Raw genomic sequence first — 72,089 nt, forward strand, 5'->3', positions numbered from 1 at the left:
ACTGGAAGATCTGAGGAACACTTGCTACCATTGGGTCCAGCAGGAAAAAAAATCTTCCACTTGGATATGCAGAATTTCTGTCTACTTTGGCTTTCAAATGAGGTGTATTATGTCTGTAGAATACTATGCCTAAAAGGCATCAGGATATAATCACTCATGCAGGGAGCTGCAGCATCATCAGGTTGGGGTGTATTAGGAACCTATTGGAGGGAGTTAGGTCTTCACCTGCAAGCAGAACTTTATCCCTACAGATTTCCATGATTAGCTCATTCACTCCAGTGGAGCTCAGGAAGTTTGCACTGTAACTTCCAATGGACAGAGCCTAAATCTTTTGCTAGAATCAAATTATGTCCTCACATTTCAAACAAAGGTTCATATCTCTGGAACCACAGGGATTATGAAAGAAGTATAAATGGCAAACTCTTCAGTACAACCTATTTTTTTAGTGGTATTATTCTTTATGTTCTATGTATTAAACAGAATTTTATAAGTCACAGTATGTATTATGTTTGTAATATTTTGTAAACTTACAATATCTCAGCAACCACTCAACTTACACATCTACTGTTAGCAGCATTTTATTCATCTAGCTGAGAGCTTTCTTATCAGGCTAAGGAGCACTGTCTGTTCTAACTGTGAAACACCAAAATAGACAAACTGAATAATCCGACTGAGCAGAATAAAAGAGGCACAAACGTGGATGCAGTTAAGCGCTTTTCGTTTATGATACAACACAAACTTCATCAGACCTTCTGGTTGTATCATAAACGAAAAGCGCTTAACTGCATCCACGTTTGTGCCTCTTTTATTCTGCTCAGTCGGATTATTCAGCACTGTCTGTTCTACTTGGTTGTTGAGATATTTAGAAAAATGTGAAAATTATATCTATATAAATTAATATCACAAAACAGTTAATATTTCTTTACCTGCAATAGACAGAGGTCAAATATTAATGCAGCTAAGTTTGTCACTGTGTAAGCTTATAAAACCTTGTACATAGCATGGTTTTGGAATTACTGATTTAACTGCAGATGCACCTGGAGGAGTCATTTGGATGTAATGAGTTAGGTAAAACCAGTACTGCCAAGCCAAAACGGTGTGATCAAGGCTTGTCACTACTCACATTTTGGATCATGCTAGTAAGCAAGCTAACTAGATGAAACACACAGAGAAGACAACCTGTCCAGTCTAGTGAGAAAGCATCTATTTCTCCAAAGCTCTTTTTGGCAGGGGGCTCAAGCACCAGTGGCTCAGCTATTCGCCAAGGTCTGTCTATACAAGGGCCAACCCATCTGCATACTAGGTGAAAAGAACATATCCCTATGCAACATCCATTCATGTGGGTTTGCCTTTGATCTGTTAATCTGTTCTCAGCATATGTACACTATGCTGTCAAACATCTACTGCAGAGTCAGTTCCTAGGCTCTTACTGCTAATCTGCTTATGATTTAAGACCTTGTACCACCAACACCTCCACTGCCCCCCTTGCATTTGCTGATGTACCACATATCTGTGGTGTGGTCTGTTATTTGCAGAGTGCTCTGTCTATGCAATGCTGAATGATAGGCTCTGTATTATAGCTAACATTTTCTTGATATTGATATGCTTATTTTTAGGAGCATCCTCCCTCCTCCCCATGAACTTTTAAAATGAGTAATTACCCATGTTACATATTGGGTATTTGTTATAATGGTTTGGTTGTGCTTTTGAGTAACTGAGCCCCTACACAGACACTACTCTGCTGTGCCCATCAAGGAAATTCTTTGGCAATGCAGGAGAGGAACATAATGGTCTTTTCCAAAGATGGGAATGCTGAACCCACATGGATCTCAAGTATGATTATTTTCTCATATAGACTGACATGAAGGATAAAGATGGTCTCTCCTACAGTGGTTTCTTTCTGTGCTGACAACTGGAAGTATGACTGGTAGACTTCCATCTTTCTAAAAAGGGGATATTGGATGCCCACTAGAAACTCTTGGAAGATCACCCTTGGGGAAGCCAGCCTCTCTCTCTCTCGTTCTAGTGCTTCAGAGTGAACTTTAATTTGTGGAGCTGCATGGTAGAGGTCAAGGCACTGTTTACCACTTTCTGAGAGTCCTTGATTCTGCAAAAAGTTATTACTGGAAACAGGCCATTTTGTAAAAAGACCAATGGGCAATGATACAAATTGATAAATCCAGCTCCCTGCATACAATCAGAAGTGGTGCATCTGGGTCCATGTGAATAGGAATATGAAAGCAGTCATCTTTTAAAATCCAGGCAGACCAGAGATCTGGTATGCAAAAAGGTAACTGTTTAAGGTAATTACTGAATTTGAATTTTTGGCACTTCTAGGAGCTTTATCTTGAGAAGTATGTGTGTGCATATCTGCTTTCCTTGGGACAAGACAGTCTGAACAGAATTCTTCTGCTTGCACTTGGAGGAAAACTGTCTCCAACACCCATTTTTTAGGGTACCTTGATCTTTTGTGACATGGAGTACTCCCTGCCACGAGGAATGTCTTGGCAATTCTGGTATGTATCCCTCCCTGAGGAATTGGGGGGGGCTTAATATTTTGTAGACCCCACATAGATATGAGTCTTTCAATGTGGGAGTCCCCTGTTACAGATTTCCACACTGGGAAATGCACCTGTATACTTGACATTTTGTCTGGAGTGGCTGGGTTAGGTGGGAGGGAAGCCATATGGGTATGTCTGCTGAAAGCCAGGCCCTGCCTCCCCAGGGTTTCTTTTACTGTTCCCTAGCCATCTTTTCCTATACAGACCTTACTATCCCTTTCATTTCCCCTTCTTACAATAAAAGGTAGTTTCTATCATAATGTGGCATGGGTGGAAGCAGCAGTTTGGTACCTTGCATAACCTTACCCCTTTCCTCCATTCTTTTAAAAACTTCACAAGAAAAGCTCCCAAATAGCAGGCTGTTGTCAAAGGGCAGATTTTGAAGCCTAAACCAAGTATGTCTTGATCACACAGCCCATAACTGTTGCATCAAAAGCACCATTAAACAAGCATTTTGTAAGATCTCTAGCAAGTCTTCTCAATGGTCAGTATCAAACAGCTCCCCAGTCCACTCTCAAAGATGGTACAGGAGAGCCTCTGGAACTTAGTCATTTGTGTATGGCAGTTGTTAACCCTGAAAGCTATGAAAGCAAATATGCAGACCTTCTTTCCAACATGTTCAAAAGCTCAGCTTTCCTAATCTCTGGGAAGGGATTTAGGAGCATGAACAAATGTGGTCCTTACTCCTTCCTGATTCCATGACTACTACAACCGGATCTACAGCTGGATTCCTATATAGGTATTAGTGCAAGTCTTGCACCATACATAATCTGTCTTAATTGCAGGGGGGCTGACAGGCTCTTGGCAGACTGCTTAAGGTATCCTCTGAAGCTCTTTGAATGTGAGCACTGACCACTTGTTTACAAGCAACTAGGCCCAATAAATCAAAATGTGTTTTGGGCCACCTTCCCATCAGAAGAAATCCTTTATTGTGGAAGGCACTTCTTTAAAAGGACCCCTCCTCAAATGGAGAATCTGAGCAGTATCCTCAGTGTCAGATTCATAACCCAGTTTAAGAGAAGAAATCCAGTTCCTTCCCTTTTTTCTTTTTCCTGTGAGTCCTCAATCTGAGGTGGAGTGACCCCTTGTTCTTTTTGGAAGAGCAAACTTCTGACACTGAAGACAGTCTGCTTGTATGGCCTGGGCAACCTCTAAAAGGCCACAGACCAGGCTGAAAGTACAGTTGTGGAAACTCTTATAACAGTAGACGTCCTTTTCACTGTTGCAGTATTCATCCCCTCTGGGGTATCCTGCGAAAGATAGTCCAACATCAAGCCTTCGTTACCTAGAAGCATTTCATGTCAGGCGTATACTGCCCATGCAATCATAGGGCATAAAAGTCATGTATGAACACTCCTAACGCAGAACTGAAATGCTCCAGGAGAACTAGGATCCCAGTGGAAAGAACATATACATCCAGAAAAAGCAAGAAAGACAGCACCCATGGAAAAGGGGAACAAATGGGGTAAGGAGGGAGGAGTGAACACTAACAATGAAAAAGACATCTACTGATATGGTAAGATGTTACACAACTGCACATTATCTACTTCCATATCACTGTTGCACTATTCATTACCTCTGGAAGAGTACAAAAACTAATGAGAAGGTAAGGAGGAGGAATGCAAGGAGAAGCCCTCCACAAACCTAAGAGTGACAGAACTTGCCCTAGTTCTAGAAATGGCATCCAATTTGTAATGTTTAGTGAATGTGTGAACAGAAGACGAAGTAGCAGCTTCAAGAAGAGAGACTGTGTCCAAACTCCTGAAGCAAGCCCCCAAAGAAGCCACTGCTCTAGTAAAATGAGCTCTAATAGAAGCAGACAACAGCTTACCATAAAAAGAACAAAAAGAAATGACCATGGAAATCCAGGAAGAGATGAGTTGCTCAGAAACTACCAAACCCAGTGTCTTTGTATGAAAAGAAACAAAGTTGGTCAGACTAAATTGAAAGGCCTTTGTGTTTTGTTTCAAACACGTTTTTTGAATTATCACTTGTGACACAGGCAAACTTACATTTTTATAAAAGTAATCAAACTATATTAACACATTCTTATTTACAGACATTATATATCACAAGTAACTGTTCTATACCATACAATCAAAGCAAAGTTACATAAATTGTTCGGTTCCTGCCTTCTCAAACTTTGTTCCTCTTCCAAAACATTTTTCTTCCTGTATTGTTCCCACGATTTCCATTTTTCTATGTAATTTACTCTTACCCTTTTCTAAAGGACCCACTTATTGCTCACATCTATTATACATGACCGTTTTTGTTGAATATGTATTTCCAGCTTTTAAGTTACACACATACTAATGCTTGGCAGACTGATCTTTTGTGCAATTGTTTCTTCTCATCTCCATTTGATTCTGTGTCACATTTTAAGACTTGTTTTAATGAAAACCCTCAAAGAAAACAGTACAACTAAATACAAAACATCCCCTGTTAACATGGAACAAATATTCAAATCTATGTACATCTTCAAAATATGAAGTTTAACCCTCCAGAAGGAAGAGTTGCCCGAAATTGACATCTGCACCAACAGGCATTAACTAACCTAAAATTAAGGTTACCCATGCTAAAGAGCATGCTACAGCCTGTGCTCCACTTACACTCATTGCTATCTGTTCTTATCTTATCGTCCTTTCCCAGATATAAAAAAACAGTTTGCATGCTTTGGCCCTAAGAAAAAGTGTACTAGCGGTCTTAAAAAAACTAAATTGCACACTGTTCTATTAGCTGCTTTGACTATTAAAGCTTGTTGGTACCTTTAATTAATTTTCCATGATTTCAAGCACAATTTTTTTCCACAGAACTGCTTGCCATTTTACCTTTAAATTTTGCATTTCTCTCAAAATACACTCAGAATTCTGAAGATTAACTGTTTACACCTGCAGACAACTTGTCTCCATGAAAGTGTACTCAGCATTGAGTCTTTGTAAATTTCACTCAGAAAAGAATGCACAGTTGCCTTCAGCTGCAGACATCTCAAATCCACTGAACATTTGCCCCTGTTTAACAAGCTAATATCTCTGAAGTTTTAAGAAGCTTAGCAATTTCACGGCATTCATGTCTTATTTTTAAAGCCTACATGCTTACAAAGAAAATAAGTTATGTACTTACCACCCATAATGTTCCATCTGTGTTGGCCATTTTCATTCTTCCTCGACCTGTGGGTTTCGGCTCTGACCCTTGGATCCGACTCGGCTGCTTTACAAGCTTAGGATATGAAGCTCGAACTTCTCCTCTCCATCCCATAATGCCTCATTCCCACAGATTACCTCAGATAGAGTTTGCTGTTAACATATATGCAGGACATCTATATAAAAATTTTAGAAATAACTGTACATCCACCATACTGAACAAAAAAACTGATAGCAAGAGTAAAGTTCAGGGATTAAAAACTGTGGTTCCTACTAGTATCTCCATCATGTCTTTCATAACTATGGACGGGGGGGGGGGGGATTGAAGAAGAATGAAAATGGACAACACAGATGGAATGTTATGGTAAGCACACAACTTCTTTATCTGATGGTGTCATTTTCATTCATTCCTCAACCTGTGGGACAGAGTCCCCAGCTACAACAAACTAGGGTGGCCCTCATGGAAGAATATTCCAGAGCACTGCAGACAAAAGCATCCCTATTCCTGGAAATAATGCCTAGTTTATAAAGTGCAATAAAGGTGTGAAAATTTGACCAACAAGCAGCTACATAAATATCAATTGACATTCGAGCAAAAAGCTTGAAATGTCACCATGGATCTCGCAGAATGAGTTTTGACACATCTAGATAAAGGAATAACTTTTGAAGAATTAAGGAAATGCAATCTCATACCCATTTAGCCTGTGTGGGTTTGGCAAATGCTGTCCCCTTTCTACCATCCGAGAAAGATATGAACAGTTGATCAGATGATTTCCTGAAAGATTTTTGTCCTGCTAAGATAAAAATGCAACTGCCTATGAACATCGAGGAGATGCAGTGTGTGTATTCACCCTTATTTTGAAAATTGGAAAAGAAAACTGGTAGGTTGACAGACTAATATTGTTTTCTGTAGCAAATTTAGGCAAGAAGCCTAGACTAGGCCACAGAGAATAAGGTGGTTTAGAAAAGAGGGATTGCAGTTCAGAAACTCTCTTTGCTTAAGTAATAGCTACTAAAAATGCTGTTTTACAGGGGAAAAAACTTCAAAATCTACCATAGGTTCAAAAGGGGGAAGTACTAATTCCTGTAAAATCAAAGTTAAGTCCCAAGGAGGAGTTGGATCTCTGACTGGGGGACAAAGTAAAAAGGTACCTCTGAAGAAAGCCTTGCATACTTTTGACAAAGCTAGAGAGAAGTTCTCTCCAATGTGAAAATTTGAAATAGCTGCAATTGGACTTTTACAGTGGAATAGCTGGGCTCCATTTTGGAAGAAGAAAGCCAGGAAATCAATTACTACTGGAATATAAGCCAGAAAGGATCTATTAGCTTCTGCTGAGCTCAGATGGGGAATCTTGTAGATTTTTCTGGTACATGTTTTGTGGGAGGAAATCAGACTGGGTATGAAAGCCTGGTATGTCTAGCCATCACCAGTATTGCAGAAACCATGCAGTCAATTTTAGACCTTAAAGAACCAGGTGATTCTGCCCTGAGGAATCAGACAGTAGATCTGGAAGTGGTTCCAGTGTCCAGGGAGGGCAAATCAGATGAGACCAAAGGAAGGTGAACCAGACTTGGCAATGCCAAAAGGGAGCAATGAGGATTACTTTGCTCTTCAAGCGGTGTGTTTTCTAAAGAAATTTGGGAATCAGGGGTAAATGAAGGAAGGCATAAAGTAGACTGTGGGGTTAAGTATGAGCTAGAGCATCTCTTGGTGACTATCCCTGAGAGAGGATCAAGGCAAAGAACCTGCTGCATTTGTTGTTGAGGTGGGATGCAAAGAAATCACAGCAAGGTTGATCCCATTTGAGGAAGATCGTGTTTGCCACTGACTGATTTAGAGATCACTTGTGAGGCATCAGTAAAACTCTAAGCCTTACTGCTAGAATATTGTACTCCCCGGCATATGCATTGCAGTTAGAAAGTGGTTAGTAGATATCACCCATTGCCACACTCATTGCTTCTGGACACAGAGAATAAGATCCGTTTCCTCCTTGTTTGCTGGTATACCACACTACAGACATATTGTCCATCTGAATCTCAATAGTCCCTACAGCAGATAGCTGTATAGTGCTTGCAATGCTAGAAGGACCACTCTCATACATAGGATGTTGATATGTATATGTTGGTCTCTTGAGAAGTCCACATGCCTTGGAGAGTCCATCCCAGAAAATGGCTCACCAGCCTATCTGGGAGGTGTCCATGGTTACCGTGACATTAGGTAGGGAAGAACAAAGGGGTTGACTTTGTTCACTACTGAGAAATGAAGCCACCAAAGGAGAGAAACTTTGCAAACACATGATAACTTGATCAGTTGGTTCAGTGGGTGATTGTGTAAAGACCACTGGACTGATGACATCCACTGTAGGATTCTCATGTGCAAGTGTGCTGTAGGTAATAGAGTTATCATGGCAGCCATCGAACCTAATGTCCCGAGAACCAATTTTGCTGGAGGGACCAGAATTGCAAGGATCTGTGAGATATGCAGCCTCAGGGTTAAAACTCTGGAGGTAGATAAGCCATCATGTTAGTTGTGTCCAAACATGCTCCAATAAAGTATCAGCTGAACAGGTAGTAACTGTAATTTTTGCATGTTGATGGTTATGTGGAGAATGGGAGCTAGATGCAATATTTAGTCAGTTCCCTGGCTTGGATGAGTAGATGCCTGGTCAAAGTGGTTAGGATCCAGTTGTCCAGCTAAGGAAACCTGTGGAATCCCTTGCAGTGTGAGGTGAGCTGCAACTACTGCCATGCATTTGGTGACACCCTGGGGGCTGAGATGAGACCACATAGGAGCACTCGGAAGTTGTAATGGCTGGCTCCCAGACTGAAGTGGGCATACCGTCTGGAGAGCTTGTCCACTTTCATATGGCAGTATGCATTCCTTCAAGTCTGTTGAGTACATTCAGTCGTCCACCTTCAGAAGAGGTAGGATGGACTGGATCTTGACCATCCTGAATTTCAAGTTCTTCACTGATTTGTTCACAGATGTCAGATTCAAAATTGGCCTTAGGTCCCTTGTTTTGTTTGCTACTAAAGAACCTTGAGTAGATGCCTGATCCAACTTGGTCGAGAGGGACCTCCTGGATGACTGTTTTTGGAGCAGCTTTGTAATTTCTACAGCTGTTGCCTCCCTCTGACTGGCCGACACATCAGGGAAGTCTTTGGTTTGGGGAGATTTAAAAAGGGAATGGAGTATCCTCTAGATACAATCCTTTGCAACCATCAGTCATTTCTGATGGCTCTCCAGGCTTCTGGATGCAAGGATAACTGCCCTCGACTGCCTCCAGAGAAGGGCAGTTGGGCAACATTTCAGGGACAGTGAAAGGGTCTGTCTGCAAAGGAATCTTAAGACCCTTGATTTTACAGAGCTCCAATGCCCTGAGGGTGGCATCTACCACAATAACTGTTTCCCCCACTCTGCCCCTGGGGGGAAAGTCTCGTTGAGACTTCTTGAATCACAATTTTTTTTTACCACCATGCTGATTCCTGGAAAAGAAACTTTGTGGGATAGAAAAAAATTGATTCCAACAGCAGACAAGGTCTTTCCATCTTTCTCACTACAGGAGTCTCTCTCTCTCTCTCTCTGTCTGGGGCCAAACAACAATGAATCAGCAAAGGGTGTACTGACAAAAGGTGCCTTGAAAGGTTCCACAAAGTCACACAACCACATCCAGACACAGTGCCTAATGGCAATCCTGGAACTAGCGGCCCTTGATGTACCTTCTGCAGTGTGAGAAATCAACCTCATGGATGAGTTGGATATTGATTGAAGAGTGGGCATTCTATAGGAATAGGTCTTGTGTTCCTCATCAGACATGGACTGAGCTAGATAGTTCCTTGATTATGTCCCTCTGTAGCCTGGTAAATTGAGATAAGTAGTTTAGCGCTCGTAAAGCAAAAGTGGTCTATGCGTAAACCCTTTTTCCAAAGCCCTAGACTCCCTGTTAGGGGGATGTACAGTGGAGCTTTCCTCAGCCAGCTTCTTTTTGGTGGCTGCCACAACAACCATGGTGTCTACCAGGATCCCTTTGGTCCAGTGCAATCTGTCTATGGGGACAATCTGTATCTTATCCACCCATTTGGGTATGGACTCTGCAGTGTCCTTTTCCTTCTGTGCCCTGGTAGATACTAAATCAATAAGTGGATCCACAGGGGGGACATCCAGAAAGTAGATGGGCCAGTGCCGAAAGCCACCAAAAGCATCGTCTCCTCTGGGTTAGGGTTTTGGGAGGACCATCCACCTATCTGAAAAAAGATCTCTAAGATGTCTGCAAAGGAGACATTGTCAGGTGGACATCTAGGGGACCCCTCCCCTCCATTGAAGTCCGTGTCAGTAGTGACCAGACTCCTGAGGGTAATCTAAGCATCTCCTTTTACACTTTCCAGGGAACCTCCCCAGTGGGATGTTGCAGGGGCAGTATTGGAAGAATTTTGGGGTTCCACAGTTTGAAAAGGTTAGAGGCTTTCTAGGACTGGGCTCTCCCAGTAGTAGACAGGAGATCTCAAACAGATTCCATAAAGACGAGGGACTGGATCTGATGATGGGAGAACTAGGAGTTCCCTAGGGTGGGATATGACCCTCTCTGTCATCTTGAAGGCAGATGGATTACAGGGACCCACAAGTCATCTCTCTGGAGCCAATGCTGTTGCAGCAAACTTCTCCACAGCCCCCACAATCCTCCTCTCCAAAGGGGGTGTCTGAGCAGAGCACCTAGACTCCAAGAGAAAGCAACAGCTCTAAAACTTCAGAGTCAAAGTAAGCCCCCTGGACTCCAAGTCTAAGCTTCAGCTCCAGGATGCAGTGGACCCTGATGCTGTCAGAGCCAAGCATGTCACGGAGGTGGGTCAGACTCAAAAAAAATAACTTCTACCAGTTCTGACGTCTCGGGTTGGTTAGATTGAAGGAGGAGCTACAGGATGGAATGGAGAATGTCTACCCACAGATCTGGAAGGGGACAGAGCTAGTAAAACCCCCATCTTGATCTGTGTCTTGAGAAATTTTCTCAGTCTATCTACCTTATCCTCGGACAAGCTCCGGGAAGACCTGATGGAAAAGGAAAATGATGGTGGCCTGGACACTCTTATGGGAGAGGCCTCCTTGACAGGAGACCTCTGAACTGAGACATCTGGTCCCAAAGTGACAGGAGGATGACTGGGAGCTAAAGGAGATGAGACCAGGACTATCAGAGCTAAAGGTCTCAGGATCAGAGGTTTTTGGAGCCTTTTTTGGTGGCTCACATCTCTCAGGGAAATGTTAGCCATGTTCTCTGGCCTCCTTATGTTTCTTTATGGGGGTTTGAGACCCTGAAGTGGAAGTCACAGAAGGATGCAAGCCCTTTAGAATGAGTTTGTTCCTATGGCCTGCCAGCACCCGCAGATTAAACTCCTTACAAATGTCACAAGAACTGCCCAGGTGCACTTGGCTTAGACAGTAAATGCAGTCCCTGTGGGCATCAGATAAGGGAATCTTGTGCTCACAAGAAGTGCACTTTTAAAACCTAATAGTTTATCATACTTATCAGTCATGATAAACCAAACAAGAAAGCTACCTAGACGTAGGATAAAAGAGAGAGAAAGGAGGAGGAGAATGGGACCAAATGGGAGAAACCACAGGAAGGTCTAGCTAGATCAAAAACTATATATATATATATATATATATATATATATATATATATATATATATATATATATATATATATATATATATATACACACATACATAATATTATATATGGGTCTATATCTATATCTATCTATATATATATTTATATAGCTATAGATGTCTATCTATTATATATGGGTTTACTTTTCTTCACCGAAATTACATAATCTCGAAAAAGAAAAGTACGACCCCACTTCCATGAAAGTGCACTTCAACAAAAGTCCACTTTCACGAAAGCCGATTCACCGAATCAGCAAAATAAAAAATAAAGTTTTTAAACACAGTTTTGCAGGGGGCAAGCCCCCCTACATCCCCCATTACTTAAATATACTAGCTTTGAGATGGCACTACAGTGGTGATCCTTTTTCTCACTGGAGTGTGATCTCGGACTTAGTATATTTAAGTAGAGGGGTGTGGGGGGTGCAGGGGGGCTTATCCCCTGCAAAAATGTGTTTGGAATCTTTTTTATTTTGCCAATTTGGTGAATCGGCTTTCGTGAAAGTGCACTTTCATTGAAGTGGGCTCGACCCCCATTTTTTATACACACACACACATATATATATATATATATATTAGAGGTAAAAGTGGGAGGAGAGGATAGAAAAGAGATCAAGAAAATATGGTTCAAGGCAAGTTTACAATACAGCAAAAATCTTTTTACAAGATATCTCAGAGCAGTGAAACCTCAATGCTTCTTGGACAGGGAGCAAACGAGATCTGAAGCAATCTGGGGGAATGAGGCATTAGGAGATGAAGAGAAGCAGCTTGAGCTTAAAATCCTAAACCTGTGAAATGGTCAAGTTGGATTTGAAACCCACACATCAAGGAAGTAATGAAAATGACATCAGGTCACCCATTTACAGTTTAAGCCAAAGATATCAATCTAGACATTCACCCTTGTAAAATAAACAATATCCTAACCCCCCCCCCAAAAAAAAAAAGTTATAAGCTTGTTTCCCACCTTTCCTTTAACTAGTCTAGTCCAGATACAGATTTGCTGTATCCAGGACTGTTTGTAAGCTTCTGAGCCCCCCAGACCTTTGTGTTAGAGGGAAACCTTCTAGCTTATCAGTGGGAGTGGTAAGCACTAGGTAGCCTATATACCACAAGAGGTGTGGTTTCTGGCCCAGAAATTGTAGTTAATTGGCAGTGTGGTCAGTTTTTTCCATCTCTTTCAACTTTCTTGTTTAAAAGCCCACATTTGTGCTTGTTTCCCACCTTTCCTGTAACTAGTCTAGGCCAGATACAGACTTGCTGTATTCCAGGACTGTTTATAAACTTCTGAGTGATACCAAAAAGTCTGCTCTTTAATTTTTTCCCCTTAGATCTGCTAGTTCTCTCCTCTCCTGCACTTTTAGTAGCTTATTTGTCTAGCACTTTACCAGACTTCTTGTAGCAATTATTGTAGCACACAAAAGTGCTACCAGCACTAAACATTCTACAAGGAAACAACTCCAGTACTTATTAATGCCCACCCCCTCCAGGTATGTCTAAAGGTCAGTTCCCTGTGCTTTCTCCTATTAACATGGTGAACGTTGGCATCCTGAGGCAATGTACCAACTGCCTCATGTACACTGTCAACCCTTTCCTCAACTCCCAACACTCAGACATACGAGAGATGCACTTATATATCCAAACTGGAAGCCATGCACTCTTCAGCCAAGATTGGAATAGCTGGTCAAGGGGAGATGGTCAACACTTGCACCATACCACATGGAACACAGCCCTCCAGAACACACCAGCACTGCCTTCACATAAAAACACAAACCACACCCCCACCTTCGTGGAGGCTCTCAAATATCTAGCCAAACAGCAGAGACTTCCAAGGCAGAAACGCACTTGACCACAACACTAATCACGAGACACACAACTCTACTAAACAGTGTGCCACTCAACCAAAGCCCATAAGGCAAAACAGCATGCCCAATACACCAGTTATAGCTGACTCAATAATGAGGTGCATTAAATGTCCCACTCACTAGGTTGAATAAGAAGAAAGTAACAATCAGGTGCCAGTATCTGCCACATAATTCACACACTCAGGTCCCTCAACAACGGGTACAAATGTAACTCTGTCATTGTACATGTGGGTGTGAATGACCTGAGACATACCTCCCTGGACTACATGGAAAGAGACAGAGAAGTTCTTGGATTATGTAGCCCAGGTGGGTATGACCCTAGCCCTGAGCAGCCTCCTAACTTCACCCAGAATGACACCACAGTACAAGCAGAAAATTATTGATTTCAACAACTGGCTAAGTTTCTGGTGTCATTCTAAGGGGATCCAGTATCTGTTTACCTGGGATATGATTGACAGACCTCGATGCTTTGCTAAAGATGGCCTGCATCCATTACCCCTGGGCTTCCGAATACAGGCCAAGGCTCTTGCCACCCCTACAGTGCCTTTTTAGGTGGTGTTCCAAAGACCAAATTACCACCATAACAGCTACAAACAAATGCAATCTGAGGGTCATTGCTCAATGCTATTAGTCAAAATCTCAAAATGCACTCACTCAAAGCACTCCTTAAAAATGGAGAACATCAACATTTGTGCTGTAACAGAGACCTGGTTCAAGGCAGCAGAAAGCATCCCTGCACTACCAGGCTATAACTGATTTCATACCTGTCCCAGAACTTGGACCAAATCTCCAAAGACGATGGTGTTTCCATATTCATAAAAGATGTGCACACCTCCAGACTGGTAGCTCAACATAATGCATCAGAGATACTTCAGGTACAGCTAACATTGGGCAAGATGGCAATTCAGGTCATAGCCTGCTATAGGTCCCCAACCATGTCCCAAGACTTGCACTCCACGTTCCTAAGCACCTTGGAAAATATTAGGATCCAACCTAACACACTCATGCTGGGAGATCAACTACCCCTCCATTAACTGGGAAAGCCACTCATGTACCAATACACTTGACCAACGTTTCCTGGAATTCATTACTTCCAATGCCCTGGACCAGATCGTTCCTACCCCCAATAGGAGGTAGCAACATCCTTGACCTGGTCATTACTAACATGGGTGACTGTTGCTCTACACCAGTAGTCAACTCCTCCCTGGTTACATCAGACCACAAACAAATCACCTTAGAAATCCACATCCCCTCCCCCTGCAAAGGTAACCACCATGAAAAACTTCTCTAAAGCTAACTTGGGCTCCTAAAAACAGAGGTGGCTAACTTCACAGCACCCATGCAAATGGAGAATTGCATGACTGCCGAATCATACACCATTGCACTGTACGAGCACATACACAAATGCATGGATCTCGCCATACCCCATAGAACCAAGAAGCTCTCCTCCAAAAAAAAGGAAGCCAATCTGGTGGTCCCCTGCCATAAACAAACTACAACAGAAGGAGGAAATTGATGCGGAATAAGGTGAAGTCCCACGACCGAAAAAACTCCTTTATCAGCCTCAACAAAAAGTTGAGATCCCTCATCAAATCCTATAAAGCTAGCTATGAAAATAGAATTGCAGCGGATAGTAAAGAGAACCACAAGGCCATCTATAGTTATGCAAAGAATCTCCATGGCAATATCCAGATTTGCTATGAGCTACTGCACAATGATACCTCCTATACCGAGCCAACAGATATTGCAATATAATGGCAGATTCAGTGCCAACTTTAACCCCCTCACCCCCACCAAAGGACTAATCACAATACCAGTAGATTGCCAAGCACCCAAATTACTGCTGCACAGGTTAAAATAGCACTGTCCAAGGCAAAGAATACAGCTTCTATGGGACCTGACAATATACCTGGCTGTATTCTACATGAACTACAGAGTGAAATGGCACCTCACCTGTGTGCCCTGTTCAATCACAGCCTCACCTCAGGCTTTGTCCCTACCAAATGGAGCACTGCTACAGTCATCCTTCTCCACAAAGGAGGAGCGACTACAGACCCTGGGAACTATTGCCCTATTAGCCTGACGAGTCTGATATGCAAAGCTATGGAACGCGTCATGGACCTAACAAACAAGGATATAGGGAATCTCCAAACTCTGGATCCCACACAGTTTGGTTTTGTGAAAGGTAGATCATGCCTGCTCAACCTGGTTGACTTCTTTGGGTCCGTCACCAGAGCTGTGGATGAAGGCAAGGTGGTTCATACAGCCTACCTTGATCTGGCCAAGGCCTTCGATACTATTCCCCATGCAGAAATCATAGAAAAAAATCACTAAGCTAGGCATCAGACCCCTACATCACTAGGTGGATTGCAAATTGGCTCACAGATAGAACCCACAGTGTGAAAGTAGCTGACTCCAAGTCAAACTGCCAACCAGTCATGAGTTGAGTCCCACAGGGCTCGGTCCTGGGTCCTCTCCTGTTTGGTATCTATTTCTCTGTAGTCCAGGCCAACATGAAGGAACTCTGGCTGACAAAGTTCACAGATGATTGCAACTTGAGAGCTATTAACTCCCCAAGTGATGTTGACATTCTACAGAAAGGCACCACTGAGACCAACGACTGGTGTCAGAACCATGGCCTTAAGCTCAATGCCAAAAAATGTGTGGTCATCCCCTTTGGGAAAAACCCAGTTCCCATGAATTACCACATCGATGGTAGTCCACTGAACACAGAAGGCGCTATGAGATATCTGGGAACACAGGTTGACAGCAAACCTCTCTTTTGACCACCACATTGCCACTATAGTCAGAAAGTCCTTCTATATGGCACATCTCATAACTAAAGGTTTTGCATCCAGGAAGAGAGGTCATTGTCTCCCTCTACTCTTCCCTCATTAAGCCAATAGAGTACAATGCCCAATTTGGCATATACCTCACTAGACACCTGCAACAACTGGAGTGGCTGCAAAAGTACCTCACAGAGGATCCTAGGCCTTGAGCACTTGTCTTACATGGACAGCCTCAAAAAAACTCCAACTATTCTCTGTCTCATATCACCATGGCCTTAAGCTCAATGCCAAAAAATGTGTGGTCATCCCCTTTGGGAAAAACCCAGATCCCATGAATTACCACATCGATGGTAGTCCACTGAACACAGAAGGCGCTATGAGATATCTGGGAACACAGGTTGACAGCAAACCTCTCTTTTGACCACCACATTGCCACTATAGTCAGAAAGTCCTTCTATATGGCACATCTCATAACTAAAGGTTTTGCATCCAGGAAGAGAGGTCATTGTCTCCCTCTACTCTTCCCTCATTAAGCCAATAGAGTACAATGCCCAATTTGGCATATACCTCACTAGACACCTGCAACAACTGGAGTGTCTGCAAAAGTACCTCACACAGGATCCTAGGCCTTGAGCACTTGTCTTACATGGACAGCCTCAAAAAAACTCCAACTATTCTCTGTCTCATATCACCTACTTAGAGGCAATCTCTGCTTGACTTACAAAGCCATGTCTGACCCAGCTCTGTTAGAAATTCTACATTTAAAGAAATCCAATCCCTCCACACCACACACTCCAGAGATCTTAACCTCATTACCACAATCAACAGAGCAAGCTGGAGGGACATGTTCATAACCCATAGACTAACCTGCCAGCTGTGATATTAAGAAAAGATAAGAGTGTATTCTTATTTATTGTCTGCACTTTTGATTTAATATCTCTAATATGTACTATTTTTACTCACCTACTTGTGTGATATAGCTGAATATATCTTTGTATTGACCTCAGTTTCAAGCGAAATTCTTTGTCGAGGCCTAACTGTTTTCTTAATGAGAGAAAGTTTACAGAACTGGTTTTATCTAGCAATGGTATTCCTGCATCTGTTATTGTTTAGATAATTGGTCTGGTTTCTGTACTGTGCCTTAAATAGCCAGTGTTTTAAATCAGATATACCTGTTGCTCAGGCTGCTGCAGAGAGATTGACATACTGCCAGCTGTGATATTGAGAAAAGATGAGTTTATTCTCATTTATTGTCTGCACTTTTGATTTAATATCTCTGTAATCTGTACAACTGTTTCCAGTTCTTGTTGTGGTCTTTTTGTCTTGGTGGATTTGAGTTGCCCGCCTTTGGTGTAAAGTCGATACTAGACACTCCCTCCCAGTCACATTACATCAGCTCATTCTACTGTTAATAGTGAGAACTTAGCAAAGGCCCACCCCTTTAGCTTCTGCATATTGAATTATCTCATTATCTTCTGCCTCTTCACTTTCTACTAAAAAAATATATATATATATATTTCCTACCTTTCCTGGCACTAGTGTAGCCCAGATACAGATTGGCTGTATCCAGGACTTTATGTAAGCTTGTGAGCAGTGCTCTTCAATTTTTTTCCTTGGATCTGCCGTCCTGCACTTTTATTAACTTATTAGTCAAGCACTTTAAACTATTCCCAGTGCCAGAAAGTTTGCTCTTCAAACTTTCCCTTAGAACTAGCTGGTTTCTCAGTAGTAGCACTAAAATCTGAATCCCTGTGACTAGCACTTGCTCTAAAACCTGCTGGAAAGCACTAAGAAGCCTTAAACTGATACAAGCACTCATGTCTCCTTGTTGTTCTTCTTTCGGCTTTTTCCCGGTTAGGGGTCGCCACAGTGGATCACCTGTCTGCTCATGACTGGCAGTGGAGTTTTACAGTGTCGAGTTGCCAGCCTGGCACCCAACCTTCCACAGAAGGGGCACACACTCACACCTAGGGCCAATTTAGAGTGTCCAATCCACCTACAGCATGTCTTTAGGATGTGGGAGGAAACAAAAGCACCCAGAGGAAACCCATGCAACCACAGGGAGGACATGCAGACTCTGCACAGAAGGCACCCCAGCCGAGAATCGAACCGGAGAACCTCTTGCTGTGAGGCGGCAATGCTAACCACTGTACCACCGTGGCCACCCCCACTCATCTCTCATTAATCATAGACACTAAGCCTATAACAAAGTACCCTGCCAAGATAAGGGAAAACAGCTCTTGTACTTTACAAAAGAAACACCGAACCAGGCATGTCCAAGGGTCAGGTTCCGGTGATTTCTCCTGTCCAGCTGGTGAATCTGGGCATACTGGGGCAATGCAGCAATTGCCTCAAACACAGACCACCCTCTCCTACCACCCAACACTACAACCTGCAAGAGATGCACTTACATAGCCAAACTGGAAGTAAAGCTCTCTCCACCCAAGATTGTGCTAGACAGTTGAGGAGAAGGTTAACACCTGCACTACACCTCAAGCAACACACAGCCCTTCAAAACTTACGCCACCAACATCCACACATAGTAACACTATACCCACTTATGCGGAGGCCCTTAACATTAACCTGCCCAAGCAACAAGGACCTCCGAAGCTGAAATGCAAACACCAATCACAACCAAAGTGTCACTTAGCTCACAACACCAGTGTGCCACCCAACAGCCCCCAAGGCAAGACAACGTACCCAACACTTTAGTCATAGGTGACTCTATAGTCAGCCACACTGATTTCCCACTCACCAGGCTGAACAAGGAGAAAATTACAATCAGCTGCCTGTCGGGTGCCAGGATCTGCCATCACGCATGCACTCAAGTCACTCCACAAGTACAAATATGTCTCTGTCATTGTCCATGTTGGAGTGAATGACTTGAGACATACCTCCCTGGACTACATGGAGAGACATGGAAGAGCTTACAGATCATGTGGCCCAGGCAGGTATGACCCTAGCGCTGAGTAACATCCTGCCTTTGCCCAGAATGTTACTGCAGTATAAGGCCAAAATGATTGACTTCAACAATTGGCCAAGTTTCTGGTGTCATTCAAAGGGGATCCAGTATCTGTGCCTGGGACGACATGATCAACAAACCACAATGTTTTACCAGAGATGGTCTGCACCTGACGCCCCTGCAATTCAGATTACTGGCTAAGGCTCTTACCACCCCTCTAGTGCCTTTTTTAGGCAATGTTCAAAGGACAAAACCACCACCATAACAGATATAAGCATGCAAAATCTGAAGGTAATGCTAACTCAATGCTAGAAGTCTAAACCTCAAAATGCACTCTCTCAAGGCACTCCTAAAAATGGAGAACATAGATATCTGTGCAGTAACTGAGACCTGGTTCAAGGCTCCAGAGAGCACCCCTGCAATACCAGGCTACAACTCCTACCACACTTTTCGGCCACCAAACCAGAACTGAAACACTAAAGGTGGGGGAGTGTCCTTATTCACCAAGGATATTCACACCTCCAGGCTAGTTTCCCAACAATGCATCTGAAATTCTACAGGTGCAACTAACACTAGGTAAAACTGCAATCAAAATTGCAGCTTGCTACAGATCTCCCACCATAACCCCAAGATTCTCACTACACCTTTCTAAACATACTGGAAAATATTAAGATACAACCAAACACCCTAATACTGGGTGATTTCAACTACTCTGCCATTAATTTGGACAACTACTTGGGTACCACCACCTTTGCCCAATGGTTCTTGGAATTCAAATTACAACGCTCTGGGTTCAACTAATCCATAGTCCCACCAGGGGCTCAAATATCCTAGACCTGGTCATTACCAAAATGGGAGATTGATGCTCCACACCAGTGGTCATGCCTCGTTGGTCAGATCTGACCATAAGCTAATCACCCTTGATGTCCACTTCCCACCCCCATCCCCCAGTAGGGAAACCTCCATAAAAAACTTCTCCAAAGCTAACTTCATGCTACTCAAGTCAGAAGTGACAAACGTTATGACACCCATGCATGAATCGTGCCATTCCAAATAGAACCAAGATGCTCTCCTCCAAAAAAGGAAGCCAATCTGGTGGTCCCCTGTCATAAAAAAACTATACAACAGAAGGAAGAAACTGTTGCAGAAAAGAGGAAAATCCCAGGATGCAAAATACTCCTTTACCAGCCTCAGTAAGAAGCTGAGATCCCTCTCAAAATCCTCCAAAGCTAGTTACGAAAATAAAATTGCCAAAGATTCCAAGGACAACCGCAAGGCATTCTATAGTTATGTCAAGAATCTAAATGGCAGTGCTCAGATCTGCTCTGAGCTACAACAGAGTGGTATTAAATATACTGATCCCAAGGATATTGCCAATATCCTGACAAACAGATTCACTGCCAACTTCACCCCCTAAAGGGCCCATCTCAATGCCAAAAGATCATCAAATTCCGGTAATCACAGCCACACAGGTAAAAAACGCACTCTCCAAAGCTAAGAATACAGCATCCTTGGGATCAGATGACATCCCGGGCTGTGTACTACATTAACTACAGAATAAACTGGCACCTCACCTAACTGTCATGTTTAATCATAGCCTCACCTCAGGCTTCATGCACAATGAGTGGCACACAGCTACAGTTATCCCACTCCACAAGGGGGGAGCCCACCTTGGATCCCGGGAACTATCGTCCCATCAGTCTGACGAGCCTGATCTGCAAAGCCATGAAATGCATTATCATGGAACTTATAAACAAAGACATTGGCAACCTTCAAACACTGGACTCCACCCAGTTTGGTTTTGTAACGGGCTGATCTTGTCTCCTCAACCTGATAGACTTCCTTGAATCAGTCGCCAGAGCTGTGGACAAGGGCAAGGCGGTCTACACAGCCTATCTGGACCTCGCCAAGGCTTTCAACTCCATCCCTCACTCTGGAATCATAGATAAACTTACTAAGCTGGGCATTGACCCCCATGTCACTCGATGGGTTGCCAACTGGCTTACTGACAGAACCCACACTGTAAAAGTAGCAGACTCAAAATCCAGCTCCAGTCAAGTGACAAAGGAAGTACCTCAGGGTTCAGTCCTGGGATTGCTCTTGTTTGGCATCTACTTCTCTTAAGTACAGGCCAGCACTAAGGCTGACTGCAAACTGGGAGCCATTATCGAATCCCAAAATGATGTGGATATTCTATAAAAGGGCCTTACAGAAACAGATGCTTGGTACCAGAGCCATAGACTAAAGCTCAATGCCAAGAGATATATAGTTATCCTCGCTGAGGAAAAAACATGTACCTATGAATTACCACATAAGTGGCAGTACACTAAACACAGTGTGTGATAAGGGACTTAAGGACACAGGTGGACAGTGGTCTCACCTTCGATAACTACATCGCCACAACAGTCAGAAAATCCTTCTATGTTGCACACCTCATCACTAAGGGCTTTTCGTCCAGAAAAAAGGAGGTCATTGTCCCACTGTACTCATCCCTCATTACACCCATTATAGAGTACAACGCCCTGTTTGGTATGTACCTTACAAGACATCTGCAAGAACTGGAAAGGCCACAGAAATACCTCACTAAAAGAATCACAAGCCTAAAGCATATGCCCTATGCTGACCATCTAAAAAAAAACTCCAGCTATACTCTGTCACATATCACCTACTCAGTGGCAATCTCTGCTTAACATACAAGGCCATGCCAAACCCAGAGCTGTCAGACATGCTACACTTAAAGAAATCCCAATCCCTCAGAGCCACACAGTCCAGGGATCTAAACCAGATCATCACAATGAACACATGCTGGAAGAATAGATTCCTGACCCAGAGACTCTCCATACTCTGGAATAGACTGGCTGTACATGTCAAACTGAGCGCCTCTGTGGCCCTCTTCAAAAGGAACCTTAACGATTGCATGGGAGACAGAAAATTCACCCCGGGGATCATGTCAGTCACCCTGCTAGACAGGGGACCAGGGAAGTAAATATTCTGGGAAGAAATAGCCGGGGAATTATGGCTAGGCTTGTATAGGCCCTAGGGCCGATAGCCTAGTAACAACCTATGAATAGACTTTCCATACATGTCAAACAGAGCACCTCACTGGCCCTCTTCAAGAGAAATCTTGATGAGTTGAAGGGAAATAAAAAATTCACCCCAGGGATCACTCCAGTGCTCTACTCAACAGAGTCACTGGAAACTAAGGTCGGGTGGCACAATGCCAGGGTAATCCTATGGGCTAGGCTTGTTAACACTCCAGGGCCATTAGCCTAGCACACACCTATGAACATATAATATAAAGTACTTGTTTAGATCAGTGTCTAACACACAGCCACTAAAAAGACTACTCCAAATGTAAAATATCCCAGACTACACAAAACTGTTTTACTGTATTTAACATGCAGTTTATATCATAAAATGTTTTGTAAAAATAAAAATGTTTTACTTAGTTCCCCTTTTTGTGTCCTTCTAAACATGGATGTAAAGTGGAGTATATACTTTACAGTCCACCCACAAGTTTAACAAAGTCAGCAAAAGTCCAGTGTTTTTTATCCACTTTTTCTTGAAAAAGCCATACATCACAAATGTGATAGAAGGGTTTATAATCTCCCATGTATTTAATAAATTCCAAATTGCTGGTCTTCCTGCTCATCTCCATCTTCCCTCTGGTTCAAGTCCAAGGTACTGTTGAGTCAAGTCAACTCCTGAGCTTTTTTTCTCTGTCTCACATTTTCCTTTGGAACATTGGAAAAGGTTACACTGGCAAAGTCTCTATATGAACCATACTGCCAGAAGACTGAGAAGCGGAGTCTCCTCCTGCTTACTAACTCACTTTTTCTTGGACAAACTATTTTCTCCTTAGCCTATTCTGCATCAAAAAAATGAGTGATCCTCCAGGAAAAACAGTGAAGATAGCTGGATACAACAGCTTCAATCTCACATGTGCCTCTCGACATTCCCTGATTGGTGGGATAAATTTGCTTCTTCTGCCTGGTGTACAGTGAACAATCATTGTTTACACTTTCCCATCTCCATTTTTAATACTTTGCCATTCTACCACAATTTTGTCAAGATCAACTCTTTCTGCTGGTATGACCGCATCGTTACTAATATAGTTCCTGGCTGCTTTCTCATGGCCAGGTTTGGAGCATACACTATGTGCCCTTCAAGTTAAATTCTGGTGAGGAACACCAGTCCAGTTGCTTTCTTACTTTTTCATAACATTAATACATTCTGTCCCTTTCAGTTTTTCTGGTACAACAGAAAAATCCCTGGTTTTCTGTGTGCTATTTTGAAACATTTTTTTCTTGAGAAACCACATACAGCTAGCTTTTTCTTCATGTCAGCCTCTGACTTTTATAGTTTTATCTTTGCATCTGTATGCAGAGTTAAAGCTTTTGTTTGAGTTGATATATTCCTGCCATGTTTCATTTGTTTTAATCAGTTGAGTACAATTAAATTTATTTTTCCCTCTAAATTACCAGAAGCCATCTCTTGAACCAGAACTGAAGCTTGAATGCTTTTTTGCTTAACAGCTGCAGAATCCTTCAGTGTTTTCTCTTCGCCTTTTCTGATTGATTTTCTTTCAGGATTTCCACATTTCTTCTTTGCTGGCATCCAGGAAGTGCATTTACTAGCCAATACTTGAATTTTACCAAAAAAAATTCAGTGCACTCCTTTGTCTTTGTTTTCACACACAGAGCAAAGTTATGCTGTTGATCAGTGTGCAGCTATCTTGGAAGTCACAAAAAGCCTTTTTGTCTAAATATCTAAACTGTCTATGCAAGTTCAAGGAAAGAAGCTTCTTGCTAGCAGACAGCAGATAAGGGAAAAAGGCAGGAAGCTGTATAGACTAAGCGTCAGCTCAATACCACCTTGGGCATAAAAGGAGGATTTATATGGAGAGATGCTGTCTTTATGAGAAAGCAAAAAAGAGGAACTGCCATCAAGCCCTGAAGTTAGACACCCATCTGGCGGAGGTTAAAGAAACCAACAGAACAATATTCCAGGTGCAGTGTTGCAAAGAAGAGACTGCAGGCTTAAAAGGAGCCAGAGTCAGTTTTTCAACGACAAAATTAAGATCCTAAAAAGGTGGAGCAGGCTTGCTTGGAGGCGTGATATGAAGGATGCCTTTTAAGAATTGCTTGACCTCAAATCTAGAGGCCAGAGGAGAATTCAGTGGCAGACAAGCAGAGACTGCTGAAAAGTGAGCTTTCACTGAAGAATATGCCAAGCTAGCAAGCAGTTCACACAGGTAGGAAAGAACCTAGGGGACACCCTCCACTGAAAAGGGTTTCTGGTGAAGCTTAACAGACCGGAAAGAATCTCTGCCATTTTAACAAACGATTTTTTGGTGGTGGGTTTCCTGGCCTCCTGCAGGATCCCAAGCACATCTATATAAAAGTTGTGTCTTAAAGGAATCAAAACCTTATCTCCCAAAGTATCAGAGTAGACGGGTGCAGGAAAGATTCTGTGTCCTGTGTGAAAAGGTCCATGTGGTAAGGTAACCTGTGATAACTGCCCCTGACCAGATGGAATAAAAGGGGGAACCAGTGCTGTTTACACTAAAAGGAAGTCACCAACAATATTTCTGGACAGAACTTATTCTTGGGAAGAGGAGGAATCGGGGGGGGGGGGCAAAAAGGAACATTCCCTTCAGAGAGAAAGGGATGGCTTCCACTTTACAAGCCAAAGGACTTGGGACTCTGGAACAAAACTGAGGGAATCCACTTGAGGAATATTCCACCAATGAACTATGTCCAGAAACACCTCTGTATGAAGCATCTGTTCATGAGGCTGTGTCCTGAACCTGCTGGGAGAGAATCTGCCACAGGACTACACTCCGAAGGTATACAGATTGCCTATAAGGTCACCTGCGGATTAATGGCTATTGCCCATGCTTGAAGGGCTAGCTTGCAGGCAAGTTAAGACCTTGTGGGTGTAGGGTTAATCAAAGAAAACATTCTTCAAACGGCTTTTAATGAAATGCTAACCATCAAAACCACTTTTCATTGCATAGGTATTCCATCGTAAATTAAATTGCATAGTTAGTTGGCCAATATAAAGGAGGTGCTACCACGGTAAAATAGCTACAAGGAAACTTGCCTTTGGAGTTGGTATATATAATTAGTGGGGTGTGCATCCCCCCAAATAATGAGTATCTGGTGTTGAAATAATGTTCCTCTTGTGGGGGGCTGTGCCCCTCAATTACATATACCAACTTTGAGGTCACACTATAGTGGGGAAAGGGCAATTTTACTTACATTTTTTATACAGTGTGCACTTTTGGAGTGTTATTTTTGTTTAGTTGTAGTTGGTAGCATCAACAGATGCTCACGATATTGGGCACCTATAACCATGCAATGATTTCATTTATGATAGAATGCCTATGTGACAAAAAGGGAGTTTTGATGGTTCGAGTTCAATTAACTTCAAGAATGTCTTCAATGATTAACCACAGACCCAAGATCTTTTGCCCTCTTGATGTACCACATGACTGGGTTGTTGGCTGTAAAAACCTTCATTTACCTGGCACCCAGAATGAGCATAAAGCTTGAAGAGCCAGAAGGAGTGCCCTCATTTCCTTGATGTTGATGTGATACTCCCTCTGCTGAGGGGCATGGACTGAGATCTACTGAATCACCAGTGAAATTCCAATTTGAGACAACGGAGAGAAGTCAGCAAGCAAAGGAGAGCAGTATTGCTGGAACTGAATTCATCCTCAAGTCTTGATGAGTACCTTCACAAGGCTGACCCTGTTTTTCACAAAATCTCACCAAGACAACACTGATATGCAGAATGCATTTTATGTAGCACATATCATAGACAGAAGTAGGCTAAAAATAAAAAGGACAGCTGGGTGCATAAGACCCAGGATAAAAAAAGTGCCCAATCCTGGTAGGTGCATTGGTGCCAGGACTGGAAAAAAAATGACAGTGTAGAATCCTCAGGACACAGAAACAGTCCTACAATGGGGCTAGGCTAGACCAGGCCCAGGGGCTGGATGCCCCCTTATTGCAGAAGGGAGTAGAAGTCCAAAAATATCATAAAAACCGATAGGCCAAAAGAGCCATAAAGATGACAGTGGACTACTAAATATAAGAAATTATGTATTGTTATTATGCAAAAAGCCCAGAATTTTCAGACAAAAGATATACAAAAAGATTGAGAGAAATTAGAGGAAAGAAAAATACTTCCACAAGAAAAACTGTCAGAGGCTTCAATAATACAACAGATTTATGAAAAACATTATACAGACCAAAAAACCTTGGACCTTTTTGGAAAAAGAAGCGACTTAAGTGCAGAAATATAAAGAACAAAATCTAGACTCCTGTGAAAAGTATAAAAAAGAAATATGGACTTGGGAGAGAAAGATCTGATATGGTGCAATATTTATGTAAAGGAGAAAGCTAAATTGATCAACTCAAAAAGCAGCCTCAAAGATATTGAAGAGAAATACAGGCAAAGGCATACAGATATGAAAAAATTCACAAAAAATAAGATCACAAAGGGGGAATGTAGAACAGAAGATTTATAAAGTAAGAGTTAAAAATGGAAGATGAAGTTATGGAATACTTGCGAAGTGAAGGATTTAGCACAGAAAGTTTAATACAGGTTGCATCACAGCATGATGGAACAAGTCCCCCAAAGTAAGGAGCAGGAGACATCTGAAGAAATATGGAAAAGGGAAAAAGATATCTGATATGGTGCAATGTTTATGCAAAGGAGAAAGCAAAACTTATCAATACAAGAAGAGCAGCACCAAATATATTTGAAGAGAAATACAGGCAAAGGCATCTGGACATGAAAAATTTTACAATAAGAAAAAGAGGAAAAGTAGGAAACAGGATTAATAATGGAGAAATTAAAGAAATAGAAATGGTGGCTATGGATTACCTATGAAGTGGAGGATTTAGTGTATAAAATCTAACTCTGATAACATCACAGCAGGATAGAGCAATGCATCTGCAAATTAAGGAGAAACCAGTCGAGTGGGAAACATTTGATCAGTTGTCATATGAAGATGATTTGGAGCCTTTCACAGGAAACCAGTACAAACGTTCAGCTGGAGGTGACAGCAAGGGAAGGAACAGGAAACTATGGCAACTAACACAATGTTGTGGAGTGAGAAGCCATTAAGTTTCCATATAAAAGAGCAATGAATGACAGGATGAAATTAGAGAATGTGGCAAAGGAAGATGCTCTAGAACTTTCTATAGAATGTCCAGAGAAAATGGAGAACAAAAAAGTACCCTCAGAAGAAAATTATCTAAGAGAAGAGTTGTTTGATTTAATAGAAATAGACATATTAAGATCAAAGAAAGACTACAAAAAGTCAATAAAACCCCAAAAGTTAGAAGTTTGATAAACCAAATTAACACAGTAAGTAGGACTGTCCATAGAGATTCATGTGCTGTAACAGAAGTACATAGGCTATACTACTCTGCAGCTAAATTAGTAACAGATAAAATCTTACCACAAAAAACACAGGGTAGCAAGGGATTGAAGGAGAGAAATCAAATACCATCATTGAAGTACTGAATGGAGAAAACTATAAAGCAATTAATACAAGACAAGTCACTGTTAGAAGAGTATAGAACAAAGAACAGAACAAAAATACTCAAAAGATAGATGTGATAAAAGCAATACACAGTAAAGGATTTATTGTGCACTACTGCAAATGATAAACTAAAAATAGCACAGACAGAAAAACTTAGAAGATATGCAGAGAAATATAAAGGAAAAACATGAAATAAGCAATTCAATGATGACCCAAAAAAAGATTTATAGAGAATTTTCAAACAAGGCAAAATGAACTGAACCACCACATAAAAAAGGATAGATACATTTTGGAGAAATGTCTATGAAGATCCTGTGGAAAATAAAAATGCCAAATGGACACAAGTAAAATAAAGAATAATTTCTTCAAATTGCAGGACATTAAATGAAATTAAGCAACGGCCAGAGAGAATGAAACAAAGTTGTGAAAAACTCCTAATTAGAAAACCCTAGGCCTAGATGCAATACCTAACTTCTGGCTGAAAGTGTTATCTTTACAAGAAGATTTAGCCATGAGTAAGAACTATTTATAAGCGCATCCCAAATGGACACCAGCCTGGTTAACAAGAAAAACAATACTAAAGAGCAACCTGCAAGCTATCCTAAAAACTATAAACCAGTAACTTGCCTTCAAACGACTTAGAACGTACACAATGGAATTGATGCCAACAAAGTTTATAGCCATTTAGAAGAAAACGCCATCATGGCAATAGAACAAAAGGCTTATAAAAGAAAGTCATATGGAACAAATGATAATTTGTTGTTAAAGCCATAATGGAGCACTGTAAAAAGGGGAAGAATCTAATGGATATACTACAAAAAACATTTTACTGTATCCCACATGCATAGATAAGAGTGCTTAAAAATGTACAAGAAACACCCTACACTGATCGATTACATTACAGCAACCATGAAAAAAAGTGTTGAACTACTTTGTAGTTCAGCCATAATAAAGGACAAAGAATAGTTGTGTAAAGTCTTACCCTCTCTTCCATGTTGCAGTATTCACTGGTATGGGATTTTCTGCCTCAGGTGATCTGATGTCGGCTCCTACACAGAAGCCTTTGCCTGGCTACTGTAGGTACATGGGATGTCACACATAGGGCCATAAACCAGGGACCTTTAAATGTGACATCTGCATGCACAGACCTCAGAACTTGAAGCCCAGAGGAGTAGCCTGTCAGGAGAACAAGATGCCCAGAAAAGGAACAAATGCCACTGTAAGGATGAACTGATAGGCCTTCTGGAGTAGAGGAAGCAGTAAGAGAATAATAGGGGGTATGGAGGGTGGGAAGCAATACTGCAACATGGAAGAGAAAGACATCTATGGTTATGGTAAAATTTTACACAACTATTCTATGTCCTTCTATTTCAATGTTGCAGTATTCATTGGTGTGGGACAGTACCACAGCTTAGAAAGAGAGGAGGTAGATGTAGGGGATTTTGGGAATCCTTGCAGGATTGCTCTTGCAAATCCTGCCCTGGAGACTTGTTCTAATATGCAGTGTTTGAAGGTTTGAACCATAGACCAGGTAGCTGCTTCCAGGATGGAAGCTGTGTCCAGGCCTTTGAGAAAGGCCTTGGAGGTAGCCATGGCCATTGCTGAGAGCTCTTACACCCTGAGGTAGGACTTTGCCATGGTGTGAACAACAAAAAAGGATAGATTTCCTGATCCAAAAGGAAATGGTTTGTTTGGAGACTGCCTTGCCCAGAGCCCTGGGGTAAAAGGAGATAAAGAGTTGGTCATACTTTCTGAAGGACTTAGCCTTGTCCAAGTAGAATCTTAACTGTCTGTGTACTTCCATGGAATGAAGGATCCTCTGCATTGTTGGTTGGTGTTGGGAAGGTAGGTAAGTGGATGGACTGGTTTAAGGATAGTTCATTTACCACTTTGGGCACAAAGGAAGGATTTGTGCGTAAGGTAACTCTGTCATTATGGAAGGTGGTGTAAGGGGGCAGGCCATGAGGGCCTGTAGTTCTGACATTCTTCTCACGGAAGCAATGGCCACTAAAAGAATGGTTTTCCATGTGCACACTTGTGAGGTGGCAGAGCTAGCCAGCTCAAGAGGAGGTAAGGTGAGTTTTTCTAACACTAAGTTGAGGTCCCAGGGAGGAGGGATGGGTTTTCTTGGTAGTCTAATATATAGGACCCCTCTCAGGAAAAGCTCAACATTCAGTGTGGAAAGCAGGGGTGGCTGTAAGGGTAAGCAGGCTAAAATGTGGACTTTCACAGAGGAATAGGCTAGACCAGCCTTAATGAGATCACAAACACAGGTAAGGACTAGGGAGGGGTCGCCCTGCATTGGGCCCCTATCCTTAAGAAGACACCATCTAGAGAATCTTTCCCATTTAGGTAGGTATGTCTTTCTATTAGTTGGTTTCCTGGCCTCCCTCAGGATTGAGAGCTTGTCCTCAGAGTATAACCATCTTGCAAGGGATTAGAAGTTGATCACCCAAAGTGTTTGGTTGAGCATTTGCAGCTGAGGGTTAATAAGATCCCTTTTGCTGAGTTAGTAGGCCCACCTTGTGGGGTAACTTGTGGTGCATGCCCTTGGCTAAAGAGTAAAGAAGGTGGGAACCAGTGTTGCCCTGGCCAGTAGGGAGTCACCAGCAAGATTTTTGGTTGGTCCTTCTTGATTTTCAGAAGAATCTTTTGTATTAGTGGGAAGGGGGGGAACGCATAAAGGTCCATCCCCTTCCAAGGAAAGCTGAAGGCATTCACTCTGAGTGATGGAGTGTGATCCTTGCTGCAAAATTTGCTTAGTTGTTCTGGGTGGAGGCAAACAGATCCACTTGAGGTGTGCCCCACTGGTGGACTATGTCTAGAAAGGTTTCCCTGTTTATCATCCATTTGTGAAGGTGAGAGGATGTTATGCTGAGCAAGTCTGCTAGTTTGTTTTCCTGAGGGGATGTAAGAGGCCTGCAGAAAGATTGTGTTGGGTGGCTAGCTCCCAAACCTGTAGCGTTATTCAGCATACGAGATAGGGTTTTGTCCCTCCTGGTTTTTTCAGGTACCACATGACTGTGGTATTGTCTGTAAGAATGTGAAGAAGGCCTGGTTGGAGGATGGTGAGAAAGGCCTGAAGGGCCAGCAAGACTGCAGTCATCTTCCTGACACTAATGTGTTGTTTTTTAAGGGCAGGGTTCCAAGGTTGTTGAACCCTGAAATCTTTTAGAGTTGCCCCCTACCCCAGGTCTGATGCATGTGTGTGCATGAATTGTATAGGTAGAGGAAGTTGTAGGGGAATGCCTTGGTAGAGGAGAATTTGCTGAATCCACCACCTCAGTTCTGACTTTAGGCAGGGCAGAAGTGGAATTAGTTTTTCTAGGGAGTGTTGGTGCTGAGACCATACATTCTTTAAGTACCACTAACATTTTCTCATGTGCATTCTGCCTAAAGGGAGCATAGGGATTGTGGTTGTCCCAGTACTTGCAAGAACTGCCTTGCTGAAAAGTGGGATACCCCCAGATGTTCCTGGAAGTGACTTGAGAGAGACTGCACTTTGTCCTGTGGGAGGAAGGATTTCACCAAATCTGATCCTGCATCCCAGGAAGATTTTGTCCTGCTTGGGGGTGCAGGGAGGATTTTGGAAGGTTTAGGGTGAACCCCAAGTTGTGCAGGATGAACATGGTGAATTTTAGGTGGCTTAGGAGCTTGTTTTCTGATTCTGCTAGAAAGAGAATGTCGTCCAGATAAGAGTATATTTGGATAGCCTTGGTTTGGCAAAATGCAATGGCTTCAGCCAGGGATTTTGTGAACACTCTTGCAGCAGAAGATAAACCAAAGGACAAGGCTATAAATTGAAAATGTGAGTAAATGCCAGTAAATCTCAGTAATTTCTGTGGGAGGGCATGATAGGGATGTGGAGATAAGCTTCATTTAAGGCCAGTGTGACCATAAAGACTTAGGGTGGTACCAGAAGCAGGAGGGTTTGCAGAGAGCATCCCACGATGGAATTTTAGGAATTGATTTGGGTAGGATAGGTCTAGTATGGGTCTCCAAGACTCATCCTTTTTTGGAACTAGGAATAGAGAATAGAATTCTTTTCCTTCCTGGCCCACAGGGACTGGTTCTTTAGTTCATAGGGAGAGGAGCTCCTGTAGAATTAGAGGGAATAGGTGCAGCTGGTTTCTTGGTGGGAAGGGAATGTTTTTGGCCTTGGTTTTTCCCTCCAAGATAGAAAGTATCCTCTTTGAATGATGGAAAGGACCATTGGTCTGAGGTGATGGTTTTCTAAAAGGGGAGGCAGTGGGTAGTCAGGCAGACAAGGGAAGGTGGGCAAGGCAGTCACGTAGAACAGGGGCCCCCTTCTGCCAGGAAAGGGCTGTTTGGAGGGAGGGATGGTTGTTACTCTGTCTGGAGTAAGGCTGCCTCCTGGACCCTCTTCTCAGGCTGGAGGAGGAGGGATGAGAAGTGGAAGGCATCCTCCTGACAAAGGAATTTTTTGCAGGATAATTCCTGCAGTCCTTGGAGAAGGGGGACACCAGGAAATGTTTGATGACTTGCAGCTCTTTGCTTTTCTCTTGCAAGTTTTTGAAGAGCTCAGCTGAATTTTTGCCAAAAAGTAGGTTGTGGTCCAGTGGAGCATCCATAATTTTTTATTTGAAATCTTCTGGAAGAGGTTGTAAGCATAGCCAGGAATATCTGCTTAGGGCAGATGCAGTAACTGCAGACTTGGCTGAGGTATCTGCTGCATCATAACTACACCTGATGGAGTGTCTGGCCACTTGAGTGGCTAGGGAGAGTTTTGATGTAATGTCAGACTTAGCAGGAAAGTCAGGTGTAGAGGCTAGGGACACTAGGTCCAGAGCATATTTCACCATGTGTGTTTGGTAATTCATGGGTCTTAAAGCTAGGGTGGGGGAACTATACATTTTTTTGCCCAGTCTATCCATGGTTTTACTGTCCTTATCTGTGGGTAGAAGAGAGGCAGAAGGTACCTGTCTAGATTATGTGGAGCCACAGCAATGACAGCTGGATCTGCCAGTGGGGGGTTAACCAGGAATTTTTGGTCATCAGGCACCTTGTAAAACCTGTCTGGTCTTTTTGGGGATGGGGGCTGAGAGTCTGGGTTCTTAAAGAGTTGAGTGCATCCAAGAAGGCTGGGAGCACAGGTGGTATTAGCTGAAGGAGAGGGAGACTCAAGCTGCAGAAGTTCAAAATATCTCTTGTGGGTGTCGACATCAGGGTAGTGCCTGACTTGAATTACTCAATTTTAGTTATAGTCTCCCCAAAAGTTAAATCTTCAGGTGGTGAGTTCCCCTCAATGGAGACTTCATCAGAGGAATAGTAGTCAACAGGGGAAGCAATGGGAGAAACATGAGACTGATTCCTCAGAGGAGGAATCATATTGATATAGCTGTTCTCCCTCGAGTAGTTGAATTTTGGGGAGAAGAGGTAGAGGCTAGGCAAGAGCTAAGTACAGGTATGGTAGAAGGAGCAGGGCCTAGGGGCCATGAAGACCTGAAAGAGTTTGTAAAAGATTGCCAATCTGTCTGTTTCAGATGGAGGTGTAATATGTTTGGTCTTTTCTTGGATGGCGTCGGCTTTGGGGATGGCCTAGGGAATGAAACCCAACCTGCAGGAGAGGACTCTGCCGGTCATCCAACAATAGGTTCTCCCTCTACGTCAGTCATAGCCGACGGCTGAATAGTCTCTGTGGAAGAGCTTTCCACGGCTGCAGAAATGGCTTCCACAACAGGAACCGTTGAGGATGATGGATAAATCGGGCGTTCCTCGGCCCCTATACTGGAAGCTGGCAGGACGTCAGACAGCACAGTGGCAGTAGGAATAGGCCTGGAAACCTTGGATTTCTTCCTGGGAGGTTTGGGTTGGTCGACTAACTCTGGGTCCATCCTAAGGGCTAGGTGTTTAAGGCACTGGTTCTAGAGATATAGATTTAATGCAGCCAAAATGACTGCAAAGCGTCTTGGGCACGAAGGACTGACAATTGGAACACGACGTATGGTAGTGTTCCCCACCTAGACCAAATACAGACCTATCATGGGTATCTGGCGGCTGCAGTTACATTTGCCTTTTTTAGCTGACATTGGCAAAGAACTACAGCAAACCAAGCACAAGCCAAGTTAATGGTAAACAAAAAAAACCCCCAACCGAGTACTTATCTTTTCGAAGTAATCATGAGTAGGAGCTGAATGACTGAAGTGACGTCGTCTGTGGCTGAAAAGTTCTGGGGACTGTGCATGCAGATGTCACATTTAAAAGGTCCCTGGGTTTATGGCCCTACGTGTGATGTCAAACGCACCTACAGCAACCAGGCAAAAGCTTTTGTATAGGAACCAACGTCAGATCACCTGAGGTGGAAAATCCCACACCAATGAATACTGCAACACTGGAATAGAAGGACATATTATTCCAGGGATAAAAAATTCAAAGTGGGATATTCCAGGGTGAGATACTGCCATCACTGCTCTTGTGTCTTGCTCTTTCTTGCTCTTAATACATTAAGTTATCTACTTAACAGATTGGGTCATGGCTACAATTTGGCTCCCAGAAATCAACAAAGTGTAAAGACTTCTTTTGTAAATGATTTAAAATTGTATAGTTCATCAGATGAGGAACTGAAAGGACAACTGCAAGTGGTCAAAACTGTTTCAGATGATACAAAATGTAATTTGGTTTTGATAAATGTGCAAAAGCAACCTTTAAAGCAGAAAAGCTGCAGCACCAAAATGTGGGACAGGAATGTGAAACAAAAAAACTTGAGCAAGAGGGAGTGTATAAATACTTGGGAATTAATGAAGAATCAACAATAAAACATGAATAAATGCAAACAAAACGTAGTAAGGAATATTTTAGAAGACTTAATACTGAAGGACAGCATTGACATCAAGGTACAAAGTTCAGGCTATAATATTGCTCTTCCTGTCCTAACTTCGTTTTGGAGTGACTGGCCCCGAAAGGTGTTGGGTAGGTTGGACAGGAAAACAAGGAGGATGCTTCATGCTCATCAAATGTGCACACCAAGATTATATATTCCCTGTTCTGGAGGAGGCATGGGCCTGCTTGAAATTGATTACATGTACAGATCTGCAATCTTGGGACAACATACATATTTGATGGGGTCTCCTTCTAATGCCCGAAACGCCGTTTCGCCGACAGGGAAATAACCGATGCCAGAAACCCGACAACGCAGTTGACCGACACGCTCGAATCCCGACAGACGGAAGACCGACAAGGGGAATGTGTAAGCGCGACCTGGTAAGTATGCGATAGTGAGGGATTTAGGAGTAGGGAGCGGACAGGTAAGTGTGCAATACTCAGGGATGTAGGGTTAGGGTGTGTGATAGGTGAGTGTGCGGTAGTGTCGGAGCTTGGGGTTTGGGGTGTGTAAGTGAGTTAGGGTTAGGGTGCAGGTAGGGAGTGTGTGCGGTAGTGTCGGAGCTTGGGGTTTGGGGTGTGTATGTGAGTTAGGGTTAGGGTGCAGGTAGGAGTGTGTGCGGTAGTGTCGGAGCTTGGGGTTTGGGGTGTGTAAGTGAGTTAGGGTTAGGGTGCAGGTAGGGAGTGTGTGCGGTAGTGTCGGACCTTAGGGTTAGGGTTTGGGTTAGGGCTAGTGGATATGTGTTGTAGTGTACTGTGGTGTTGACGTGTAGTGTGTCGGTGTTATGGTGTTCGGTGTTTCGCGTTGTCGGGTTTGTGTGTTGTCGGGTTTCTGGCGTCGGTTATTTCCCTGTCGGCGAATCGGCGTTTCGGGCATTAGAAGTAGACCCATTTGATGACCCCACAAGACTCAAACTAGTGAAAGTTTTGAAACATGAGGAGAATAAGTCTAATACATCACTGCTTAGTTTAGCAGAAGCATATTGGAGTCAAATGGGAATGGAAATCAAACCAGAAGTAGATAAAAATCAGGTGGCAAATGAATGTGCCAAAAAACAAAAAAGAATACAAAGTGAAAGATCAGATGAGAAGGCAAGACATGTGGAAAATGCATAAATACAGCTGCAAGTATAGAAAAAGAACAGTTGTGTAAGAACTTTCCATAACCTTAGATGTCCCTCTCTTCCATGTTGCAGTATTCATCACAGCAGGGAGGTCATTGTCTGCAGCTCCGGACATCCGGCCAGTATGCCAAAGTCTTTGGAGCAGGGGGGGTAAGTGTAACGTCTCAGGTCACAGCCTTAAACTGTCAGCCATAAAAGTGACATCTGCACGTACCCCCTTCAGAATGGATTGCTGTATACAATAGTACCCCTGAAGGTGTAAAGAAGAGATAAAAAGGAAGTCCCTTCAGACTCGCATGAAGACCAGACTATACAGTATTTGACCACCTGTGTCTGCTGCTGCTGAGGATAACTAGATGTAGGACTGTGACCCCATAGGTAGTTAAGCAAGTAAGGGAAGTAACCCAAGAGGGGGTAGGAAGGAGGGTCTGAATACTGCAACATGGAAGAGAAGGACATCGAAGATTATGGTAAGTTGCTACACACACAACTGTTCTATGTCCTTCTGCTCTCATGTTGCAGTATTCATCACAGTAGGAAGAGTACCAAAGCTTTTAGGTATGAGCCTGGGAGGAGGCATGTGGTCCCTGATCGATGAGACCTTGCAAGATAAATCTCACAAAACCAGCTCTAGCCCTGGAGGCTAAAATCTAGTTGGTAATGCTTAGTAAAAGTATAAAGTGAAGCCCAGGTAGCTGCTTAAAAGATGGAGGCATACTCTACCCCCATTGAAAAAGGCAGCTGAGGAGTCAGCTGCTCTGGTGGAGTGTGCTTTGATATTGCCAGATAAAATCTTTCCATTTTTTTTCTTTTGAAACCACCTGGAGAATCTTTTCCATTTTGACACAATTTCTCCTGGTACTAGGTTTTTTGGCCTCCTGCAGAACACAGAGTATGTCCTCTGAGTATAGGTGCCTGAAGGGGATTAGAACCCTATCACCCATAAGGCCAGTTTGAGATTGCTCACCTGAGGGTGCACTAGGGATCCCCTGTCCTGTGTGAGTAGGTCTAATCGGTAGGGAAACCTGTGATGATTGCCCTTGGCTAAAAAGGGGAAACCAATGCTGTTTTGACCAAAAAAAGGGTCACCAGCAGGATATTTGTTTTGTCCCTCTAAATTTTCAGGAGGACCTTCTAAATTAGTGTGAAGGGAGGAATGCACAGAGGCACATCCCCACCCAAGAGAGAGAGAGAAAGCGTCCACTTTCAATGCTTGGGGATGTGGATCCCTTGGGCAAAACAGAAGCATTTGTTCTAGGAGGCGGCAAACAGATCTGCTTGTGGAATACCCCACCTGTGAATAATATCTAGGGAGATCTCTCTGTGGAGTATCCATTCGTGAGAAGGTGCTAAAGTTCTGCTGAGAGTATCTGCCATATCATCATCTGTGGAAAGGATGTACATTGCTAGCAGGTGAATATGCAGCATTGATGCTAGGCTCCAGATCTGTGTGGCTAGGCTGTAAAGAGGGAAGGACCCCCCCCCCCCGTTTACATACCACAGGACAGTCATATTGTCTGTGATCACTGTGTTACAGGGAATAGGGCTAGTTTGAAGGTCTGTAGGGCTAGATGTGCCCTCATTTCTTTGATTTTGATATGGTTTCTGTAAATGTGAACCATTTTTCCTGCACCATGTTTTGTTTTTGGCTGTACAGTAGTATTGCTCCCCACCCCATGTCTGAGGAGTCTGTAAAGATCTGTTGTAAGGGTTCCATGGTTGAGGTTGATGGCACAATCCCACCATTGTAGTTCCCTCTTCAGGCATGGTAGGAGGGGGAGAGGGGTGTCCAGAGGGTGAGAGTGTTGACTCCATAGATTCTTCAGAATCCACTGGATCTTTCTCGTGTGGAGTCTTGCTAGAGGTAGCATGGGTATCAGAGATGCCATGTGGCCTAATACTCTTAGGAATTCTCTTGCTGGCAAAGACGTGAGGGAGATCAGATTGAAGTAGAGTGTGTGGTCCATGACCCTCTGATCTGGAATGAAGGCCTTCATCCTGTTATCCTGCACCCCAAGAAGATAAGGTCTAGAGTGGGGATCAGATGAGATTTTTCCTTGTTTACAGTGAATCCTGAGTCAGGCTGGTGGTCACCTATTGTAGGTGGTGGAGGAGGGTTTAACAGTCCTGATGAAGAATTAACAGGTCGTCTAGGTGTGGGTATATCTAAATACCCTGAGTTCTGCAGTGAGCAATCAGAGGTGCAAGGCACTTTGTGAGCACTCAATGTGCTGTGGACAGCCCAAAGGGTAATGCAGAAAATTGGAAATGCAAGGAACCTACTGCAAAGCATAGGAATTTCCTATAATCTGGGTGCATTGGAATGTGAAGGTAGGCATCCTTCAAATCCAGAGCTACCATGAAGGCCTGGGTTGGTATGAGTGGTAGGAGCACAGATAAGGTGAGAATTTTGAAAGTGGGTACCTTGAGGAACAGGTTGAGAACAGACAAGTCCAGAATTGGTATCCAAGGACCCTCTTTCCTTGGTACCAGAAACATTCTGGAGTAAAAACCTTGTTTTGTTGTAAAATAAGGACCTTCTTATGGTGCCTTGAGTTAGTAATTGTTGGATGATGGTGGGAAAAAGATGATTTGTTTTGATGGAGGTTGAGGAATCCCCTGGAAAGGGGGGGGGGCAAAGTCCATCAAATCATGAATACCCACTCTGAATGATGGAGAGGACCCAGTTTTGTGATGTGATTTTCCACCAGGTGGGTAGGGAGAGGGTAAGAAAGGGAGAAGGGAGTGTTGGAGTTTAGATTTTGTAGGTCTCAGTGGAGGTGGTCTGACTTGGTCAGACTGACTCCAAAAGGGGGTGGGAAGAGGAAGGCAACTTTCTGCAATTCTTTTTTGCATTATACAAGTTGTCATCCGTGGAAGCAGAAGCGGTCTATTGTCAAGGGCCAATTGGTCAGGGCTGCTCGTATGTGCAACACAGACTTGGCCTTTGACAATGAGTGTCGTTTGCTTATGGACATGTTCTTGAACCGAGGTTATCCTGGGGCTCTGATTGAAGGCTTAATAGCTGAAGTGTCATTTAAACATACGAATGGCACTTATTTACCATTGCTGGTTACCAAATTGCAGGTCCCTTCGAGTGAGGTTATTATGGATTCACCAGGTGGCCCCTTGTCACCGGTTTCAGTAACTGATGTTAACATCAAGGTACCTAATTTTTCAACTAGTTTTATAAAAACTTTCAACAAAAATTCTGGTCACCTTTGTTCAATTATACGTAAGAATTGTTTTTTTATTTCCAATTCTAGTTTATATGAAAGACTAGGTGTTACCCCCTTGTTCACATTTAGAAGAGGTAGCAACCTTAAAGCTTTGTTACAGAGAAATAAGGTTGCTGATCCTATGGTTAGACAAAAAGGAACTACCATTTGTGGGTGTTGTAATTGGTGTAGATACCTTCGGGTAGGGAACTCATTCTCTATTGGTAATAGGAAGTATTTTATTAACCATAAGACTAATTGCAACACTAGATCTATTGTCTATATAGCCTTTTGTGAATGCTGTCCGGCATTCTATGTTGGTAAAACGGATCGGCGATTTCGCGACCGTATTTACCAACATATTTATGCTATTAAAAATAAAAAAAGTGACAATGCTCTTTCTAAACACATCTTGACCAATTGTGGACATAGTTTCCTATTTATGGCTATCAACAATATTAAAGTTGACATTAGAGGCGGCCCCCAATCTTTAATTTTAGAAACCCGTGAGTTGGAATGGCAGCTCCAGTTAGATGCCTTCTCATACCCGGGTCTTAATGACAATTGTAATATTGCATCTATTTTAAAATATAGGAGTTATCTTAGATAAATTGATTTTAATAACTTTTAATACTGTTTAAAATTCTTTTCCATTTAGTTTTTTTATTAAGGATTGTTTTTTCTTAACTTTATATTTGTAAAAAAACGCACGTGCTCAGGATGTTATGGATAAGCACTGCTACTGTCTTATTGACAGAATGTTTAAATAAATATTTATTTTATTTTGTTTTATCTATTCAAGTAATTGCTGCCTGTTTCTCGCTGGTACTAGCTGTTTGTTGCACGTAGTTTGAACATTTTTGACATTCATATATATATGTTTTTTAAAATATATGACATTTTGTATAAGTTGAAGGAAGTGACATCAACAAGTGTCACTGGCTGAGGTATTTAAAATTTGTGAGCTTGCGCTCTCTGTTTGCTGATGAAGCTTCTGTATGTATGGAAGCGAAAACGCTTTTGGCTTTATTAATAAATTTGCGTTACAGTTATCGTGCCTACTTGGTCTCTTTGGAGCACTTTTTAATTTTTAAAAAATTCCTATAATCTGGGTGCATTGGAATGTGAAGGTAGGCATCCTTCAAATCCAGAGCTACCATGAAGGCCTGGGTTGGTATGAGTGGTAGGAGCACAGATAAGGCGAGAATTTTGAAAGTGGGTACCTTGAGGAACAGGTTGAGAACAGACAAGTCCAGAATTGGTATCCAAGGACCCTCTTTCCTTGGTACCAGAAACATTCTGGAGTAAAAACCTTGTTTTGTTGTAAAATAAGGACCTTCTTATGGTGCCTTGAGTTAGTAATTGTTGGATGATGGTGGGAAAAAGATGAATTTGTTTTGATGGAGGTTGAGGAATCCCCTGGAAAGGGGGGGGGGGGCAAAGTCCATCAAATCATGAATACTCACTCTGAATGATGGAGAGGACCCAGTTTTGTGATGTGATTTTCCACCAGGTGGGTAGGGAGAGGGTAAGAAAGGGAGAAGGGAGTGTTGGAGTTTAGATTTTGTAGGTCTCAGTGGAGGTGGTCTGACTTGGTCAGACTGACTCCAAAAGGGGGTGAGAAGAGGGGGGTGGAAGGGAACCTAGGAGCAGAGCTTTTCCTCGTCCCTTTGCCTGTGGTGGTGCAAAATGGGAAGTCCGTCTCCTGACAAAGGAAGTTTTGTGGGATATCTGGGGATAGGAGACACTAGCAAATGTTACAGATTTTTTTAATTCTTTTCCCTTTTCTTGAATGGATTTGAAGAGTTCTGCTGAAGCCTGTCCAAAAAGAGCTTTATTATCCAGGGGTGCATCAAGCAATTTAGTTTGCACACCCATAGGTAGGTGCTGAAGCCTTACCCATGAATATCTCCTCAGCACTGAGCCTGAGGCAGCAGAAATCGAGGAAGCTTCCACAGCATCATAGCTGCACTTGGAGTGTCTAGTCACCCGAGATGCTGTGGAAAAGTAGGGTGTATAGTTGAGTTTTTGCTGGTGATTCTGAAACCTCAGAGAGAAGAGCAGAAGCTTTGGAGATGGTGTCCAAGACATACCTAGCCATATGGGTTTGGTTATTCAGAGCCCTGATAGCAAAGGTGGAAGAGATGTACACTTTTTTCCCTAGTCTGTCCATGAATTTGCTGTCCTCATCAGTAGGGTAAAGAGCAGCAGAGGGTAACTGCCTGGAGGATTTATCCACAGAAACTCCAATAACTGCTGGATCTGCAGGTGGATTTTAAAATAGGAATTGAGTGTCCTGAGGCACCTTGTAGAATTAGTCTGGACATTTTGAGGCTGAGGATTGGGAATCTGGCAGAATGAGGTGGCCATGGAGGCATATTGGAAGGCCGGTAGCAAGGGAGGTACAGCAGAAGGGGATGGCTGCTCCATTTGTAGAAAGTCAAAGTACCTTTTCTTAGTGTCAGAGATATCTGAAGTCTGCCATTTAAAATGTTCTTCATGAGGGAGGTAGTGTCCCCAAAGGTCAATTCTTCCCCTGGGGACTCAGGAGTGATAGAATCCTCTTCTTCTCCAGTGATAAAGTCCTTAGGGGGAATCAATCTGTGAACATTAAGTTAATGATTCCTCAGAGGAGGAATACTCTTCCTCTGATACCTCTAAGGGGTGCACTGGAAGAGCAGCAGCTGGAGGTTGTAGAGTCTGTTAGGCCTGAAATGCCTTGAAAAGACTCTTGGGGAAAACACTTCCCATCCAGGAACAGGCTGTTTGCTCAGAATGTTTCAGTTTTTGTTTCCTTTTCAAGGGAGTTGAGGGTTATATATGCCTAGAAGCAGATGTATAGGAGGATGGTATGGTAGGAGTTGGCCCTTTGTACTGTACGAGCCGTGGCTCCCTTCTGCCATCAGGATCCAATGGCTGATTACCTCAGCAGACATACTCACTGTTTCCGCCATCCCAGCTTCCACATTAATTCCCAGGCCTGGTTGGGAAATGGACGTTTGAAGAGATCCCGGGCTTTTATCTGCCTCAAGAGTCTCCAGATGCCTGAGGTGCAGCATGGGAATCAGGCCTAATTTTCTTGGCCTTCTACCGAGGCGGCTCATCAGATGTGCCTAGCCCACCCTCCATACCTAGCGCGAGACACCAGAGCCTTTGATTTTCAAAGTACAATTTCAATGCAACTAGACAGCTGGGGAGAGTCTTAGGAACAAAAGATTTACAAATGGGTCAGGACTTATGGTCGTAGGCCTCGCCTAAACATAAAACACACTGATCATGCATGCCCTTGTGAGGAATTGGTCTCCCACAAGCACACTTCCCCTTTCTAGTGGACATGTATGTCTGAGAAACAAGACAAAAAGAAAACCCAACAGGATACTTATCTGTAGCGGTAGTCTGGATAGACGAGTCTATCTTCCGTTCACTGCGGCAAAAAAATTCTGAAGGGGTAAGTGCAGATGTCACTTTTATGGCCTACATCAGTTTATGGTGCTGACCTGAGATGTCACACACACACCCCTGCTCCAAAGACTTTGGTATACTGGCTGGATGTCTGGTGCTGCAGGCAGCGACCGCCCTGCTGTGATGAATACTGCAACATGAGAATAGGATATCTTGTGAAACAACCTCGTGTTGATCAGTTCGAATGCAGGAATGGTTAAGGAGAGGTGAATTTAAATCAAAAAGACAAAAGGTTAATATTGGCAGCCCAAGACTATGAACACATTGGTTTACAAAGTCCAATGAACATGTGGGAGAAATGAACAAATGTAGGTTTTGTAAAACAGAACTGGAAACAGTTGCACATCTCGTGCTGGCTGTGATATACTTATGGCAAGAGGGCTGTGTACTGAAAGGCATAATAATGTGGCAAGATTGTTGCACTGGGGATTGTGCAAACATAATATTGAAATAGCTGAAAAAAAATGGAAACATGAGCCACAAAGCATTATTGAAAATGAAGTTTATATCACCCATTACCAAAAGTTCAAAAAACAGATGCAAGGAAACCAGATATAGTAGTCCATGAAAAAACTAAAGTAACATTGATCATTGAATATGCTATACCCAGTGACTAGTTTCTTTTGTAAAGAGAAAGACAGTCAAAATACCAGGATTTGCAGGCAGAAATGAGTAGAATGTGGAAGGAAGATACCCAGACAGTTCCAACAGCAGTAGGAGCAAGAGGCCTTATATAAAAAAAAAAGAAAAAGAAGTTATGTACCTACCATAACGTTCCATGTTAGTTGTCTTCTTCTTGCTGGTTGGGTTCGGAGCCGATCCTCGGCTCGACTCGGCCATCTTCAAAAGCTCAAGAGCTGCTTACTGGCTCGAGGCCCCCCTATATCCCATGATGCCTGGCGCTAGATACCCAGATCTCGTTTGGTAAGTCTAACTGCAGACATAATAATAAATGAATGCTATCCTAGAATGCATAATTCCTACTGGGGAGACTACTAAGCAGAAGGAAATAGCCAGAGAAGACTCAGCCAGTGCAAAAACAAGAGGAACTCTTCTCGGTCCACTAGGATAGGGGGATGGAGGGTGGGACGCAAGAAAGAAGGCGAGAAGAAGACAACTAACATAGAACGTTATAGTAGGTACATAACTTCTTAATGTTAAGTTGTCTATCTCGCCTTCATTCTTGCTGGTTGGGACAGCGTCCCTAGCACCTAAAATCCTGGGTGGCTCATTGGAAAAGACTCTTCAGAACAGTGGAACCAAAATCAGCTCTGCTCCTGGAAACCAAATCCAACTTGTAATGTGAAATGAAAGTTTGTGGGTTGGCCCATGTAGCTGCAGCACAAATAGATTACATGGGCAACCTAGCCTGAAAAGCCACTCAAGTGGCTAAAGCTCTGGTGGAGTGACCCTTTGATTTGACCGGTAATTCTTTATTCCTGAGTTGGTATATGAACGTGATGATAGAAGACAACCCCCTAGATAAGGTCAACTTGGAGACCGGAAGCCCCTGTTTACTTACTGCATAAGACAGAAACAATTGATCTGATTTTCTAATGTCTTTGGTTCTATGTAAATAAAAGTGTAGTTGCCTGTGAACATCTAACTGATGCAACTTATACTCCGCCCTGTTGGAGTGGTTAGGGAAAAACACGGGAAGGTCTATGGACTGATTCAAGTTACTCTCTGAAGAGACCTTAGGAAGGAAGGAAGGATTAGTCCTCAGAGCAACCCTGTCATTGTGGAACACAAGGTATGGAGATCGGATAGAAAGAGCCTGTAGTTCCGAAACTCTTCTGGCTGAAGTAATAGCTACCAGAAAAAGGGTTTTCCAAGATAAGAACTTCAGTGAACAAGAAGCTGCTGGTTCAAAAGGGGGCAGAATTAGCGAAGCTAAAATGAAATTTAGATCCCAAAGTGGTGGAGGATCTCTGACTGGGGGCCTGAGCTGAGTGGTTCCTCTGAGAAAGGCTTTACAGAGCTTATGGGACATGATATTGTTTTCCGATAGGCCAATGTGAAAATTTTAAATTGCCGCTAACTGAACTCTAATTGTAGCAGAAGTGGACCCTGCATGGAAGAGCTCCGCAAGAAATTCCAAAATGGAGTGTACGGGGGCTGAAAAGGACTCAATACTTTTTGCCTCTGCCCAGGAAGAAAAATGTTTCCACTTACTAGCGCAGGTTTTTCTGGTCGTAGACTTGTGTGATGACAAAAGGATTTCACGCACAGAGGGGGAGATATCTGGGAGCCTGGCTATGGTTGGAAGTGGAGCAGCCACGCTGTGAACTGAAGAGAGTGCAGGGATTGGTGCAGCCTGCCCGATTGATGAATCAGGAGGTCTGGAACTAGGTGCAGAGTCCAAGGCTGTTCGAGAAGATAGCAATGCAGGAACGGAAACCATATTTGTCGAGGCCAGTAAGGGGCAATGAGGACCATTTTGCAACTCAAAGCAGAAGCCTTCGGAATTAGTTTTGGTACGAGGGGGAAAGGAGGGAATGCATAAAGAAGTCCCTGGGGCCAATCGTGGACTAGAGCGTCTCTGGGGGAATGCCCAGGAAGTGGAAGGAGAGAGAAGAAATTGCTGGACTTGCTGTTGAAGGGAGTTGCAAAAAGGTCGCAGCAAGGTTGGCCCCATCTGCGGAAGATTTGGTGTGCAATTACCTGGTTCAGAGACCACTCGTGAGGCATGAGAATTGCACTGCTCAGTCTGTCTGCTATGACATTGGACCTCCCAGGGATGTGCGTTGCAATCAGAAATCGTTGGGAAGAGATCACCCACTGCCAGAGTCTGAGCACTTCTCGACATAAGGGGTATGACCTGGTTCCGCCCTGCTTGTTGATGAACCACACTACGGACATATTGTCCATTTGAACTGCAATGGTCCCAGTAGGAAGAGAGTCCTGAAGAGCCTGCAACGCTAAGAGCACGGCCCTCATCTCCAAGACATTTACATGCAGATGATACTCGTGAGGTTGCCAGGTGCCTTGGACTGTTCTGCCCTGATAATGCCGCCCCCCCCCCAATCAGGGAAGCGTCCGTGGTCACTGTAGCTACTGGAGGGGGGAGAACAAATGGTCTGCTGTGGAGCACTGATGTGGAGACCATCCACCACGCAAGATGCTTCTTGCATGCCTGAGTGATCATAATCATGTAAGACATGGGACATTGCTGAAAAGACCATTGGGTGAAAAGAAGCCACTGGAGGATCCTCATGTGAAAACGAGCTAGAGGGACAAGTACGATCGCTGCTGCCATGAGACCTAGCGTCTGAAGGACAAACCTGGCTTGAATCATTTTGCATGCTAATAAAACCTTGACATGCTGAGGAATCACTAGCATCCTGTCTGGTGGGAGGCTCGCTAACATGTCTTTGGTATTTAAATTTGCACCTATAAAGGTGATAGACTGACAGGGTGACAATGCAGACTTTTCAAAATTTATTGTGATACCTAGCCTGGAGCAAGTGTGGATGGTGCAGTCTCTGGCTCACAGAAGGTGATGTCTGGTGGTAGCAGTGAGGAGCCAGTCATCGAGATATGGAAACACCTGGAATCCTTGCCATCTCAGGTGAGCGGTAACTACTGCCATACATTTGGTAAACACCCTGGGGGCTGTGGTGAGACCAAAGGGCAGAGCTCTGAACTGATAATGGCTGACTCCCAGCCGGAAGTGAAGGAATCTTCGGGAGCGTCTGTCCATTTTGATGTGGTAGCACGCATCCTGAAGATCTATGAAGCACATCCAATTGTTCTGACCCAGAATGGGTAAAATGAACTGAAGAGTGACCATCCAGAACTCTGTTCTTTGTGCAGACTTGTTTAGTCTGCTGAGATCCAAAATGGGTCTCCAGTCCCCTGTCTTTTTTGGTACCAAAAAGAACCTTGAGTAAATTCCAGATCCTTGTTGGTCTGCTGAGACTTGCTGGATGGCCCTTTTTCTTAGCAGTTTTGAGACCTCTTGTACTGCTTGGTCCCTTAGATTGGGTGGAATGTCTGGAAGGGACTTGTTTGACCTTAAGGGGGTGCAAATGAAGGGAATTCTGTAGCCTCCGGATATGACGGACTGTACCCATTTGTCTTGATTTATGTCTTGCCAGGCTCTTGGGTACAGCGATAATCTTCCCCCGACAGCCTCCAGAGGTGAGCAGCCGGGCAACCCTTCAGGGATGCTGGAAGGGCTTGTCAGAGAAAGATTCTCTGCTGCCCTGGTTTTGCAGACCCCCTCTGCCACGAGGGCAGCATCTGTTATTGCTCCCTCCTCTGCCCCTGGAAGGAAACTCACCATGTGTGTCCAGCAAGGCTCCTTGGGATTTCCGGAACCACATCTTTCCACTCTTCTGACCCTTAAGATATGGTCTTGAAGGAGTGAAAAAACGGACTCCTATGGCAGAGAGAGTCTTGCCTTCCTGCTCACATCTGGTAAGGGTATCTTTCACCTGTGATCCGAAGAGAGAGGAACCATAAAACGGGGTATTGGTGAAAGACGCTCTGAAAGGTTCCGCAAAGTTACATAGCCACATCCAAGCGAGCCTCCTTAGGGCCACTCCTGTGCCTGCGGCTCTACTCGCACCATCAGCTGCATACAAAATGAGCTGCATGGAGGAGTTTACCACTGAATTAAGAGTCGCTAGCTGGGAGGCTGCCTTAGCCTGGGCCCCCTCAGCTGATGGATTTTGGAGGGTATCTCCAAGCTCTTTCAGGAGATCCCTCTGAAGATGGGTAAAGTGGCACAGGTAATTCAGTGACCGCATGGAAAAGGTCGCTGAAGAGAACATCCGCTTCCTATATCTGTCCATCATCCTGGACTCCTTGTTAGGGGGATGGACAGATGAAGTTTCAGCCAACTCCTTCTTTGTGGCTGCTGCTACCACCATGGCATCAACAGGGACACCCTTGGTCAAGAACTGTTTGTCCTGCAGGGCAGTAATGAACTTGGCAGGTCATCTAGGGGTCAGTTCCACTGTGTCTGGAGCCATCCACGCCTTTTGAGCCACCACAGACATCAGTGGGTCAAAAGGCGGAGACACCCAGGAGGTGGAAGATCGGGATCCAAATGCATCCAGGAATACAGACTCATCCTCGGAAGGGCTTAGGGTAGTCCAGTTTCCCCTCTGCCTAAGCAATTCAAGGATGTCTGAGAAAGAGACATCTTCAGAGGAGATCTTGGGGACCCTTCCAACTCCTCTAAGTCGGTATCTGATGTGACAGACTCGGGGGGGGGGGGGGAGTCAACATGCTTCCTCTTGCATTTTCTTTTGCGAGGTGGCTCCTCTGAAAGATCAGGGGAGGCCTCGGAAGAGGAGGATACACCCAAAGGGGTGTCCTGGAGCACTGGATCCCCACGCTTGGGGTCTGGAAGAGGGGCAGAGGCTGACGCAGGCACCCTAGGGGGAGGAGCCGATGGGGTCGATCGTGGGACTGACTCAGGGGCCAATATACTCCTCATCACCTCGAAGGCGTCCCTGCCCGGACACAGAGAAGGCTCAGGCTCCGAAGAAACCAGAAGCCCTCCCCGCACCGAGGGAGATGGCTCCGAGGCAGATGTTGGAGCCGAGCTCACCTGCGCCGAAGCACCGAGAGGGAGAGCGGGGTCGGACAAAGGTCCGATGCTACTCGCCCCCTTGGAGCCGACGAGGGAGTCTCGGCACCCAGATCCCTCCAGGGAAAGTACCATGGAAGTGATTGGAGCCGATGACGGAACCGAAAGAGAGGGTATCGGCGTCGATGGCTCCACAACTTGAACCCCAATGAACTCTGGCTCCGAGCTCATAGGAAGAGTCGGAGGAGGAATATCTACAGCTGTGGACAGAGCAGACTCCTGATGAGGATGGCTGGACAACATTTTGGCTAGGGCCTGCGATTTTAAGAGCCTACTGACCACTCTTTCCAAGTCACGGTCCGAAAGTCTAGAGGACCGAGAAGAGTGGGATGATCAGTGACTATGCTCTGAATGGAGCAGGGGTGACTTCGGAACCGAACGTATGGACTCCAAAGAAGGAGGCTTGGATCTCTTTCGACTCTCAGCTGGCTCCGAAGACAGTGTCGGAGCCGACTGGGAGGGAGGGACATCTGTTCCAGCTGGAGCCGAAAAGGCTTGTGTGGCTTCACCCAACGACGACTCCAAACTGGGAGCCAATGATTTAGGTAGCCTGGAAGATTTTGCCAGCTGAGCCTTCGCCGGTGAATCTTGGGGTTTAAGCATACCCCTCAGAATCAATTTATTTTTGCGCTCCTGCAGGACTCTTGGACTGAAGGCATGACAGATTGAGCAAGAGTCCTGCAGGTGCACAGCACCCAGAGAATAAACACAAGAATTGTGATGTGACCATCTGTCAGAGACATCTTCTGACAGCATGAATCACACTACTTGAATCCGGACGGTTTTGGATCCTTGGACATCCTAGGGAGAAAACCAAGGACAAGTTTCCACACAGATGGTTAAGGTAACCAACAGTAAAAAAAGTTGACACTCTACAGTTACCACAAACCACTACAAATACCAACACAACCAAAAAAAATATCTAAAACTATCACTAAACACTAACAGTGATTAAATAGAAGAAAATTTTTTTTTTTTTTAAAGGGAGATAGAAAGAAAGGCTAACCACTAACTTAAATGGAAAGAACCTTTCTGTGGAAAAGGGAGAGAAGGGGGGAGGGGAAACTCTCTAACATGAGTTTCTTAAGGAAAGTGTAACGCTTATCTAGAAGAAAAACTAGCTACAATACTAAAGACTAACGACTAATTCTACACTATCAATATAGATTTTTAACAATAATAGTAAAGCTTATACGACCTGAGCCAGTAGAACAACCTTGTAGCAGAAGCGGCAAACGAGATCTGGGTATCTAGTGCCAGGCATCATGGGATATAGGGGGTCTTGAGCCAGTAAGCAGCTCTCAAGCTTTTGAAGATGGCAGAGTCGGAGCCGAGGATTGGCTCCGAACCCAACCAGCAAGAATGAAGGCGAGATAGACAACTTAACATTATATGTTACTGATACATTTAACTCTTTACGAACTGCAGGAGTCATTACTGGGCGCACTTCAGGTGTTGCAAACAGCACTTCTGGATAACATCAAAGATTGAAATAATACTCATTTTATGAACTTTAATCACACTGACTTAGGAATGGGGTCCATTCCCATCCTGGTATTAAGAAACCCAAAAGACTTGGAGAAATTAAAGAGAGAGAAGCCTGACCCAGGGCAATATGGGAACAGTAGAAGCCATAAACCCTAGATCCCAGAGAAACTCCCTGACTTGGAGAGGACAGGGGAAGAAGGGAAAGAAAATGAGAGAAGGAAAAACCTTGGCGGCAGGAAGAGAGGCTAGCACTGGAAATTTGGATCCTGCAGCCTAGAAAAATATGATACTGAGATAGGGTCAACACTGACTTCTGAAGGTTGACAGTAGACCCCATGCTGTGCAATATAATCTGGGTAAAATGAAGCTCCTGCACTAGCTTGGTTTGGGATGCAGCCTTAAGCAAGTCATCATCCAGATAGGGAAACATTTGAATGCCTTGAAGCCTGTGAAAGGTGACTACTAGAACTAGGCATTTGCTGAATACCCTTGGGGCTGATGAAAGCCCAAAGGTCAAAGCAGAGAATGGAAAATTACATAAAAAAATGTCATGAATGAGTATAGATCTGAATATGAAAGGTGTCCTTTATGTCCAGGGAAACTAGACAGGCCCGGGGAAACAGAGTCTGAAGAGAAAGCATTCTGAGAGTGCACACTATGAGAAGTGTTTACAAAGATAAAATCCAGGATAGGTCAAGACATCTCTTTCGTGGGGACCAGAAAGACTCTGGAATAAAACCCTAGACCCCCTTCAGTCGGTGGAAGTGACTGAATGTTACCCTGGTTTAACAGGACCTGCAATAACTTTTGGAAAATGAGGAAGTGGTTCTGCAGGAGATTGAGGGATACCAGAAAGGGTGTGTGTGTATGGGGGGGGGGTTCCAGGCCATAAAGTAACCCTGCTGGATAATGGATATAACCCAAGGGCCTCTGGTGATCTTTTGCCAAACTGGGAGAAACAGAGAAAGCCTGAGGGACAAGGGAACATATCTGAGTGGAAGAGGGCAGAAAATCAGATTGCTGTAGACTTGTCAGGAAAGGGCTGCTTCTGAGACCTAGGCATTTGAGTAGGCTTCTCAGCAAACCCTAGATGCCTTTCTTACTCTTGGAAGACTGTTTAGGGCTCTAGGTAGCCTAAACAAAAAGGCAGTCTAAGATAGTTCCTCTGAAACTTGAGAATGGGAGAAAAAAAGTTTCATGACCTTACCCTGTTCCTGCAATGTCTTTAAGAGCACTGCCACAGTAGTGCCAAACAAATTCTCCTTGAGAGGTATGGCTGGAAGAGAAGGTGCAGCCGTCGGCTCAGGCCTAGACTTTTTGGCTGGCGGGCTCATCTGAGGGGCCTGACACATCAGATCCATCACTCTGGCCAGCTGCTTTAGAAGTTGGTTCTCTAAAGTTTAAGGGCAGCTAAGTGACTCCTGAGGGTTTTGGGAACAAAGGCCTGACAAATACAAGTAGTGTGGTCATGTTCCTGGCCTAAGCAAAAAAGGCAGAGCTCATGCATATCTTTATGTGAAATTTGCCTTCCACACCTACACTTGCCCTTTCTACCTGACATGAACCCAACAGCAGTAGCAAAGGATAATTAAAAAAAAAAAAAAAAACCCTATGGGGTACTTACCTGAAGTTGGACAGATGAATGCTTCACACCAGATCACTTTTCCAAATGAGTGGACAAGTGGAGCTGGCAGTCACACAGGCGCAGAAAAGTTCTGAGGAGGAAGCATGCTGATGTCTATTTTTAAACCAGTCTGTTTATGGCTGACATCCACAGAGATGCGAGACATCACAAGCACCCTAGCGGTAGCATCTATCTTTTGTAAAATGGCCAGACGTACAAGAGTCACCGGAGTCCCTTGTGTTATGAATACAACAGCATATGAATAGGACATGAACAGATTCCTCGGGGTTAGGGTTTTGGGAAGACCAGCCACCTTTTCGGCAAAGGATCTTCATGATATCCCCAAAACAGACATCCTCAGGTGGTGATCTGGGAAACCCTTCCCCTTAGAGATTGGTGTCCTGAGTGAGTGATTCCAAAGGGGAATCCAAGTGTTTCCTTTTGCACTGATGTTTCCGAGGGACCTCCTCGGTGGGATGCTCCGGGGAGTTAGTGGAAGACTCTGGGTGTTCCACAGGGGAAACAGTCTGGAAGTCTTCCTGGGTAGGCTGTCCCAGAGGAGACAGAATAGATGGCTCAGGTGCAGAAACTGCTGGAGGTGGAATGGGCTCCGAAGCAGGTAGAGTCCAGGGTCTTCTGGGTGCGGAGAGAACCCTCTCCACCATCTAGAAAGATGAAGAAGATTGAGACACACAGGGCAACCTCATCAGAGCTTCCCCATCAATGACTTCAGCTCCATGAATCCCTGTTCCCAGATGAGGGGATAGTTGGTAGGGAGAGGATTGTTTATTAAATAAAGATCAATGGGATGCTATGTATTTTAATAACTTTTCCCCCTTTTCTGACACCCTGCAGATATTGGTCAATAATTTGTGGCCTGTGGTTGGAAAGGATGAGAGTTTGGGCTGGATTTTTCCCAGTAAGATCACCTTTTCTTTTGGTAGGTTTTTGAACCTCAAGGAATTATTAAATCTAAAGAAAAGTGGGAATGAAATCAGGGTCTTTCCCATGTGGCAGATGCAGGGTGTGTAGTAAAATGAGAAATTTACATGGGCCTGTCATCAATGGAAAAAAATTTAAGGCTAGATTTCATTTGGATTGCAATTCCCTTGGGGTAGTGTATGTCTTCGGCTGTGGGTGCTCACCAATCATGTGGTATTGTAGGACAAAAGTACAGTTGTGTACACTTAGCATAAATGTAGATGTTAGAGTGTATTCACTTTTGCAGTCATTACATTTGGGTAATCTGCTTGCAGGTTGCCCTCAGTTGGCCTGATTTGGGTTCTGCATCGGTTGCTGCCCCTTCTTCCATGATGTCAGGTCGTCAGGGGTATAAAACATGCAGCCGATGCCATTACATCAGTTTTTCTTGCCCCAGATGTCAGGTGCCTCCCTAATGAGAAGCAATTAAACATAAAATCACAAAGGTATACCTCCAACAAAAAAGCAAGTACAACATACTTAAGCATAGCAAAAGAAAGTAGAGGTATAGCCAGAGAAAAGTAGGGGGCAGGAGGAGGGTAACCAGGACTGCAACAGTGAATACACTTGAACATCTACATTTAGGGTAAGTGTACACAACTGTACTATGTTCGTGTTTCACTGTTGCAGTCATTACATTTGGGCAGATTCCCAAAGCTATGGTTGAGAGGAGTTTAGATAGCATTAGGGCCAGCTATAAGGCCCTGCAAGATGGCAGTGGCAAAGCCAGCTCTGAATTTAGAGAAAATTTGCAAATGATAATGCTTTGTTAAAGTATGTACATAACTCCAGGTAGCAGCTTCTAGGATGTCCCTGGTAGGAACACCTCTGAGAAAGGCTGTAGAAGTAAATGCAGCCCTGGTGGAGCGAGGTCTGATCCCCTGGGGGATAGGTTTTCCATGGTGCTTATAGCAAAAATGAATGCAGTGGCTTATCCATTTAGAAATGTTTTGTTTTGAAATAGCCTTCCCCTCTGCCCCTGCAGCAAATGCTACCAGCAGTTGCTCAGATTTTCTTTGAAGTTTAGTCCTGTCCAAGTAGAATCTAAGTTGTCTGTGCACATCCAAGGAATGCAGTATCCATTCCCCTTTGTTCTGTGGATTGGGAAAGAAGGTTGGCAAATGAATGGACTGATTAAGAGCCACATTGGATACCACCTGGTGCATGAAGGATGGATTGGTTCTGATTGACACCCTGTCCGCATGAAAGATAATGAAAGGCTCCTTTGCCATAAGGGCCTGTAATTCAGATACCCCTCTAGCAGAAGTGATTGCTAAAAGGAAAGCTGTTTTCCAAGAAATAAATTTTAAGTCTGCAGTAGTAGCTGGCTCGAAAGGAGGTAGAGTGAGTATCTCCAATACAAAACTAAGGTCCCAGGCTGGGGTTGGAGCTCTCCTGGGTGGTCTCATTTCTGGCCCCTATGAGGAACTGCTTGAGCAGTGGATGAGAAAAGAGGGGATGTTCTGTGTTATAATGAATTGAAATGGCTGAGGTGTGGATTTTAATGGTGGAAAAAGACAGGCCCTTGTGAAGCATCTCAGTTAAGTATTGTAAAATCTGAGGTAAATTGGGTGCTGCTGTGCTCATCCCTTGAGATTGGTTCAAGGCACAGAATCTTTTCCATTTTCCAGCATAAGATTTTCTAGCATTAGGCCTCCTTGCCTCTAAGATGACATCCATCACAGGTTTGCTGAGTGAAGGGAGAGTAAGTAATTAGCCACGCTGCAAGGTTCAGTGTTGGAAGCTGAGGGTGCAGAATCTGGTTCTCCTGCTGAGACAACAGGGAAGGTGTCTGAGGCAGGTGCCATGGAGATAACTGTGACACACTGCGCAGAAGGGGGTACCAGTGTTGGCACGGCCAATCTGGAGCAATCAAAATCATACTTGTTTGTCCTGTTTGATTTTTAGAAGTACTTTAGAGAGCAGTGGCAGCAGGGGGAAGGCATAGACTGATATGTTTTTCCAGCTGAAGGACAGAGCACCTACTTTCCAGGCTTGTTTGGGGGAGTCCTTGTAGAAAATTTGTCCAATTGGTAGTTCTGGGGGGAGGCAAACAGGCCTATATCTGGGCTCCCCCATTCGCTTGTCAACATGTTGAAAATCCTTGGTTCCAGTTTCCACTCATGTGGGTCCCATGAGGTTTCTGCTTAGTCTGTCTGCCACTGTATTTAATTTTCCTGGCAGGAATTGAGCTTGTAGGTGCACTTGGTAGCTCAAGGCTGCGTTCCACAATGCCATGGCTAGTCTGCAGAGGGGGGTAAGAATGTGTACCCCCCCCCACTTATGTACCACATAACCACGTGGTGTTGTCCGTCTTTACTATTAGTTGTCCTGGAAGAATGTAGTCCTTGAAGGCTGTCAGAGCATTCTGTACAGCTAACATTTCTTTTTGATTGATATGCAGGTGCATTTGACTTGGGTTAAATTTGCCCTGAATGCACTTCCCTGCCAGGTGAGCCCCCCATGCATAGTCTGATGCATCTGTTGTTAGGGTTTGGGCAGCAGGGGGTGGTGTAAAAGGTAGTCCCTTGTTTTGGTGGCAGGCCTCTGCCCACCAAAGGAACTCTAGGCATAGGCAAGGTAAGATAGGAATCATTGTTTCTAGGCTGTGAGAATGTTGACTCCATAGGCTTTTTAGATACCAATGTTGCATATGGAATTAGAAGAATGCAGGAGGCCATGAACCGCAAGGCTTGCAGTATTGGTCTTGCAGATAGCAGGGTTTTTGTGGCCACTTGTTTGAAGTAGGTTGTCGAATGAATTTGCTTTCCTGGCATGAGGTAAGCAGTCTGGAAAGTTGTATTCAAGCTTGCTCCCAGGAACGTAATTTGTTGACAGGGTACCACTTGTGATTTCTTTTCATTTATGGTGTACCCCAGACAAGCTGGAACCCTTTTTTACAAAGGGCAGATGATTCAAAAGTATGTCCTGGCTTTCTGCCTGAATTAGACAATCGTCCAGGTATAGGTATATTTGAATACTTCTTTGCCTGCAAAATGCAATAACTGGAGCTAGGCACTTTGTGAATACCCTGGGCACAGTAGATAAGCCAAAGGGCAGTGCAGAGAACTGATAGTGCCTGCTTTGAAGTATAGGTATCTTCTGCAAGATTTCCTGATTGGGATGTGCAGGTATGCTTCTTTTAAATCTAGTGTTGCCAACAAGGCGCCTTTGCCAAGCATTGGAAGTAATTGGTGAAGAGTCAGCATCTTGAATTTTGGAATCTCCAGAAATGTGTTTAGAATAGACAGGTCCAGGATAGGATGCCATGGTTCGTCTTTTCTGGGTACCAGGAAAAGTCTCTAATAGAAACCTTGTCCCTTTTCCTCTTCTGGTACCAGTTGAATAGCCCCCATGCTTAAGAGAGAAAGTACTTTTTTTTGAGCCTCTGCCCACTGATTTGGGGGTAGGTCCGGCCACCCACTTGGCATTGGCAACATGTGGAAGTGAAATCTGTATCCCTGGGACACTATTTAAAACCCATTTGTTCTGGGTAATGAGTTCCCAGTTCTTTGCATGAAGAGCAATCCCCCCCCCCCCCACAAAGGGGCAGTCAGAAGATAAGTGCTTGGAAATTTTAAAAGGAAGTCATTGAGACAGTTTACCATGGGGGGAGTCTTGTTATTCCCAGACTTGGAAGTGGAGTCCCCCCACTGCTTAGTTCCGAGAGTCCCCTGTGACTGAAACCTGGGGTTTTTGTTGTATCTGGGTTTGGCTTGAGAAGACTTGGAAGGGGCTGGAAAGGACCAGCTCCTACTAAATCTAGGAGGCTGAATTTGTAAAAAATCTTTAACAGTTTGCATAAATTTAGCTTTATCTTCCATCTTAAGAACTTCTTCAGCCTTGTTGCCAAATAGGCGGTCCTGATTTAAAGGAGCATCCAACAATTTAGCTTTAACATGATTAGGCAAAGATTGCTCCTTAAGCCAAGCATGCCTTCTAAGCGCAGGCCCATTAACAGCAGCCCGGCAAGAGGCCTCTAAAGAATCAAAACCACATTGCAAAGTATGTTTTCCAACTTGTTCAGCAGAATGCATTAAATCCTGTAAGTCTTTATTTTCCACACAGTCAGGGAATCATCATTTTCTGTTTAAGTAGTCCAATAACATGTTGCTGATTTTTTAACATATGAAATTAGCAGTTTAAAGCTCTAATGGCCAAGGTTGCTGAAGCATCTATTAAGCACCCTGGAGTCTCTATCAGAAGGGGTAGGATTTTTAGCAGCAGAAGCCTTAATGCCCTTGGGGCCCTGTGAAATAGCCTCTGGATCTGCAATAGGATTTTTAAAAAGGAACTTGGGGGACTCATGGACCCTGCAGTATATCAGGTTTACTGGGAGCAAGAGGCAAGGAAATGGGGGCCAAACTGGATTCCGAGAAAGCATAACAATGTCTAGTACAGGAGGAATAGCCAAAGGCTTATGCTGAGGTAGGTGAAGGAAATCCCTAATGCTCTTTCTGAATCAGAAAATTCCTGGCTTTTCCAGTGAAAATGCTCCCTTAGAGTATGTAAGGTTTCCCCAAAAGAAAAATCCTCAGGAGGGGAAGCAGAGGGAATAGAGTTCTCTGCATCAGAATCCTCATAAGTAGGTAAAGAGAAATACAGGTCATCAGAAGAGTCAGAAAAAACAGAATCCTGATCAGAAGATTCATAATCAAGCTCAACCCTAGATCTCTTAGAAGGAGGGGGGGGGGGGTTGGCTGCCCCTGATTAGAGTTATTAGATCTTCAGCCATTTTTATCATTTGTTTTTTAGGCATAGGGGCCTGAGCATGTGGCCTGGGCATCGTTTTTTTAGACATGGATCGAGATTTAGGCCTTGGTATTGAAGGAGGCATCGATTTAATATGCAAGTCCGTAGGACTGAACACACCCTCAGAAGCCGGTGCCTGCACAGCGGCTGTGGACCCATCCAAGGTAGAGACATACATGGGTTCCATAGTTGAAGTACCTCGCGGCATACCTGACTCCAAATGGGTCTCAGTAGAGGTCTGCAAATCAGACGTAGCAGGTATCAGGGGCTGCGAAAGTGCCTCACTGAGAACTGGCTTAGAAGCGTCGTCGGCAGTTTTGGACCTTGGCGGCCTGTCTTTATCTCTGCATTTTTTCAGAATCGCAGTAGTGGGATGGCTAACCAATGACATTTCTGGATAATTAAACTGAGAACTGAAATATTTAGAGGCAAAAATATACAGACGACAGATAGTGCGCTGATAACATAAAGCACAAAACTGATAGCAAGGTACGTCATGGTCAGGGCCTAGGCAAAGAATACAGTACAAATGAAAATCTTTGAGAGGTATTTGCTTTCCACAAGTAATGCAATTAACTTTTACTGACATCGGTAAGGAGCAAGAAAAAGTTTCCCCAATGGGGTACTTGGCTTTTAATTTCAGGAGTCAGCCGACCGGCACTTGTGAACTGCTTCTGCTTCGGGCACCACAAGGCAAGAAAGACTGATGTAATGGCGTCAGCTGCATGTTTTATACCCTGACGACCTGACGTTATGGAAGAAAGAAATTTATATTGGAGAAAGTAAAAGAAGTCTAAGTGAAAGGATAAGAGAGCATGTTAGGGACATAATAACAAAATTATAAGTCCCATAGCAGATCATTTTAATAGAGTACATTCAGGTAATACAAGTAGTTTAAAAGTGACAGTTTTGGAACAGGTTTCCTTACAATTTGTCAGTGAAGATTTGCTTAAACATTCATTAAGGAAAAAGGAATCTATTTTTATTATTATAATACTATGCAGCCTAATGGGCTCAACAAAGAATGTAACTGGCAAAGTTTTATTTAATGATTTAATGTTTATTTTAGCTTCAAGAGATTTTTATTCTACATAATTGATGTGATTAATTGAAATTGATTGTATTATAAATAGGATACATTGAGAGCTTGCATTTTACTCTGTAAAGGCTGTTAAGACAGAGGCGCTAGGCGATTCTATGGTGGAATTTGTTTTCTACTTCACTGTGGAATAAACTGATATCTATTTATTGAAAAGGTGTCATTGGTTTGTTGGTACGGGGTACTTAGCTTTTAGTTTAAGACTTCGGTTCTGAAACTCGAAAACGAAAATTCCAGGAGTCGGCCAACCAGCACTTGCGAACTGCTTCTGCTTCGGGCACCACACAGCAAGAAAGACTGATGTAATGGCGTTGGCTGCATGTTTTATACCCCTGACAACCTGACGTCATGGAAGGGACAGCAACCGATGCAGAACCCAAGACTTTGTTAATCAGGCCGACTGAGGGCAACCTTTAAGCAGATTACCCAAATGTAATGGACTGCAACAGTGAAACATGAAGAACATCTAGGAGAAAGGTAAAGTTAAGAATTCTGGAACATCTGGGTGATATCCGGAATAAAAGGATGGATAGCCCAGTAGCCCAACAATTTTGTTCAGTACATGAGGGTACCCATGATAGTTTAATTTTGGGGGTTTTGGCCAGACCAACTTATGATGGATGCGTTGGAAAATTTTATTCTCAGAAGCTTTTGCAATTGGAAACAAGGTTCATTGTGAATTTCAAAACCTTGTATCCCTAGAGGGATGAAGTTGGAAATTAATTTGTAAATTTATAAACAAAGTAAATAATTTGTATGCAACTTATTTATTGTTGACAGATAATATAGCAGTTATTCGGTATTTCAAATTTTCATAAAATATTGTATATAAAATTTGGGATAAAGTATATGTATAAAAAGTTCATTAAGTGGTGTTTTTTCATATTGAATACAAGTCTTTAAGGGTAGCTCGTTTTTCATTGATTCTATGTGGGTAAATGGGCAGATAATTTCTGTATAAAAGGACTCGTGCTGTCTTAATTTTTTTCATTCCTTGCCAATCATGTGGTATTGTAGGACAAAAGTACAGTTGTGTACACTTAGCATAAATGTAGATGTTAGAGTGTATTCACTTTTGCAGTCATTACATTTGGGTAATCTGCTTTGCAGGTTGCCTCAGTTGGCCTGATTTGGGTTCTGCATTCTTCCATGATGTCAATGCCATTACATCAGTTTTTCTTGCCCCAGATGTCAGGTGCCTCCTAAATGAGAAGCAATTAAAAACATAAAAACATCAAGGTATACCTCCAACAAAAGCAAGTACAACATACTTAAGCAAAGTAGAGGTATAGCCAGAGAAAAGTAGGGGCAGGAAGTGAATACACTTGAACATCTACATTTAGGGTAAGTGTACACAACTGTACCATGTGTGTTTCACTGTTGCAGTCAGCAGATTCCCAAAGCTATGGTTGAGAGGAGTTTAGATAGCATTAGGGCCAGCTATAAGGCCCCCAAGAGATGGTGGCAAAGCCAGCTCTGAATTTAGAGAAAATTTGCAAATGATAATGCTTTTTAAAGTAAGCTGCCATAACTCTTTGTTAAGTATGTACAGGTAGCAGCTTCTAGGATGTCCCTGGTAGGAACACCTCTGAGAAAGGCTGGAGAAGTAAATGCAGCCCTGGTGGAGCGAGGTCTGATCAAAATGAATGCAGTGGCTTATCCATTTAGAAATGTTTTGTTTTGACATAGCCTTCCCCTCTGCCCCTGCAGCAAATGCTACCAGCAGTTGCTCAGATTTTCTTTGAAGTTTAGTCCTGTCCAAGTAGAATCTAAGTTGTCTGTGCACATCCAAGGAATGCAGTATCCATTCCCCTTGTTCTGTGGATTGGGAAAGAAGGCTGGCAAATGAATGGACTGATTAAGAGCCACATTGATACCACCTGGTGCATGAAGGATGGATTGGTTCTGATTGACACCCTGTCCGCATGAAAGATAATGAAAGGCTCCTTGCCATAAGGGCCTCACACTAATTCAGACCCTCTAGCAGAAGTGATTGCTAAAAGGAAAGCTGTTTTCCAAGAAATAAATTTTAAGTCTGCAGTAGTAGCTGGCTCGAAGGAGGTAGGTAGAGATATATCTCAATACAAAACTAGGTCCCAGGCTGGGGTTGGAGCTCTCCTGGGTGGTCTCATTTCTGGCCCTATGAGGAACTGCTTGAGCAGTGGATGAGAAAAGAGGGATGTTCTGTGTTATAATGAATTGAAATGGCTGAGGTGTGGATTTTAATGGTGGCACAGAATCTTTTCCATTTTCCAGCATAAGATTTTCTAGCATTAGGCCTCCTTGCCTCTAAGATGACATCCATCACAGGTTTGCTGTGGTTCTCCTGCTGAGACAGCAGGGAAGGTGTCTGAGGCAGGTGCCATGGAGATAACTTTTTCCAGCTGAAGGACAGAGCACCTACTTTCCAGGCTTGTCAATTGGTAGTTCTGGGGGAGGCAAACAGGCCCTATCTGGGGGCCCCCATAGAAACTTGTCACACATGTTGAAATTTGGTTCCAGTTTCCACTCATGTGGGTCCCATGAGGTTTCTGCTTAGTCTGTCTGCCACTGTATTTAATTTTCCTGGCCACAATGCCATGGCTAGTCTGCAGAGGTTACTATTAGTTGTCCTGGAAGAATGTAGTCCTTGAAGGCTGTCAGAGCATTCTGTACAGCTAACATTTCTTTTTGATTGATATGCAGGTGCATTTGACTTGGGTTAAATTTGCCCTGAATGCACTTCCCTGCCAGGTGAGCCCCCCATGCATAGTCTGATGCATCTGTTGTTAGGGTTTGGGCAGCAGGGGGTGGTGTAAAAGGTAGTCCCTTGTTTTGGTGGCAGGCCTCTGCCCACCAAAGGAACTCTAGGCATAGGCAAGGTAAGATAGGAATCATTGTTTCTAGGCTGTGAGAATGTTGACTCCATAGGCTTTTTAGATACCAATGTTGCATATGGAATTAGAAGAATGCAGGAGGCCATGAAAAGGCTTGCAGTATTGGTCTTGCAGATAGCAGGGTTTTTGTGGCCACTTGTTTGAAGTAGGTTGTCGAATGAATTTGCTTTCCTGGCATGAGGTAAGCAGTCTGGAAAGTTGTATTCAAGCTTGCTCCCAGGAACGTAATTTGTTGACAGGGTACCACTTGTGATTTCTTTTCATTTATGGTGTACCCCAGACAAGCTGGAACCCTTTTTACAAAGGGCAGATGATTCAAAAGTATGTCCTGGCTTTCTGCCTGAATTAGACAATCGTCCAGGTATAGGTATATTTGAATACTTCTTTGCCTGCAAAATGCAATAACTGGAGCTAGGCACTTTGTGAATACCCTGGGCACAGTAGATAAGCCAAAGGGCAGTGCAGAGAACTGATAGTGCCTGCTTTGAAGTATAGGTATCTTCTGCAAGATTTCCTGATTGGGATGTGCAGGTATGCTTCTTTAAATCTAGTGTTGCCAACAAGGTTGCCAAGCATTGGAAGTAATTGGTGAAGAGTCAGCATCTTGAATTTTGGAATCTCCAGAAATGTGTTTAGAATAGACAGGTCCAGGATAGGATGCCATGGTTCGCCTTTTCTGGGTACCAGGAAAAGTCTCTAATAGAAACCTTGTCCCTTTTCCTCTTCTGGTACCAGTTGAATAGCCCCCATGCTTAAGAGAGAAAGTACTTTTGAGCCTCTGCCCACTGATTTGGGGTAGGTCCGCCACCCACTTGGCGTTGGCAACATGTGGAAGTGAAATCGGTATCCCTGGGACACTATTTAAAACCAATTTGTTCTGGGTAATGAGTTCCCAGTTCTTTGCATGAAGAGCAATCCCCACAAAGGGCAGTGAGAAGATAAGTGCTTGGAAATTTTAAAAGGAAGTCATTGAGACAGTTTACCATGGGGGGAGTCTTGTTATTCCCAGACTTGGAAGTGGAGTCCCCCCACTGCTTAGTTCCGAGAGTCCCCTGTGACTGAAACCTGGGGTTTTTGTTGTATCTGGGTTTGGCTTGAGAAGACTTGGAAGGGGCTGGAAAGGACCAGCTCCTACTAAATCTAGGAGGCTGAATTTGTAAAAAATCTTTAACAGTTTGCATAAATTTAGCTTTATCTTCCATCTTAAGAACTTCTTCAGCCTTGTTGCCAAATAGGCGGTCCTGATTTAAAGGAGCATCCAACAATTTAGCTTTAACATGATTAGGCAAAGATGGCTCCTTAAGCCAAGCATGCCTTCTAAGCGCAGGCCCATTAACAGCAGCCCGCAAGAGGCCTCTAAAGAATCAAAACCACATTGCAAAGTATGTTTTCCAACTTGTTCAGCAGAATGCATTAAATCCTGTAAGTCTTTATTTTCCACACAGTCAGGGAATCATCATTTTCTGTTTAAGTAGTCCAATAACATGTTGCTGATTTTTTAACATATGAAATTAGCAGTTTAAAGCTCTAATGGCCAAGGTTGCTGAAGCATCTATTAAGCACCCTGGAGTCTCTATCAGAAGGGTAGGATTTTTAGCAGCAGAAGCCTTAATGCCCTTGGGGCCCTGTGAAATAGCCTCTGGATCTGCAATAGGATTTTTAAAAAGGAACTTGGGGACTCATGGACCCTGCAGTATATCAGGTTTACTGGGAGCAAGAGGCAAGGAAATGGGGCCAAACTGATTCCGAAAGCATAACAATGTCTAGTACAGGAGGAATAGCCAAAGGCTTATGCTGAGGTAGGTGAAGGAAATCCCTAATGCTCTTTCTGAATCAGAAAATTCCTGGCTTTTCCAGTGAAAATGCTCCCTTAGAGTATGTAAGGTTTCCCCAAAAGAAAAATCCTCAGGAGGGGAAGCAGAGGGAATAGAGTTCTCTGCATCAGAATCCTCATAAGTAGGTAAAGAGAAATACAGGTCATCAGAAGAGTCAGAAAAAACAGAATCCTGATCAGAAGATTCATAATCAAGCTCAACCCTAGATCTCTTAGAAGGAGGGGGGGGGGGGTTGGCTGCCCCTGATTAGAGTTATTAGATCTTCAGCCATTTTTATCATTTGTTTTTTAGGCATAGGGGCCTGAGCATGTGGCCTGGGCATCGTTTTTTTAGACATGGATCGAGATTTAGGCCTTGGTATTGAAGGAGGCATCGATTTAATATGCAAGTCCGTAGGACTGAACACACCCTCAGAAGCCGGTGCCTGGCTGTGGACCCATCCAAGGTAGAGACATACATGGGTTCCATAGTTGAAGTAGCATACCTGACTCCAAATGGGTCTCAGTAGAGGTCTGCAAATCAGACGTAGCAGGTATCAGGGGCAAGTGCCTCACTGAGAACTGGCTGCAGTTTTGGACCTTGGCCTGTCTTTATCTCTGCATTTTTTCAGAATCGCAGTAGTGGGATGGCTAACCAATGACATTTCTGGATAATTAAACTGAGAACTGAAATATTTAGAGGCAAAATATACAGACGACAGATAGTGCGCTGATAACATAAAGCACAAAACTGATAGCAAGGTACGTCATGGTCAGGGCCTAGGCAAAGAATACAGTACAAATGAAAATCTTTGAGAGGTATTTGCTTTCCACAAGTAATGCAATTAACTTTTACTGACATCGTAAGGAGCAAGAAAAGTTTCCCAATGGGGTACTTGGCTTTTAATTTCAGGAGTCAGCCGACCGGCACTTGTGAACTGCTTCTGCTTGGGCACCACAAGGCAAGAAAGACTGATGTAATGGCGTCAGCTGCATGTTTTATACCCTGACGACCTGACGTTATGGAAGAAAGAAATTTATATTGGAGAAAGTAAAAGAAGTCTAAGTGAAAGGATAAGAGAGCATGTTAGGGACATAATAACAAAATTATAAGTCCCATAGCAGATCATTTTAATAGAGTACATTCAGGTAATACAAGTAGTTTAAAAGTGACAGTTTTGGAACAGGTTTCCTACAATTTGTCAGTGAAGATTTGCTTAAACATTCATTAAGGAAAAAGGAATCTATTTTTATTATTATAATACTATGCAGCCTAATGGGCTCAACAAAGAATGTAACTGGCAAAGTTTTATTTAATGATTTAATGTTTATTTTAGCTTCAAGAGATTTTATTCTACATAATTGATGTGATTAATTGAAATTGATTGTATTATAAATAGGATACATTGAGAGCTTGCATTTTACTCTGTAAAGGCTGTTAAGACAGAGGCGCTAGGCGATTCTATGGTGGAATTTGTTTTCTACTTCACTGTGGAATAAACTGATATCTATTTATTGAAAAGGTGTCATTGGTTTGTTGGTACGGGTACTTAGCTTTTAGTTTAAGACTTCGGTTCTGAAACTCGAAAACGAAATTCCAGGAGTCGGCCAACCAGCACTTGCGAACTGCTTCTGCTTCGGGCACCACACAGCAAGAAAGACTGATGTAATGGCGTTGGCTGCATGTTTTATACCCCTGACAACCTGACGTCATGGAAGGGACAGCAACCGATGCAGAACCCAAGACTTTGTTAATCAGGCCGACTGAGGGCAACCTTTAAGCAGATTACCCAAATGTAATGGACTGCAACAGTGAAACATGAAGAACATCTAGGAGAAAGGTAAAGTTAAGAATTCTGGAACATCTGGGTGATATCCGGAATAAAAGGATGGATAGCCCAGTAGCCCAACAATTTTGTTCAGTACATGAGGGTACCCATGATAGTTTAATTTTGGGGGTTTTGGCCAGACCAACTTATGATGGATGCGTTGGAAAATTTTATTCTCAGAAGCTTTTGCAATTGGAAACAAGGTTCATTGTGAATTTCAAAACCTTGTATCCCTAGAGGGATGAAGTTGGAAATTAATTTGTAAATTTATAAACAAAGTAAATAATTTGTATGCAACTTATTTATTGTTGACAGATAATATAGCAGTTATTCGGTATTTCAAATTTTCATAAAATATTGTATATAAAATTTGGGATAAAGTATATGTATAAAAAGTTCATTAAGTGGTGTTTTTTCATATTGAATACAAGTCTTTAAGGGTAGCTCGTTTTTCATTGATTCTATGTGGGTAAATGGGCAGATAATTTCTGTATAAAAGGACTGCTGCTGTCTTAATTTTTTTCATTCCTTGAAGGCGTTTGAGCCGAGGTACCAGAAGGGTTAATAAAAGAACTTGCAGTCTTGCTGAGCTCTGTATTCATTTTTTTTTTTTCAAAAAGTTGAAACCCCCATTTCTGACAAAGGTAATATCTGGGGCTAGGCACTTTGTGAACACTCTTGGGGCCATAGAGAGACCAAATGGAAAAGCACAGAACTGAAACTGTGCAGAACCCACTGAAAAACTAAGGAATTTCCTAAACAGAGGATGGATTGGGAAGTGTAGGTAGGCTTTCTTTATATCTGACATCAGGAAGGCCTGAGGGAGAATTAGGGGTGGAAGAGTAGAAAGTGCGAGCATCCAAAAGGATTAGACCTAGAGGAAGATGTGGAGATGACAAATCCAAGATTGGTCTCCAGGGGCCCTCTTTCTGGGGAACCAGGAACATCCTGGAGTAAAATCCCTTTCCTCTTGATTCAGGTGTAATCTCCCAACTAGTGTGCCTTGAGAGAGAAGGTCCTGTAGTACTGTGGCAGAGGAATCCATTTGGTCTTGGGGTTGTGGAAGGCCTCTGAAGGTGGGTCTGGTGTCCCACACCATGAAATTTCCCTTGCTTTACAATTGAGAAAACCCAAGAGTCCTGGGTTAATCTGTCTCCAAGATGGATAGGACAGGGAAAGACACAGAGGGGTGTTTGGATTTAAGGGCTGGTAGTCAAAGACTACCAGACTTGGGATGAAAAGGCTGTTTAGTAGCAGAAGAGACGAGACAGCAGGCCTAAGGTTTTTTTTGCATATTTTTACCCTTGGATGCATTTGTATGGAAGGTCTCCTTACATAGGAAGTTTTGGCACGAAAGTGTCTTTGAAAATATGGAACAGGGGAGACAAAAATGTGCCTGAGCTCTTGGAGTTCCTTACCCTTCTCCTGAAGGACCTTAAAAAGTTCAGCAGCTGCTGACCCAAATAAGGATTTATTGTATAAGGGAACATTCATAAGTTCTGATGATGTCATCAGGGAGAGGCTGCAGCCTAAGTCAGGAGTATCTCCTGATGACAGACCCTGAGGCTGCAACTCTAGAAGCCTCTACTGCATCATGGCTGCACTTGAGTGTTTAGTCACGAGTGCAGGAATGCCTTTTTAAATCCTAAAAGATATGTTTTTTTGTAGTTAACGCCTCCCATGTTTGAGCCTAGCTAACAAACGCTTGTACTGAGCGGCTTACTTTTATGATAGCAAACGGAGTGAGCTTGTCTGCCTGGAAGGTAGAGACATGCTATATGTGCTGTGACTCTTAAGGTTTAGCTGTTAACACAATACACTACATTTGTACCTCACCTAGGGTTACACATGTGAAATGCTTTTAAAACTCTTGTAATCTATTAAGGTATTCAAGGCCACCGCCTCCCATGAAGGGCATTTCTAAGCATGCAGGTACACAGGTACTCCATGTAAAGCCCAAATAGCTAGCTCCTCTGAGTTACATAACTTTCCATTAGCTGGGGACAGCTCCTTGAGCTGTTTTTGCTAAAGCTGATATACTCGCATTTCAGCGCTGATGCGCTTCCTTAGCTAATAAGGGACCCATTAACAAAACATAGAATCTCGTATCTTGAATTGGTGTTATCACTATCTAACTGCAATACTCTATACCTCCTACTCTGCAGTATCATAAACATATTGACTGGTTAAGATAATTATTGGGTTAGTCCTTCTTAATACAGATTGTGTTTTAAATGTGATAGTAATGGGCTACCAAGCCTGGATATAAAGTCCGGATATTGAATTTGTCTATGTAGTAATGCTTATATTAATGGCTATTTTTTATACCTAGAGTTTGCTGTTTAGCTGAAGGTGGAATTGTGGTTTAAGTCTTACTGAGCTTAAAACAGTGTAGTACTGCAGTATATTGTTTTTCAGTTGCTGTTTTTTATAGAGGCAAGATTGCTATTTATGTTATGTATCTATGATAACTGTTATAAATGTTACCAAACCTACCCAACATGTCCTAACTCTTGCTTTTTGCTCCCCTCTCTATTGTTGTTTTTTCTCTCTCCTCTCAGCAACATACTCTCCTGTGCTATCTCCTGCACTAGCCTCTTGAAATCAACCTGCCTTGGGGAATGAACTCATTCTGAGTGTTTGCAGTGGTAACTCAAAGCCTAATCTCCCTGCAACCGGTCTCACATTAACCAGAAAGTATGTTGTTGGTCTCTATATCCTGCCTATATTTTCTGTAAACCATTGTAATACATCCTTCCAGAGAACAAACGTAGGCTTCAGGCCAGCAGACAGCAGTCTCCTTTTCTTAACTTATATATTACCCACACACCTCCTAACCCACACAGTACTCCCTATTACTTGTAGTCACCCCCTTCAAGTTACACAACCAGACATTCTCCTTCTTTTATCTCCTGTAATATCAAACCTGGACAAAGGTGCCATCCCCACAACCCAGCTTTATCTCTTGGGTACCTCCTGCCCACGGGCTTTATTTCACAGATCCTTGAATTCCTAAGACTACCTAACCTACTAGTTCTTCACTCTTGCACTACCCCTGGTTACATCCACCAACCCCATTCTTTGACTTCTTATTAAACTCTGCTCTTGCTTACTGCTGACTTACCTTCATTTACAGCTCTTCTGATTGTTTTTTCCTGGCAAACAGTTTACTAACTGTTTCTCAAGTGGCTCACTCCGCTCCCTCCCTACCCCATATCCCACCCACCCCAGGGTCCTACCTTTATACTTCCTAGACCACACCTCTTCCTCCATCCCACACCTTCCTCTGTCATCACTTCCTACTTCCTTCCCACCACTTTAATCCTATCACACAACATATTCTTTCATCCTACTCTATACAAACACTCCTCTCTCTATACTGCCTCCTTACATACCACTTTAACTATCCATGTCCACTAACTTTATCCTAACATATCACACTCCTACATTTTATTGATACTACCCTCTCTCCCTTCTCCTCCTAATACAGTCTAAGCTTCCACCTTCTAATTTACCAACTAATACTCTTACAATGATGAACCAAAACATCCCACCCTTTATCTCACTATTACTTATACTATTACTACTACCTTCCTTAATGCTCACTCATCTACTCACCTTCTTTGAAAGCCCACTTGACCCACTGCTAAATCATCCCAAAACAGAAACGATCGCACTAAACTCACACCCACAACTTACACATGCTAATATCACATTCTCTTCTAAATACATACTTCCTAAATTTCATCGAACACAACACACAAAGTATAATAACCTCAATCCCAGGAAATGTCTATTTCATTACAGTAGAATCCACTACCATTACTATCTAAACATACTACTCTTTAAAAGGTGGATATCCACCTAACCCAGGGCCTTTAACTTCTCCTTCTTCATCCCTCAACTCCAACAAGTATCCTACCCATATATTTTCCAAACAATCTAACTCCTTACTATTGCTCATCTTAATATACGCAGCATAAACAATAAAATTACCCAATTACAAGCCCTGACTGAAATCTACTCCTTTGATATTCTATGCTTAACAGAAACTTGGTTAAAACCTACAACCAAAGAATCAGATCATCCCACCGGATATAATATCCTAAGACTTGACCGAACTTCCAAAAGAGGTGGAGGAGTTGCTATCCTATATAAACCTCACCTACATGTAACCACCTATGACCTCAAACTACCTCTAGACTCCAATGCAGAGATTCTTATCTCTAAACTCCTTATTAACAAGTCCAAATCTATCTATATCATCTGTATGTACATACCTCCTGGTAACAACATAGCAACTATGGAATCTATTCTCTCCTGGCTATCCCAAAACCTACCTCAAGAAACAATAATCCTAGGAGATACAAATATAGACTGGACCTCCTTCTGCAGTAACCTCCCTTCCAACCACATAAACCTATATGGGTATTGCCAAACTATCACCTCCCCTACCAGGACAAATAAATCCAATAAGAAATCTAGCCTTTTAGACTGGATTCTTATTAACCATCTTCCCCACACTTATGAATCAGGAACTCTCCCAGATGATTTAAGTGACCACTCCCTTACCTACATAATCAGACATAAAACTAGCTGCCCCTCTCCCACATCCACAATAAGCATCAGATCCAAAAAGAACTTTAACTCTGAACTATTCCAAATGGAACTAAAAGCATGTAACTGGTCACCACTACAAACTTTATCCTTAGATGAAGCCGTTACTTACTTTAACACCAACTTCCTTACCATCCTGAACCACCATGCCCCAACCAGACAAATTAGAACAAAAACCAAACATGCACCATGGCTCTCTAAAGAAACCAAACAAAAAATCAAAGATAGAAACAAACAATGGATAATATGGAAAAAGACTCAGAGTCCCATCCACCAACAAACCTTCAGACAACTAAGAAACCAAACCAAAAAAGCTGTAATATTAGATAAAAAAAACTACTACCTACTATCCCAACAACTGAATCAATCAAAACCACAAAAGTTCTGGTCCAGCATCAATCAACTACTCCACCCAGGACAATCAACCACTCCTAGCCCCCAAAATACTGAACACAAAACTTCAATAAATATAGCTAATGATTTTAATACATTCTTCACAAACACTATACAAACACTAGCTAGCCAGCTCTCACCTCAGAACTTCACTTTACCTACTAAAAAAACAAACTCTTCTCCCTCCTTTCAACTTCACCCCATCCCTACATCATATGTGCTTACCCTCCTTCAGAAATTGAAACCATGCTCTCCTCAGCAGACCAACTACCTGCAGAATTTCTGCAACTAGCTGCTAAAGCCATTGCCCTCCCAATATCAATCCTTATCAACAGAACCATTACTGAAAGCTATATCCCTTCTATATGGAAGATCTCCCATATTATCCCTCCACAAAGGTGGCCAATCTACCGAGCTTCCAATTATCGACCTATTGCCCTCCTCTCACCTCTAGCTAAGATTATGGAAAAATGCATCCACAAACAACTGCTTCAACACCTAACACAAAATAACCTTCTAGCTAACTGTCAGCATGGCTTTAGACCTTCACATAGTACCTCCACTGCCCTTCTCTCCTTTACAGATACTATCAACAAACACCGTAGTCTAAACAAACTCTCTTCTGCCCTATTCATTGACTTATCTAAAGCTTTTGACATGGTGAACCACCAAATTCTCATTACCATAATAAAATCCCTATCACTTGATTCATCCTCCATACAGTGGTTTCAGTCCTACCTTGACAATAGACAGCAGGCAGTACTATGGCACAAGTCCCTCTCTACCCACTTACCAGTCAACATCGGTGTCCCCAAGGATCCATCCTTGGACCTCTTCTTTTCCATTTTCATCAATGACCTCCACCTAGCCATCCCTCAAGCCTCATGTATACAATATGCAGATGATTCTACACTTATATGCTCAGCCTCATCCTCTTCAGACCTCCTATACCTTACCCAACAAGTGTTCAACACAGTAGAGAAATGGTTTACCCACAGATGCCTTCTCTTAAACCCCAAAAAGACTAAACTCCTTCTATTCTCTCCCACCAGCAAATTCTCCCCATTGGATTTCACAGTCACTTCTATCAACAAAACTATTATATCCCCTGAAGCTACCACTAAACTACTAGGAGTCACCATCGACAATAAACTAAACTTTGATATACATATAAACAATACTATAAAATCAGTTAATAAAAATTGGGCTCCCTGTATCAGATTAAATCTTTCCTCCTACCCTCTGCTCGCATAATAATAGCACACACACATCTAATAGCTCCTCTTCTATATGCCTCACCCATCTTTACTAAACTATCTAAACACAACCTCAGCAAACTGGAAAGGTCCTATAATAACATCGCCAGATTTGCCACAGGAAACCCATTTCAAACCCATCATTGCCTCAATTTAAAACAGCTAGGCTGGCTAGAACTACAGAACCTAATCAAATTCCATCAGCTAACTATAGCTCACAAAACCCTTTACACACCATCCAAAACACCAGCTCTATCCACACTAATCACTCCCTACAAGAACCTAGATTCCCTTAGGTCTTCACATAAACTCTTAGCTAGTTCTACCAAACAAATAACAAGGCCGGTGACTCTCTTTTTTCTAATACAGTAGGGAAAGACTGGAATCTTCTACCAAAGGAAATTTCTACACTTCCCTCACTATCCATTTTCAAAAACAATCTGAAAGTATATCTCAAATCTCACTGGCTATGTTACTGTTCCAAACCTGACTAGCTCTATAGTCACCCTAAACTCTGATCTTCCCCTTCTTTTCCTTCAGGAAAAAAAAAAAAAAAAAATTGTTTTTGGTTTTCTTAGCTCTGCCATATGAACTGCTTCTACTGTTAAGATTGAATTCTATACTGACAATTTACTTTGAATTGTTAAACTTTATCCTGTAAATCAGTCTGTTTTTGCTTTTATTTTTTGTATTGATTTTGTTTATATGCTTGACTCACAGAAATTTGTTAATTTAGCTGTATTTACCTAGGAGCTTTTCTCCCCGGGCCTCTACTGAAAATGGACATGTATCCAGTTAGACTAGCCCGGTAAACAAATGTAAAATAAAAAAATAAAAAATAAAAATAAAATTTTGGCCCTAACCGGGGAAGGTCACTCAATAGCTTGACATCAGAAATGAGGGTTAATTAATATTTGGCCGTGTGTGTTTAGTAATTAATGGCTCTCACTCCTAAAGTGGCAGAAGTGTAAACTTTTTTTTTATCTACGTGCTCCATTAACCTGCTCTCTTTGTTAGAGGGAGAGAGAGGTGGAAGGGAGTAATTTAGATATCTGCAGCCACAGAAATGGTGGAGGGGTCTGCAGAAAATGCCTTGAAGAGAAATTTTGCATCTTCAGGGACTCTGTAAAACCTGTCTGGTGCGCTTAGGAGCAGAGGTTTGGGAGTCTGGGTTTTTAGATGCAGCCAGGAAGACATCTAAGAAAGCAGGATGCACAGGAGTAACTGCAGACGGGTTAGGGGACTCCATTTGTAAGAGGTCATAATACCTTTTCTGGGTATAAGCAACCTGGCTGCAGTCCCCACTTAAAAGTCTTTCATCTGCACAACAGTTTCCCCAAAGGCAACGTCTTCCTCTAGGGAATCAGTACCATTTGACTCCTCTTCTGGGGAAGTGCACCCCAGACGGGAGGCAATTTGTGAAGTATAAGTAAGGGATTCATCCCCTGACAAGTCCTCTTCATAGTCAGCAACAAATTTACCTTTAGGGGTAGATGTTGAAGGGGCCTGGGTAAGAGCAGAGGACTGTCGTAAGCCCAGGAAGGCATTACATAGGCCTCGAGTAAAGACCTGCCAGTCAGGT

The sequence above is a fragment of the Protopterus annectens genome, chromosome 9.part0 (assembly GCF_019279795.1).
Source record: "Protopterus annectens isolate FY-2018-M chromosome 9.part0, PAN1.0, whole genome shotgun sequence".
Classification (NCBI taxonomy): domain Eukaryota; kingdom Metazoa; phylum Chordata; order Ceratodontiformes; family Protopteridae; genus Protopterus; species Protopterus annectens.